The 60948-nt window shown below is 42.8% G+C and overlaps 2 protein-coding genes and 1 non-coding gene across 3 annotated transcripts in view; 2 read left to right on the plus strand and 1 right to left on the minus strand.

The window, feature by feature from the left end:
- The window catches only part of LOC145535967 (uncharacterized), a 20239-nt gene extending 6781 nt beyond the window's left edge, over positions 1 to 13458 (minus strand). Inside the window, exons 1-2 of the mRNA XM_081564314.1 lie at positions 13147 to 13458; positions 12592 to 12982 (exon numbers count right to left, since the gene is read on the minus strand). Coding sequence (XP_081420440.1) covers positions 12592 to 12982; positions 13147 to 13252 — 497 coding nt within the window. The 5' untranslated portion in view covers positions 13253 to 13458. The remainder of the gene's footprint in view (positions 1 to 12591; positions 12983 to 13146) is intronic.
- A 34610-nt stretch (positions 13459 to 48068) lies between these two features.
- Positions 48069 to 57800, plus strand: LOC145536882 (rhox homeobox family member 1-like). The gene is made up of 3 exons (XM_081567067.1): positions 48069 to 49377; positions 51279 to 51324; positions 57558 to 57800. Exons 1-3 carry the CDS (start codon positions 48725 to 48727, stop codon positions 57672 to 57674), a joined length of 816 nt encoding a protein of 271 aa, XP_081423193.1. The 5' UTR covers positions 48069 to 48724; the 3' UTR covers positions 57675 to 57800.
- Positions 52134 to 52254, plus strand: LOC145537304 (small nucleolar RNA SNORA26). The gene has a single exon (XR_014076327.1). It is a non-coding gene; the product is annotated as a small nucleolar RNA SNORA26 (small nucleolar RNA).
- Positions 57801 to 60948: the final 3148 nt, after the last annotated feature.

The following is a 60948-nucleotide window of genomic DNA, read 5'->3' on the forward strand; positions in this document are numbered from 1 at the left end:
TTAAATATAAATGGAATAAACGCTTCAATTAAAAGACACAGAGTGGCTGACTGGACACAGAAACAAAACCCACGTACATGCTGCCTACAGGAGTCTCCCTTCAGATCTAAAGACTCAGACAAAAAGAGAGAGGATGGAAAAAGGTATTCATGCAAATGTCAATCAAAAGAAAGCTGGGGTAGCAACACTTGTATCAGATAAACTTGTCTTTCAAACAGAGACCATAACAAGAGACAAAGAAAGACTACATAATGAACATGCAATCAGCTCAAGAAGATGTAACAACTGTAAATATATAGGCAGCCAACATAAGAGCACCTAAAATACATACAGTACATACAAACAAACATAAAGGAGAAACTGACAGTAAGCATCACATTCAGGACTTTGCCACCCCACTTACATCAACGGACAGATCATCCAACAGAAAATCCATAAGGAAACACTGACCTCAAGTGACATATTAGACTTAGTGGACTCATAGAGCATCCCATCCAAAAGCAGCAGAATACACGTTCACAGTTTAGGAATGTCGACATTTTAGGAATCAGTGAACTAAGGTGGACTGGAATGGGTGAATTTAGCTTGGATGGCCATTATATATACTACTGTGGGCAGGAATCCCTTAGAAGAAATGGAGTAGCCATCATAGTCAACAAAGGAGTCCAAAATGAAGTACTTGGATGCAATCTCAAAACCGACAGAATGATCTCTGTTCATTTCCAAGGCAAACCATTCACCATCACAGTAATCCAAGTCTACGCCCCGACCAGTAACGCTGAAGAAGCTGAAGTTGAACGGTTCTATGAAGACCTATAAGACCTTCTAGAACTAACACCCCCCAAAAGATGTCCTTTTCATTATAGGGGACTGCAATGCAAGAGTAGAAAGTCAAGAGATATCTGGAGTAACAGGCAAATTTGGCCTTGGAGTACAGAATGAAGCAGGGCAAAGACTAATCGAGTTTTGCCAAGAGAACGCACTGGTCATAGCAAACACCCTCTTCCAACAACACAAGAGAAGACTCTACACATGGACATCACCAGATGGTCAACACCGAAATCAGATTGGTTATATTCTTTGCAGCCAAAGATGGAGAAGCTCTATACAGTCCGCAAAAACAAGACCAGGAGCGGACTGTGGCTCAGATCATGAACTCCTTATTGCCAAATTCAGACTTAAATTGAAGAAAGTAGGGAAAACTACTACACCATTCAGATATGACCTAAATTAAATCCCTTAGGATTATACAGTGGAAGTGACAAATAGATTGAAGGGATTAGGTCTGATAGACAGAGTACCTGATGAACTATGGACAGAGGTTCAATGACATTGTACAAGAGGCAAGGATCAAGATCATCCCCAAGGAAAAGAAATGCAAAAAGGCAAAATGGCTGTCTGAGGAGGCCTTAGAAACAGCTATGAAGAGAAGAGAAGCGAAAGGCAAAAGAGAAAAGGAAAGATATACCCATTTGAATGCAGAGTTCCAGAGAATAGCAAGGAGAGATAAGAAAGACATCCTCAGCAATGAATGCAAAGAAATAGAGGAAAACAGCAGAATGGGAAAGACTAGCGATCTCTTCAAGAAAATTAGAGCCCGGCGGCCTCTAGGTTGCGGCGGGGAGGGGCCGCGGCGGCGGGCGGAGCCCTCGGAGCCAGCCTCCAGGGCGCGGGTGTCCGCGCCGCCGCCTGGCCCGCCGCCCGGGTCGGGTGAGGTGGGGGCCGTGCACGGCTCTGGTCCCCCCCGGCCCGTCCCCCTCCGGACCGGGGCGCGCCGCCCGGTGGCTCTCCGTCCGCTCCTCGCTCCTCACGCAGCCCCTCCGCACGACCCCGAGCGGAGGCGCCGAGAGAAAGTGAGGAAGAGCAGGCTGCGGGAGGGCCTGGATTTGCTAGTGGAACTAGGTTTTTCCCGAAAGAGGTGACAGAATAACTGAGAAGAATCTGCTGGACTGTGGAGTCCAGTCCTGAGCTCAGTAGGGAAATAGCAAGCTCATCTATAACCAGATCTACAGCATATACTTTTTTTAAGAATCAACATTGAGCAATTTTCTGAAAGTAAACCATGAAAGCCCTCTTGGAGGCCGCACACCTGTCTGCGAACTTGAACCTGAGAAATGGACGTTTTTTCCATCAGGGTGATCTCCTTCTTCAGCTGAATCATCAGAAGTGGTGAGAAGAAGAGACCCCCTACCCAACCAAACTGCTTCAGACAAATTCAATCAGTCTATCAAGGAATGGAGCTGTGCAGCGTGGCCAGATCACCATCTGCCTGCACCACCACTGAGCTGTCTCTCTAGGACTGCCACCTACATGTAGGCTGCACCCAGTGCAGGGCATCTGGCTGAGGCAGGGGTTGGGAGTGAAATCCTGCTCCATTCACCAAGCCAAGTTTATTGGTGCCTGGCCAAATGATGTGGCTTCTTTTTCTGATTTGCAGCAGTGCACCCTGTACGGTCTAGTGGCATGTCTGACCATCCCCATCCCATACCCCAGTCCTATCTGAGATTCTCTTCCTTACCTCAGATGGATTCAAGATTTTCATGAACAAATTAGGTGTCTTGCAAAAGATGAAACGTTTGACCCCAATTGAAATTAATTTCATAGGTGAAGCTCAAAATATTACCATATGTAGGAATTATGTATATATTTATACATGTATGCATATACAGTTAAGTAGATACCATTGTCTATGTATCAGAAGTTAGCACAGTTTAAATGGGTAAATGTTTAAAATAAAACTATTTGGGGTATTTGAAAAAAAAAAAAAAGAGAAAATTAGAGATACCAAGGGAACATTTCATGCAAAGATGGGCTCGATAAAGGACAGAAATGGTATGGACCTAACAGAAGCAGAAGATATTAAGAAGAGGTGGCAAGACTACACAGAAGAGCTATACAAAAAAGTTCTTCATGACCCAGATAACCACGATGGTGTGGATCACTCACCTACAGCCAGACATCCCGGAATTCGAAGTCAAATGGGCCTTAGGAAGCATCACTACAAACAAAGCTAGGGGAGGTGATGGAATTCCAGTTGAGCTATTTCAAATCTTAACAGATGATGCTGTGAAAGTGCTGCACTCAATATGCCAGTAAATTTGGAAAACTCAGCAGTGGCCACAGGACTGGAAAAGGTCAGTTTTCATTCCAATCCCAACGAAAGGGAATGACAAAGAATGCTCAAACTACCACACAATTGCACTCCCCTCTCACGCTAGGAAAGTAATACTCATAATTCTCCAAGCCAGGCTTCAACAGTACGTGAACAATGAACTTCCAGATGTTCAAGCTGGATTCAGAAAAGGCAGAGGAACCAGAGATCAAATAGCGAACATCCGTTGTATCATCGAAAAAGCAAGAGAGGTCCAGAAAAACATCTATTTCTGCTTTAATGACTATGCCAAAGCCTTTGACTGTGTGGACCACAGCAACTCTGGAAAATTCTTAAAAAGATGGGAATACCAGACCACCTGACCTGCTTCCTGAGAAATCTGTATGCAAGTCAGGAAGCAACAGTTAGAACTGGACATGGAACAACAGACTGGTTCCAAATCGGGAAAGGAGTAAGTCAAGGCTGTTTACTGTCACCCTGCTTATTTAACTTATATGCAGAGTACATCATGAGAAACGCTGGGCTGGAGGAAGCACACGCTGGAATCAAGATTGCCGGGAGAAATATCAATAACCTCAGATATGCAGATGACACCACCTTTATGGCAGAAAGTGAAGAAGAAATAAAGAGCCTCCTGATGAAAGTGAAAGAGTAGAGTGAAAAAGTTGGCTTAAAGCTCAGCGTTCAGAAAACTGAGTTCATGGCATCTGGTCCCATCACTTCATGGCAAATAGATGGGGAAACAGTGGAAACAGTGGCAGACTTTATTTTGGGGGGCTCCAAAATCACTGCAGATGGTGACTGCAGCCATGAAATTAAAAGATGCTTGCTCCTTGGAAGAAAACTTATGACCAACCTAGACAGCATATTAAAAAGCAGAGACATTACTTTGCCAACAAAGGTCCGTCTAGTCAAAGCTATGGTTTTTCCAGTAGTCACGTATGGATGTGAGAGTTGGACTATAAAGAAAGCTGAGTGCTGAAGAATTGATGCTTTTGAACTGTGGTGCTGGAGAAGACTCTTGAGAGTCCCTTGGACTGCAAGGAGATCCAACCAGTCCATCCTAAAGGAAATCGGTCCTGAATGTTCATTGGAAGGACTGATGCTGAAGCTGAAACTCCAATACTTTGGCCACCTGATGGGAAGAACTGACTCATTGGAAAAGACCCTGTTGCTGGGAAAGATTGAAGGCAGGAGGAGAAGGGGATGAAAGAGGATGAAATGGGTGGATGGCATCGCTGACTCATTGGACATAAGTTTGAGTAAACTCCGGGCTTTGGCGCTGGACAGGGAGGCCTGGCATACTGCAGTCCACGGGATCACAAAGAGTCAGACACGACTGAGCAATTGAACTGAACTGAACTGAACGCGTTCTCAAGTGTACATGGAACATTCTCCACAAAACAAGTCTCAATAAATTTACGAAAATTTAAATGGTATCAAACATCTTTTCCAACTACAGTGCTGTGAGACTAGAAATCAACTACAAGGAAAAAAACTTCAAAAAAAACACAAACACATGGAGGCTAAACAAAATGCTACCGAACAATGAATAAGTCATCGAAGAAATCAAAGATGAAATAAAGAAAAAATCCAGCAACAAATGAAAATGAAAACACAATAATCCAAAGTCTATGGGATGCACTAAAAGCAGTTTTCAGAGGGAGGTTTGTAGTAATTCAAGCTTACTTCAGGAAATAAGAAAAATCTCACATAAGCAACCTAACCGCACACCTAAAGGAACTAGAAAAAGGAGAACCAGCAAAACCCAAAGTTAGTACAAGGGAGAAATCATAAAGATCAGAGAAGAAATAAATGAAATAGATTTTAAAATATATAAAATAGCAATGCAAATAAGAGTTGATTCTTTGAAAATGTAAATGAAATTAATAAATGTTTAGCCAGACTCATCAAGAAAAAAGAGGGTCCAAATCGATAAAATCAGAAATGAAAAAGAAGTTACAATCAACACCACAGAAATACAAAAGATCATAAGAGACTACTATGAACAATTATTTAGACATCAATAAAATGATAACCTAGAAGAAATTAACAGATTCCTAGATATGTACATTCTCCCAAGGCTGAGGCAAGAAGAAATAGAAAATTTGAACAGATCAATTACTAGTAATGAAACTGAATTGGAAAATTAAAAAGGATGTATTTATTTTACAGCAGCAGGAATATAGCCAATATCTTATAATAACTTCAAATGAAGGATAATCTATAAACATTTTCAGTCAGTATGTTGCACATCTGAAACTCATAGAATATTTGAAATCAACTACACCTCAATGAAACAGACATCAGTAATCACGAGAGCAATGCAAACCCAAACTACAATGAGATGTCACCTCACACAGGTCAGAATGGCTCTCAAGAAGAAGACTCCAAATACCACATGTTGGAGAGCACGCGGGGAAAGAGAGCGCTTGCGCACTGTTGGCGGGAGTGTAAACCGGTGCAGCCACCGCGGGGAACAGTATCAGGTTCTTCACAAAATTAAAACCAGAACCACCGCATGACCCAGAAATTTCAATCCTGCGCATATATCTGGAAACAAAACAAAACACTACCTCAGAAAGCTACACGCACCCGTGTTCATGCAGCATTATTCACAACAGCCAAGATATGGAGGAAACGTAAGTGTCCATCATCATGCTGCTGCTGCTGCTGCTGCTAAGTCGCTTCAGTCGTGTCTGACTCTGTGCGACCCCATAGACGGCAGCCCACCAGGCTCCACCGTCCCTGGGAGTCTCCAGGCAAGAACACTGGAGTGGGTTGCCATTTCCTTCTCCAGTGCATGAAAGGGAAAAGTGAAAGTGAAGTCGCTCAGTCGTGTCCGACTCTTAGCGACCCCACAGCCGGCGGCAGCCCGCCAGGCTCCTCCATCCATGGGATTTTCCAGGCAACAGTACTGGAGTGGGCTGCCATTGCCTTCGGAACGGATTAAGAAGATATGGTATAGACATACAATAGAATACTACTCAACGTGACAAAGAATGAAATTTTGCCATCTGCAACAACATAGATGGACTGGGAGGGTATTATGCTTAATGAAATAAATAAGTAGGACAGAGAAAGGCAAATAGTGTATGATATCACTTATATGTGAAATCTAAAAATGAAAACAGACTATTGAATATAACAAAAAAGAAACAAGTCTCATAGATATAGAGAATAAACTAGTGGTTACCAGTGAGGAGAGACAGGAGAGAGGGACAAGATAGGGGTAGTGGATTAATAAGTACAAACCACCATCTATAAAATAAATAAGCTACAAGGATATATGGCACAATCCAGGGAATATAGCCAATATTTCATAAGAACTATAGTGGAGTACAACCTTTAAAAATTGTGACCTCGCCTTCTCCCACAGAGTCCAGGAGTCTGTTCTTTATGTCTGTGTCTCTTTTGCTGTGTCAGAGAAATCGTGACATCTTTAATCTACCACAGATCCCAATATTCGATGTGTATAATCCTAATCATTGTAACATGTTTTTTTTTAAAGCAGAAAAAATTGGAAATAACCTGAACATCCATCACTGGAATTAAATAAGTTTAAATTATCTTAGTAAGTTAGTTTAAATTTATAAAATTAAATACTATGCACCCATTAAAAACAATGGGGATATTTTTAATAAAATATTATAAAAATATTACCATGAGATATTTTGAGTAAAAAAAGCACAGGTTAGTATGTGTGTAGTATGGTACCATCTGTGTGAAAGGAGGAAAATAAAATGCATTTGTATTTACTTGTATTTGCACGAAACAGCTATGGAATATGCATTCTTGTTGGGGGTGATATCACCACTGAAGGGGTAAAAATTGGTTCTTGTGTGGGAGGAATCTGAATATTTTTATGTAAGGAGCACAGTTATATGTAGAGTACAAAAACAGATACACAGTATACCTGTGTATTCAAATTAAAGGAGGAGCCAATAATCAGGAAGAAATGTCTTCAAAGCCTCCTCAGGAGAGTGACGATGCAAAAAGGTTTGCGGAAAAAAAAGGATGAGAGACATCCTTTTCTAGAAGGATGTAAAGAAATGAGTCCAGATGGCTGTCTGAGAGAGCAGAAATGAGTTACTGGGAAAAGGAAGGGACAAGAATAAGGATGTTCAGTGTGTTCTCGTTCATATTTTTAGTGTTGGAATCATGGGACAATAGCATCTATCTAACTTTAAAAAACTGTTGTGTGAAAATTGTATAAATCTTAATTATGCTGAATTGGGTAAAAAAAAGATACAAGCTTTTGGTTATAAGAAGAATAAGTACTAGTGATGTAGTATACACATGATGACTATAGTTAATACTCCCCTATGATGTATATGAAAATTAAGAGAATAAATCCTAAGAGTTCTCATTACAAGGAAGAAAATACTTTTTGATATCTATGTGAGATGATGAATGTTCACTACATTTATTGTGAACATGTAATCATTTCATGATGTGTATAAGTGAAAGCATTATGCTGTGTACCTTAAACCTGTACAGTGATATATGTCAATTTTATCCTAATATATCTGGAAGAAAAAAATTGAAAAAAAAATAAAATAAAAAAAAACAGTAACTCTTTCATGAAATTGTAAGATATTAAATTACAAGATATAACATATAGTATAATGGTGCTAGATGCATATGACAACTATGTAATATAAATTATATCTGATTATAATGATCATAATCTGGTTACAATCATTGATTATATCTGGCTTTGTTATTTTCACATGCTATGTGAGTACCATATTTCTGAGAGTTTCTCTAAATTATCTCTTTTGTCTTTCCATTAATATCCACTACAATATTGTCACCTAAATCTTAAATAATTCTCAAATATGTCCTCTCCTCCATATCAGAGTTGCTGCTGCCTTTGTGTAGGCTATAATCTTCCAATGGTATTATAAAAATAAGCTCCTAATTCTATTTTGCAATTATCTAAACTTGATATAGAGTTTTATGTCTTCATATCTTTGCCCTAGAAGCATCTTTAGACATCATCATCAACTCTGTCGTATGGTTATATATTGATTCTGCCCAATATGTAGCAGTAAATATAAAAACAGAAATGATAGTTTAACTGGCTTGTATATAAAACTGTTCATTTTTTTAATGCAGAAATTTTCTTCACAAAGATAAATATATTATTGTGATATTCTGATACTATTGTTTTTATTAAAAAACACAATTCTAAATAAATACTTTGAAATCAAAAAAAATTGTGAATCACTATGTTGTACGCCTAAAACTTACGTAATATTGTATATCAACTATTCTTCAATTTTTTAAAAAAGGTAACTTTCAAGTCTCCACCAAAAGTCTATTAGAACTAATAAATGAATTCAGTAAAGTTTCAGGATTCAAGATTAATATATAGAAATGTGTTGCTTTTCTATACACTTAATAATAAGCTATCAGAGAAAGCAAGAAAACAATCCCATTTAAAATAGCATTAAAAAGAATAAAATACCGAAGAATAATCGTAACCAAGGAGGTTTGGTTTCACCAAAGGAAGCGCAATACACTTTCACCAAGTGAAAGACCTATACTCTGAAAACCATCAAACCCTGCTGAAGGCATTTAAAAATTATACCAAGAAATGCAAAGATAATCTATGTTCTTGGACTGGAAGAACTAATATCGCTAAAATGTCCATAAAACCCAAAGCAATCTACAGATTTAATGCAATTCCTATCAAAATACATGGCAGGGAAGGAAATCAAAAAAAAGAGGGGCTGTGTATATGTATAGCTCACTCATTTTGCTATACTGCAGAAACTAATACAACATTGTAAAGCAACTATACTCCAATGAAAATTAACTAAAAAACAAAAAGTACCTACAAAAAAGTGGAATATATGACATTGTTCACCCTACAATAAATTCACCCAAAAAAGAAATAATCCTGAAATTTATATGAAACCCTCATAAGACCCCCAAATGGCCAAAGTAATCTTGAGAAAAAAGAACAAAGCTGGAGGTCTCACACTCCCTGGCTTCAGACTATACCACAAAGCTATAGTCATCAATGCACTTCCCTGGCAGTCTAGTGGTTAAGACACCTGACACCGCCCTTTCACTACAGGGGGCTTGGGTTCCATCCCTGGACAGAGAAGATTCTGAATGCCATGGGGTGCGGCCAAAAAAAAAAAAACACAAAACACCTCAGTATGGTACTGGCATTAAAAACACATACACTAGAACAGACTAGAGAGTCCAGAAATAAACCCAAGTACTTACCGTCAATTACTCTATGACAAAGCAGGTAAGAACATACAATAGGGAAAAGAGTCACTTTAATAAGTGGTGCTAAGAATACTGGACAGCTGCGTGTAAAAGAAATTAGAACATTTTCTCACAGAACATTAAAAAATAAACTCAAAATGGATCAATGACCTAAAGGTAAGACCAGATACTATAAAACTCCTAGAGGAAAACATAGGCAGAACACTCTTTGACATAAATCACAGCGATAATTTTTGGGATCTGTCTCCTAAGGCAAAAGAAATAAAAGCAAAAACAAACAAATGAGACCTAATTAAACTTAAAGGCTTCTGCACAGCAAAGGAAACCATATACAAAGCAAAAGGACAACCTACTGGACGGGAGAAAATTTTTGCAAAGGATATTACTGACAAGGGGTTAATATCCAATATTTATAAAAACAGGTCGGGCTTCCCTCATAGCTCAGTTGGTAAAGAATCCACCTGCAATGCAGGAGACCCTGGTTCTATTCCTGGGTCGGGAAGATCTGCTGGAAAAGGGATAGGCTACCCACTTCAGTATTCTTAGGCTTCCCTTGTGTGGCTCAGCTGGTAAAGAATCTGCCTGCAATGCAGAAGACCTGGATTCGAGCCCTGGATTGGGAAGATCCCCTGGAGGAGGCAAAGGCTACCCACTCCAGTATTCTGGCCTGGAGAATTCCATGGACTGTAGAGTCCATGGGGTCACAGAGTCGGACACAACTGGGTGACTTTCACGCCACTTCATACAACTCAGTATCAAAAAACAAAGAACCTAATGCAAAAATGGGCAAAGACCTGAATAGACATTTTGCCAAGGAAGATACACAGATGGCCAACGGACATATGAAAAAAAAAAGCTCAACACTGTTAATCGTCAGAGAAACGCAATTCAAAACCACAATGAGATCACCTCATACCTGTCAAATGGCTATCATCAAAAGGATAACAAATGTTGGCAAGGATGTGGAGAAAAGGGAATCCTACACTGTGGGAATGTAAACTGGTGCAGCCACTATGGAAAACAGTATGGAGGTTTCTCAGGAAAACTCAAATTAGAACTACCATACGATCCAGCGATTCCACTCTTGGGTAAATATCAAAGAAAACGAAAACAGTAATTCAAAATGATATCTGCACCTCAATGTTCATAGCAGCATTATTTACAACAGCCAAAAGATGAAAGCAACCTAAGTGCCCAGTAACAGATAAATGGATAAAGAAGATGTGATATATATATATATATATATATATATACAATGGAATACTTCTCAGTCATAAAAATGAATGAAATTCTGCTATTTGTAACAATGTGGATGGACCTAGAGAGTACTATATTTAGTGAAATAAATCAGAGGCAGAAAGACAAACACTGTATGATTTCACTTACACGTGGAATCTAATAAGTGAAACAAATGAAAAAACGTAGCTAAACAGAGACAAAATTATAGATACAGAGAAAAAAAACAGGTGGTTGTCTGAAAGGAGGGGTGGGGGGAGGAGAGAAATAGGGGAAGGAGATTAAGAGGTAAAAACTTCCAGTTACAAAATCAATAACTGGTATGAAATGTACGGTGTGGGGAATATAGTCAATAATTATATAATATCTTTTATGGTGACAGACTTATGGTGATCATTTTTAAATGTATAGAAATAATGGTACACCCATGGCGGATTCATCTCAATGTATGGCAAAACCAATACAATATTGTAAAGTAAAAAAATAGATAAATAAATAAATTTAGAAATAATGAATCACTAGGTTGCATAACAAGAACTAACATATTGTTGTAGGTCCGTTACACTTCAAAAGTAATCAAACTGAAAAAAAAGAGATTAGATTGGTGGTTACCAGAGGGAGTCAGGTGGGGGAACTGGGTGAAGGCAGTCAAAAGGTATAAATGAGATATAGGCAGTTCTGGACACCCAAATCAAGGGGCATCTTGAGTTTGACACTTGAGAAAGGGAGAAATTGGGCTGATTCTTAGAATTATCACACAGCAAAAGCCAACCGAACTTGGAGTAATCAAACTGAACAGAAAATACTGAGCCAAAGTTGATGCTATTTACCATCCTTTCTCATTAACTCATCTCCTACCACCATGGAGGTTTCCATGAAACGGTTTGCCTACAGCCTCTCCAATCAGTCCTCCTCTGTCTCTTGCAAGCTTCTGTCACTCTTTCAATATTCCCTAGCTCATTGAGTATTCCACCAGCCATTCAGTTGGGCAAATCAGAAATTCAGATATTTTTCTTAATCATTTCCCTTTACTCCTATGTCCAAATTACCATGAATCGCTATCAATTTTACCTGCTAAATACCTCTTTAATCTGTTCACTTCTATCCATTACCACACCATCACCTCTGGCCTTGCCTACTGAACAGCCTCCTAGGATCAAATCTCAGCCACATTCGAGCTGTGTGGATCTTGGGCAAGTCTCTTCACGTCTCTTGGCTTCAGTTTTTCTAACAGGTCAAGCAGGGATAAAAAAACAATAGCTGCCACATTCACATAGGGTTGTGAAGATTCAATGACAATCTGTAGGAAACCCTTTAGGGCAAGTGCTTAACACAGTAAGTACAATGTAAATGATAGCTTTTAAAATCTTTTCTGCATTCAGACACTCAGCAATCCATTCATTCTCCACTCTGTGGCTTGCTTTAGGGACAATTCTACCTCCGGCACAAACTTTAAGGGTAACTAAAAATTCAGTAATTAAGACAAAGGATGTTCTAACGTAGTATTTGGGCTTCCCTGGGGCTCAGCAGGTAAAGCTTCCTCTTGCAATGCCGGAGACCTGGGTTCGATCCCTGGGTTGGGAAGATCCCCTCGAGAAGCAAACTGCTATCCACTCCAGTATTCTGGCCCGGAGAATTCCATGGACTATACAGTCCGTGGGGTCTCAAAGAGTCTGACACGACTGAGAGACTTTCACTTTCACATTCAATGTAGTATTTACATTAACGCAAATATAATCCATGAATAACTGATGACCAATATTTTAAATCAAAGTAGAATCCAACCGCGCACGTGCTCCACCATACCTCCAGCGACTCATTTGTTAACTATGGGCCGACAGTTTCCCGACATGACTTATTCAAACTCCCCACCTTAATACTGACTCGATTCCCACCGGGCAGAGCCCCCGCCCCAGGCCCTGGGGTTTTCAACTCCAGAGCTGAGGACAGGGACCCGCTCGCCTCAGCCCGCGCCCCCGGAGCCGCCCGCTTACCGCATGGCCACGCTGAGATACGGAGTGTGGTGGAAAGTTCTCTCCAGCTCCCGCATCTGCTCCAGCGTGAAGGTGGGCCGGGAGACTCGGTGGCGCCTGCCTGCCCCCCTCCAAACCTCGATGGCGGCTCCCCGGCGCTGCTCCTCCCCGCCCTTCTCTCCGCCCTCGCCGCCGCCCGCGCGCGCCTCAGCGTCTATCTCAGCCTTGGCGTAGCGGCTTCCCCCGTCTGGGGGGCCCGCATCTCCCGCGCCCACATTGCCGCCTTCCTTTTCTTCTCCTTCTTCATATCCCGCCTCTTTCCCCTCCGCGGCTGCTCCCTGCTCAGGTTTGGACTGAGCCTTCGGCTCCTCTCCCTCTTCTCCAGGAAGCGAGATCTTCGCGGGCTCAGCCTCTGCAAGAGAAGAAACCCGAAGACAAAGGTCAGGCCGTCGAGCGAGCCCGCTGAGGAAGAGGAGGGAACCCGCCGCGTCTGAGGAGGAATCCTCCTGCTCGCCCCTCCCTAGGGAAATTCGTTTCCTGGTATCCTCTGAACCGAGTGCCCAGCCTGCCACTGACCGTGCACTTCTTCCCAATTGTCCTTGACCCCCAGCCTGAGGAAGCCCGCAACGACCGCGTCGGTGTCGCTATGGGCACTGTGGCCACGCTGCGGCTGAGGCTTCATGTTCCGACCGCTGTCCAGGAGGCTGTGCCTTCAGCGGAGGCTGTCCTGGGTCTCCCGAGATCCCGGCTCTAGACTCAGGGCTAGAAGCGGCGGCCCGCGATTCGGCACCGTTAGGGCTACACTGGCGTCGGGTCAGGACTAGAGTCCGGATAGACGCCCTCCGGGGGTTTATCGTCGGCTGCTGGGGGTTGGGTCGGCTGAAGTGCGCATGCGGCAGGAGCTTGGCGGTCCTGGCGGCAGGGGGAGGGAGGGGGGAGGAGGTATGGGGGGCAATTCTAGGTGCGCACCACAGGGGGCGCTGGTAGGGAGCATGAGTGAGAGCAGAACTCAGGCCCCCAAGTTGCAACTTAGCTGAACAAGTACTGCGCACTTGGTCCGGCGTCTTCCCAGACCGAGGGCCTGTGCCTGATTTGTGGATGGGAAGAACGGGCCCCCACCCTCGCTCCGTAGACCTTGGAGAAACGTTTGGGGACTATCTCCTGGCTCAGCCCCATATCCAGCAGCCAGTACTAAGCAAGGAGAAGCAATCAAACTAATATGTTCACCCCTTGGTGTTGCCGGGGATTGGTTCTGGGACCCGCCGAGGATACCAAAATCTGCGCATGCTCGAGTCCCATAGCGGGCCCTCCGCATCTGCGGATGTGAAACCCACGGATATGGAGGGCCGTCTGTGTGTCTACAGAAAAAAACCCGTGTATAAGTGGACCAGCTAGGCCTTTGCTTGCTCTGAGTTTTTGCAGTGAGGCTGAAGTCCGAGTCTGCCATACTCCAGCGGTCTCCAGGAGCAGGAGTTCAGGGCTGGGTTTTCTGAGCAGGCGGGGTGCTCAGATGCGCTATGAAAACAAAACAAAACCCCAGCCCACTCCCTTAAGAAAGGCCCTTAGCCTATTTTAGTAACGAATCCACATCAAATATTAAGTGTGGAAACCTGCACAGTGTTTAGAGCACTCAAGGGGTACAGAGAGCACCCCTTCCTTTTGTTTTTGCCTTTGTTGCAACTATGGATTGTGCTACATCTTTATAAACAGCCCCTATTGCTTCTGGCTGTAAATCCTCTAGAGGTATACATGTACCCTGGGGTGGACTCCTGTGGACGTGGCTAAATTACCTGCTTTCTTGCAGCTGCCTCCCCCACCCCCTTATCTCGCCTCATCATGTTTTCTAGAAACCTTCCTGAGCCCTTTCTGAGGAATAAATAAATTTTATTCATTGTCAAATAAAAGAGAGCCAGGCTAGATTGCAGGCTCTATGATTTTTCCTTGAAGAAGTGTTTTATGGATGCCCCAAGGCTTGTTAATATCCTAAATACTGAAAATAACTCCTAACAATGGGCCCTATACTTGACAATGTACTTATCTTGTGTTTTCTTACACAACTGTTTTTGTCAACCCCATTTGAGATCAGAAACCAAATCATTTTTGTGGGCTCCTGAATGTATCATGGGACCAGGTCATCTCACCTACAGTGCCTAACGCATAATACCTTTTGCTTCATGTTTCTGGAGAGTGGCTAAGAAATTAACTAAAAAAGGGGTTGGTGACCAATTCTTTTTCAAAAAGATGGTAAGAGATGGCAATCTGATACCTCTTCCTGATTTTAACCAAGACGTTTCCTCCTCATGTTGGCCCTGGTTGAGTTCAGCAAGCCTCTGCCTCTCTTGGCTGGATATCCTATGCACAATTTTGTCTTAATATTAGTTATCTCATGAGAGACCTATTAGAGTTTTCATCATGATTTGCATTAGACTAGCTAAGAATTCTATGAGAGCTCAGGAAGTGTGTCCCTTTACAGCTCAGATTTCCACAGTGAATTTGTGTTTTCCCAACTGTAGTAACCCATGTGACCCTTGACAAACGTTGCCTTACTTTGGCATCAGTCATGATAGTGTTTTTCTTTAAATTTTACTTAACTTCACACTTTTAAAACCTTAAATACTGAATGGAGCCTCAAGTAATAACCACGAATCATGGTTTGATGTATTAGATTGATGGGAGTGAAGGGCCCTGGAGCCAGATTGTTGGCCTATAAATCCTGGCTGTGCTAACCACTTGCTAGCTAGCTAAATTGTTAGGTTACTCATTCTCACTTAATCTTGGTCTCTACATCTGTGAAACGAGGATAGCAATAGTAACTACCTCACCAGGTTATTGTGAGAATTAACTGAGGTGATAAAAACAAAGTGCTACCAATAGCCATCCTATGCTGCCTTACATTTCTTTTTTTTTAATATTTATTTATTATTTATTTTGGCTGCACCAGGTCTTAGTTGCAGCACATAGGATCTTCAGTCTTCATTGCAGCATGTAAACCCTTAGTTGCAGTATGCAAGATCTTTAGTTGCAGCATATGGGATCTAGTTCCCTGACCAGGGATTGAACCCGGGCCCCCTACATAGGGAACACGAAGTCTTAGCCACTGGACCACCAGGGAAGTCCCTGTCTTACACTTCTGACTTTAGTCAATTGTATGGTTTATTTATTTATTCACAAAGGTCCATGAGAGAAGAGAGATGATGGTTATTCTCTGGCAGTTGGCAATGAGGACAGAGAGTTTTCTTGAGAACGTGTCGCTGCCATGTTTTTTGTCCCTATGTATGCTTCAGTCAGTAATCCTTTGTTGGCTGCTGTGTTTACAAGGCCCTACCTCAGGCAGTGTGGAGAATGTCATGATTCCAGACACAGCTATTGTGCCATGGGTTCTCACAGTCTGGAGAGAGAGAGATCAGTCCATGTGAGAGAAAGAAGCTGAAAATTCTGGAGACAGAGTGTCCAGCCCTACCATCACTAACTTGCTGTGTGGCTAGAGGTAAATTAACTGACCTCTCTGTGCCTCAGATACCACCTTTGTAGGGGGAGGATCATGATGGTAGCTGCTGGACAGTGTTGTGACATTTACATGAAGGAATACAAGAAAGGTCCATGGTGAGGGCTCAGATAACTTCCGCTGATGCTGAGTTAAGGGGTCGGGACTGACTGGGGGCCTGCACCACGACTGAAGATGCTGGACATGGAGTATCACCCCTGCTCCTGAATGGATATGAGAGTTGGTAAGAATGCCACATGGCCATGCTTGTTCATGCTGGTGACACCGTATGGGAGCTCACTGTGCACCCGGGCCTGACTAATCGATCTTATTGGCCCGAGGAGGGGGCCATCATTCTCTTTAGTTCCTAACCAAGGTAATGGAGGCTCTGAGAGGTTCAGTGACTTTCCAAGGGTTACACAGCCCAAAGGTAGGGCCAAGATTCACAGCTTTGAAAAGACTATTCTTAGCAGCCCGTGGTAGAAGCGGGTTTGGTGTTTGTGGGAAGGGTGTTGTTTGTACCCCACGGGATGGATCAGATACTGGCAGATGCTGAGCAGGTTGTGCTGAGAATCCCAGGGAAAACAGATAGCATGAAAAATAAAATAAAATAATCAAACAGGGAGCTTGATGTTGTAAATCAACTACACTTAAAAAAAAAAAAAAGGTAGCACGAGCAGCCCCAGGAGGCATGAGTGCAAGCTTGTCTCAGGGAACCCCAACACAGCCAGATGTGGCCAGGTGAGTACAGATAAAGGGTGACTTTTTTTTTAAATTGGCTGTGCTGGGTCTTCAGTGCTGCACGGGCTTTTCTCTAGTTACAGTGCATGGGCTTCTCATTGTGGTGGCTTCTCTTGTTGGGGAGCACGGGCTCTAGGGCGAACAGGCTTCAGCAGGTGTGGCACGTAGGGTTCAGTAGCTGCAGCTCCCGGGTTCTAGAGCACAAGCTCAATATTTGTGGCACACGGGTTTAGTTGCTCCGAAGCATGTGGGATCTTCCTAGACCAGGGATTGAACCCATGTCTCCTGCATCGGCAGGCGGATTCTTTACACTGAGCCACCAGGGAAGACCGAAAGTGTGGCTTTGAGAGGGAGTCGGAAGGAGAGCCTGAAGGTAACACTACCGTGGGTGAGAAATAAAGTTTAAAAGGTAGATTGAGGTCAGAATTATGAAAGGAGTCAGAATGCCAGCATCTGGACACGGATCAGTGTAGTGGTTTTGGTCAGGGGCAGTGATAATGAAATCAGGGTCTTAGGATGTGGAGGAGAGGGGGAGAGTCTCTAACTTGGCTCCCAGCTCAGCTCACTGCATTTATTGCGCTCAGCCACAAGGATGGACACAGCTTCCTGACTTGGAGGCCATGGTTGGCCATCAGGGAAATCATGGGCCTTCTTGAACTTGAATGTAAATTGTTTAATGATATATTTTTCCTTTTTAAAAGATTTTTTAAAGTAAAATTTTCTGGTGTACGTATTTTTTTAATATGTATTTATTTAGTTTTATTTGGCTGTGCCAGGTCTTAGTTGCAGCACACGGGATTTTTAGTTGCAGCACGTGAACTCTTAGTTGCAGTATGTGGGATCTAGTTCCCTGACCAGGGATCGAACCCAGAGCCCCCTGCATTGGGCACATGAATTCTTAGCCACTGGACCACCAGGGAAGTCCCTGAACTTGAATGTAAATTTTAAGAGTGTGTGCACCTTTCATCAGATAAGTAAGGGGGTGCATGATGACACTAACTATCCCCTCCCCAAACACAGACCAGAGTTTTGAGTAAAGATGCCAGGCTTTAGAGTTGGAACACTTGAATCTGGTTTCAGCACACAGCATTGTTCTTTAGTTGCCTTCACACAACCAGAACTTTGGCCCCAAGTTCTTGTCACATGACACTGAGCATGCCTTGTATCTCTCTGAGAGTCGTGTAAAATAGGGTGACTATTGTTATGACTACTACTAGCTAAAATAAAAATCAATCACCTTACAGAATGCTTTTTCTTTTTTCTTTTAATTTTTTAGTTTCTCTCTGTCTGTATTTCACTTAGCATAATGTCCTCTAGATTCATCCATGTTGTGGCAAATGGCAAGATTTCCATCTCTCTCATGACTGAATAATACCCCACTGTATATGTATACCACATCTTTATCCACTCAACCATCAATGCATGCTTAGGTTGTTTGTATGTCTTGCTATTTTCAGAATTCTTGTGATGCGAGATGAAGTATGGAAAGATACTTTATTAATTTTAACTGACTAAAAATGTAAAGAGTGATTTCTATTACTGTCGTTTGTCTTAAGCAATTTGACTTTTTATTTTTTTAAATAACATTTATCATGAAATTTTCAAACATACACAAAGGTAGAAAGAATACAGTAATTCAATAATGAACCCTCATAGAAATCATCGTCCAGATTCAATATTTATCAGGATTTTGCTAAACGTGCTTCATCTATCCTGTTTTTTCTTCCCTCTTCTTTGTTCCCTCCCTTCTTCTTTCTGTCCTTTTCTCCTCCTCCCCTCCCCACTCACTCTCCTCTTCTGGCGGTGCTAATTTGAGAGGAACTCAAGACATGTATTTTCATCCTTATATCTTTATGTGTACTTTCTTTAAAAATACAGGCTTTTTCCTACATAACCACAGAGCCATCCGGGCACCTCAATGGTACTAATAATCTCTTGGTGTCATCACCCAGTCGCTTGTATTCAGAATTACCTGATTGCCTCAAAAGTGACTTTTTATGGTTGGTTTTTAAAAAGATGTTATTTTTTTTTTTTTACTTTGCTGGGTCTTAGTTGCCGCACGTGGGATCTAGTTCCCTGACCAGGGATAGAACTCAGGCTTCTGCATTGGGAACACAAAGCCAGGGAAGCCCCTATGGTTGGTTTTTATAGGATATAAGTTTTTCTGTATCTACACTGATACAGTAAGAGGAAAACTCCAGGGGAGGGGGTTTTTGTATATCTAATTCCTGCCTTAGAAAGGGGAAGAAGAAATAAAGACAGACTTGGATATCTACTACTACTGGTGGTTTTATGTGGCAATAAAAGTGATTCTGTTTTTGCATTCACTGCCCTATCTCAGGACACCATGGGCCCTTCGGGTTTGTTCCGAGTCACTGTGGCCGAGTCATCCCAGTCCAGACGGTGGGATAGAGCATCTCTTTGCTCTAACCAGGCCTTAAGTGTAAAATTTCATGATTTTTCTTTAAATTCTGCCTGACCTATTAGGCCATTATGACAAGCAAGCTTGATGAAGCAGGAACCAGGCACCTCACTAAGGATATATTACCCTAAGACAGCCTGGGCTCAAGCCTCAAAGGATTGCTCTCTACAGCCGCATTCTCTGCGAGCATCCTTCAGGGGGAAACCTCAAATGACATTTTTGGTCCTTGCCAGGAGTGGGAAAAACTATTTGCTTTTAGTCTACTCGATGGAAAGAAATGCAATTTGCCAATCCCATTGACTTTCAGAAGTTTCAGGTTCTAGGTCAATCTCTATCTCTTGGAAGAAGCCTTCCCAGCTCACAGTACTCTTGTCTTCTGAGCTTTTACTGCTCTTAAAATGGGACCAATTCATCGGATCCCAATCACACATTACTTCCAGTGCAAGTCACTGTTAAATATATGGAAGTAAGATGGTGGGACACATGTACACCAATGGCTGATTCATGTCGATGTATGGCAAAAACCACCACAATATTGTAAAGTAATTAGCCTCCAATTAAAATTAAAAAATTATATATACATATATATATATGTATATATATGAAAGGATGACCAGTGTGTGTGTGTGTATATGCGTGTACATGGGTGAATGTGGTATGTGTGTAGGTATATGTGTATTTTGTGATTTCTCAATTAGATGGTAAACTCCTTACACTTTACACACTTCTTAGTATTTCCCATGTAGTTCCCCAGAGCAGTGCTGAGGGATTTGGGAGTGAAGCGAAGGTGGAAGAGTTGCTCTGGCTGAGCCCTGAGACACACCTCTGGCTAGGCCACACCAAATTCCAGGAAAGCAAGAAAGAAGGTAGAGAGATGACCTTTTCATCGTCGTTTTTAAGTTTCTGATCCAAACAATCAGTACTGAGAGGAAATCTTTAGCAATAAAGGCTTCGAGGTCATGGAAGGAAAATTCAACTAATGTCCCCCCCCCCCCGAAAATAAAATAGGAGCCTTAGCTGATAGCCAGTGAGAAGAGGAAACATTACAAAAAGAGACTTGTCGATTGGTTGGTGAATACAAAAGAAGACCGGATGGCTTTGATCAAGGCTACTGAGCCTGGAGACTTTTATTAGCTGAGCTTGTCCAGTGTTGGCTCCATCCTCTTATTTTCCTTCCAGCCCGTTTGGCAGACTCTGAGGTAGCAAAGATCTTCCCAGAAGGGGTCTAGCACTTACTTAGTGGTCTTCCATGTGGGTGGAGAAATGGGTGAGCAACATGATCTCTTCTCTGTCTGAAACACTGTGTGCAGAGCCACCCTGGGAGTGTCATCTGAACTACAAAGGCTCTTCTTTCCTGTTACGTTCTCTTTCTTCATAGTTGTCATCCTTTTCCTCCCTGTCATTTGTGTGTGCGTGTGTGCATAATTGTTTAATTCCGTGTCCATGTAGTGTATGCAAGGGCCAACGGCATAAGTAAGTCATGGAGTAAAAGAAAATACATGAGTTAAAGTCAAATGTAATCTGGAACAAGGAACTGAACAGCCACAAGCAGAAAATAAAATTAAACCCTTATCTTATACCATATACAAAAATCTCGACTGAAAATGCACCAAAAATTTAAACATACATTAACAATGAAACGTTGGAAATAGAAAGCGAAGAAAAATTTCCTTTGAAATCATGTTTTAAAAAAATCTAGGAATAAACCAGCAAGATGAAAGACTTATATGCTGAAAATTTGAAACTGAACATGATTGAAGGAAATGGAAAGATATCCCATACTCTTGGATTGGAAGAATTAACATTATTAAAACAGCCATACTACTCAAAGAAATCTAAGATTTAATGCAATCTCTATAAAATTACCCATGACATTTCTCACAGAACTAGAACAAATAATCCTAAATTTATATGGAACCACAGAAGACCCAGAACTGCCAAAGCAATCTTGAGGAAAAAGAACTAAACCAGGCATAACCCTTCCTGACTTCAGGCTATACTACAAAGCTACAATAATCAAAGACAGTGTGGAATTGGTACAAAAACAGACATATACAACAATGGAACAGAAGAAACAGCCCAGAATAAACTCACACACCTATAGTCAATTAATCTACAACAAAAGATACAAGAATATATAATGGAGAAAAGAGTGTCTTGAATCAATGAAATCAGAACACTCACTTCGGTATATATTTGAAAAAAAAAACACTAATTCTAAAAGGTAAATGCACCCCAATGTTCATAGCTGCATTACTTACAATTGCCAGGATATAGAAGCAACTTAAGTGTCCATCAGGATAAATAAACAAGATGTGGTGTGTGTACAGTGGAATACTACTCAGACATTAAAGAATGAAACTTTGCCATTTCCAACCACATGGATGGACTTAGAAGGTATTGTGCTAATTGAAAAAATTCAGAGAAAGATTAATACTGTATAATATCATTTTTTTTCTTTTTTCTTGTAGTTGAGAAATGTGTTTTAGGTATAGAGCATAGTGATTCAGTTTTACATTTTTTTCAGGTTATTTTCCACTATAGGTTATTACAAGATATTGATGTAGTACCCTGTGCTATACAGGAAATCCTTGTTGCTTTTCTATTTTTACACATAGTAGTTTGTATCTATTAATGTCATACTCCTAATTTATCCCTCCCCTCCTCTCTTTCCCCTTTGGTAACTATAAGTTTGTTCTTTATGTCTGTGAGTCTGTTTCTGTTTGCATTTAGATTCATTCATATTATTTTTTAGATTCCATATATAAGTAATATCATATAATATTTGTCTTTCTCTGACTTACTTCACTAATTATAATATTCTCTAGGGCCATCTATGTTACTGCAAATAGCAATATCGCATTCTTTTTTTACAGCTGAGTAATATTGCTTTGTGTGTGTATGTACATATACCACATCTTCTTAAGCCAATTGTCTGTTAAGGGGCACTTGGGTTGTTTCCATGTCTTGGCTATTGTAAACAATGCTGCTATGAACATTGGGGTGCATGTATATTTTCCTATTAGAGTTTTCATCTTTTCCTGATATGCTGGATAATATGGTAGCTCTATTTTTAGGTGTTTTTTTTGGGGGGGAAACAAACCTAAATTTTATTTTCAAATTCTAATGTTAATCCAGATTGAACAAACAAGCAGAAAAGTGACAAAGCTAACTATATTAGCAGACAAAGATGTACCAAATGTAAAACAGTGTGGTATTAACAAAACAATTTACATGCATATTTATAAGCAATCCTTCTGTATGTGAGTTTAACTTTTAGTTAGTTAGAAAAAGATTTTTGACTTTAGGTAAAAATATTACTAAAATAGGGCTGGAGTGGTACCACATTATAGCAAACATATTAGAAAAGTGATTCTCAAGCTTTATCAATAATAAAGCAGATGGAAACTTGAGTGACAAAGATCTAGTAAAATTCTCTAGTAGAAAAGTCAGAGAAACGCATGCTATAAAACAAAAGTGGTAAAGTCTTATAAATAAAGCAGAATAATATTCTAGGCTTTAGAGAATGAGGTTAGGTGAAAAAAAAATGAACAATTCTAGAATTGCAATAAATCTTCAGTGAAGAATCTTCGTTATTTAGTTGGGAGTTCTAAGTCTTTTTTTTAATCCCATTTTAGATGCCCTTGATATCAAACAGCATCTGGATATGTTAATCGGTTATTAGTGATATATTCTAAGACTTCAGTGCCAAAGATATTCATGACTGTGATTCATAATTGAAACTCAATGCACCAAGACATAATTTAAAACTAAATGAAAGCTATAATACTAATACCTTTAAAAGGAAGCTGCATTTTGCAGTAATATGTACTTCTAGGTTAAGACTTTTCCCCCCAAGAAAAGTATAATTTAAAGGATAAGCTTCTAATCAGCTGGCAAAATTTACTTTCAATATTTCTTTTATTTCAAAATCAGTGTTATGCAGCCAAAGCAGTGAAATTAACTGAACACAATAAATTATGGGGCTTCCTGGGTGACTCAAAGGTAAAAGAATCTGCCTGCAATGAGGGAGACCCAGTCTCAATCTCTGGGTGGGGAAGATCCCTTGGAGAAGGGCATGGCAACCCACTCCAGTATTCATACCTGGAGAATTCCATGGATAGAGGAGCCTGGTGTAATACAGTCCATGGGGTCCCAAAGAGTCTGACATGACTGAGCGACTAACAGACACACAATAAACTATTATACATATACATTTATGTATACATCTCAAATTATAGGCAACAAAGTTTATTTTGGCAGAGATCATTAAACAAAATTAAAGTTGCGTATGTTAGTAACATATATCACCATAATCTAAACTGCTTTATAAAATGTATATACTGAAATTTAATGTTACCATTTTTGCTTATGCTCTGGTTACAAACAAAACTTTTCATAAGCTTCTACTATTTCTGGGTCCATCTTATCATCAATATAATCCAAGTGTGGGTCACCAGTCCCCAATAAATCTGTTCACAGATATAGAGAACTAACTAGTGGTTACTAGTGGGAAGAGAGAAGGTGAGAAGAGCAAGAAAGGGGTCAGAGATTAAGAGGAATAAACTATTATGTGTAAAGTAAATAAGTTATGAGGTCTACTGTACAACAGAGTAGCCCTCATAGTCAACAGAAGAGTCTGAAATGCAGTACTTGGGTGCAGTCTCAAAAATGACAGAATGATCTCTGTTTGTTTCCAAGGCTAACCATTCAATATCAGAGTAATCCAAGTCTATACTCCAACCACTAATGCTGAAAAAGCTGAGGTTGAACGGTTCTATGAAGACCTACAAGACCTTCAAGAACTAACACCAAAAAAAGATGTCTTTTTCATCATAGGGGACTGGAATGCAAAAGTAGGAAGTCAAGAGATACCTGCCATAATAGGCAAGTTTGGCCTCGGAGTACAAAATGAAGTAGGAAAAAGGCTAACAACATTTTGCCAAGAGAATGCACTTGTCATAGCAAACACTCTCTTCCAACAACACCAGAGACGACTACTCTACACATGGACATCACCAGATGGTCAACACTGAAATCAGATTGATTATATTCTTGCAGCCAAAGACAGAGAAGTTCTATACACTCAGCAAAAACAAGACCGGGAGCTGACTGTGGCTCAGATCATGAACTCCTTATTGCCAAATTCAGACTTAAACTGAAGAAAGTAGGGAAAACCACTAGACCATTCAGGTATTACCTAAATCAAATTCCTGACAATTATACAGTGGAAGTGACAAATAGATTGAAGGGATTAGATCTGATAGACAGAGTGCCTGAAAAACTATGGACAGAGGTTCGTGACATTGTACAGGAGACAGGTATCAAGACCATCCCCAAGAAAAAGAAATGCAAAAAATCAAAACGGCTGTCTGAGGAGGCCTTACAAACAGCTGTGAAAAGAAGAGAAGTGAAAGGCAAAGGAGAAAAGGAGATATACCCACCTGAATGCAGAGTTCCAAAGAATAGCAAGGAGAGATAAGAAAGACTTCCTCCATGATCAATGCAAAGAAAGAGAGGAAAACAATAGAATGGGAAAGACTTGAGATCTCTTCAAGAAAATTAGAGATACCAAGGGAACATTTCATGCAAAAATGGGCTCAATAAAGACAGAAATGGTATGGACCTAACAGAAGCAGAAGATACTAAGGAGAGGTGGCAAGAATACACAGAACTATACAAAAAGATCTTCATGAACCAGATAACCACAATGGTGTGATAACTCACCTAGAGCCAGACATCCTAGAAGATGAAGTCACATGGGCCTTAGGAAGCATCACTACAGAACAAAGCTAGGGGAGGTGGTGGGATTCCTGTTGAGCTATTTCAAATCCTAAAAGGTAATGCTGTGAAAGGACTGCCCTCAATATGCCAGCAAATTTGGAAAACCCAGCAGTGGCCACAGGACTGGAAAAGGTCACTTTTCATTCCAATTCCAAAGAAAGGCAATGCCAAAGAATGCTCAAACAACTGCATAACTGCCCTCTTCTCACATGCTAGCAAAGTAATGCTCAAAATTCTCCCAAGCTAGGCTTCAACAGTACGTGAACCAAGAATGTCCAGATTTTCAAGCTGGATTTAGAAAAGGCAGAGGAATCAGAGATCAAATTGCCAACATCCATTGGATCATAGAACAAGCAAGAGAGTTCCAGAAAAACATCTACTTCTGTTTTATTGACTACCCCAAAGCCTTTGACTGTGTAGATCACAACAAACTGTGGAACATTCTTAAAGAGATGGGAATACCAGATCACATTACCTGCCTCCTGAGAAATCTGTACCCAGGTCAAGAAGCAATGGTTAGAACCAGACATGGAACAATGGACTGGTTCCAAATTGGGAAAGGAGTATGTCAAGTCTGTATATTGTCACCTTGCTTATTTAACTTATATGCAGATTATATCATGCGAAATGCTGGGCTGGATGAAGCACAAGCTGGAATCAAGATTGCCAGGAGAAATATCAATAACCTCAGATATGCAGATGACACCACCTTTATGGCAGCAAGCAAAGAGGAACTAAAGAGACTCTTGATGAAAGTGAAAGAGGAGAGTGAAAAAGCTGGCTTAAAATTCAACATTCAGGAAACTAAGATTATGGCATCCGGTCCCATCTCTTCATGGCAAATAGATGGGGAAACAATGGAAACAGTGACAGACTTTATTTTCTTGGGCTCCGAAATCACTGCAGCAATGAAATTAAAAGATGCCTGCTCCTTGGAAGAAAAGCTATGACCAATCTAGATAGCATATTAAAAAGCAGAGACATTCCTTTGCGAACAAAGATCCGTCTAGTCAAAGCTCTGGTTTTTCCAGTAGTCATGTATGGATGTGAGAGTTGGACTATAAAGAAAGCTGAGTGCAGAAGAATTGATGCTTTTGAACTGTAGTGTTGGAGAAGACTCTTGGGAGTCCCTTGGACTGCAAGGAGATGTAACCAGCCCATCTTAAAGGAACTCAGTCCTGAATATTCATTGGAAGGACAGATGCTGAAGCTGGACCTCCAATACTCTGGCCACCTGATGCAAAGAAACTGACTCACTGGAAAAGACTCTGATGCTGGGAAAGGTTAAAGACAGGAGGACACGGAGACGACAGAGGATGAGATGGTTGGATGGCATCACCGACTCGATGGACATGAGTTTGAGAAAGCTCTGGGAGTTGGTGATGGACAGGGAAGCCTGGCGTGCTGCAGGCCATGGGGTCACAGAGTCAAACAGGACTGAGAGAATGAACTGAACACAGCTTGGATATGGAAGCACAGAGATGTCAGGCAACTTGCCTAAGATCACACAGCTCAGAAGTGGAAGCAAGGAGATAGCAGGCAACTTGCCTAAGATCATATAGCTCAGAAGTGGAAGCACAGAGAGGTTAGCAAACTTGCTAAGGTTACACAGCTCAGATATGGAAGCACAGAGAAGTTAGGAAACTTGCCTAAGACAACGCAGCTCAGAAGTGGAAGCACATAGAGGTCAGGCTGTTGTAGCCATGCATTCCGGGAAAGAAACTCACTCAGAAGGACAATGCAGATAGTGGAGTGCAGTTTATTACACCGGTGAGCCCAAGGCAGAATTTCCTCTTAGCCAAGGACCCTAACCAGTTTTTGTGAAAACATTATATACCCTAAATGTACGTGCCCAAACCCACCTCCCCAAATTCCCTGAAACTAGTCTGAACAAAGGAAAAGAAAGATACAATCAAAGTTAACCCATGATTCATATGCCTTAAGCCTAGGTACTTAACAATGGACAGTCATCAATAGGTCTGTGGTCATACCTCAATAAGCATAATAGAATGTATGATTCTATTCAGTTATACAGATAATTAGGGTATTCTTTTAGGTGAAGGAGAGTCTAGGTACGAGCCCTGGGGCTCTTCCTTCCAGGGGCCTGGTTTTCCAGTTGGTATGTCGTTTCCATAGATACTGGGCATAAGCTCAAAGTCCACAGTCCAGCCCAAGATGGAGTCCTACTTTCAAGATAGAGCCTGTTCTGTCGGTTTCCTCCTTCATTCCCCCCATCTTGATGCTCTTAACTCATAGTATGAGCATCACTCATATGGATATATTGCACCCTGGCCCTCCGACTGCCAATTTGGGAGAATGACACTGACCTTTGGGTTATAAAGTTCATAATACATTGTAAAATGCAGGGTCCACAAAGCAGAACTATCAAGGTAACTATAACAACGGTAAATATAGTTTTCCACCAATCACCCTTCACCCAAGATAGGACAGAAATCCAGAAAGCAATGTTTTCATTTTACATTGCTTTTACCTGGTTTTTTCATGTCATGTAAAGCAGATGATACATTGCCAGATAAATCAGGAATATATACACAACATTCAACCTTAATTATAGCACAGGTCCCTCCTTGAGCAGCTGTGAGCATGTCCAAAACCATTCTATTTTGAATTATTGCTTTTGTTACTTCTATGAAACTGGTGTTTACATAATATGTAACCCCATGACCGGAGTCTATTGACTATAGGTTTGGCTTACACCAAGAGAGCAGGGAGAGATTATGATTGACAAGAGAAAGGAAAGTCTCTTTTTGTTATCCCAGAAAAGAGCAGAGTGGTTTGAAATCTCCTTGGCGGAGCAGTGACACCCACCAGGGAAGTCCATCCATCACAGACAGAGGCACAGGCCCTCACACTCAACAGTTGGAGATGTTGTGGAAGTCTGTGTAGGAATGTGCCCATGAGGTGAAAACATTGTCCTGAGTTGAAAAGGAAGTTAAATTCAAAATCACGTTGATGAGGCCAAGTAGCAGGAGTTGATTATGCGGCTTAATCCTGAAGGGGCTCATCTGGGATCTTCTTTTCCTTCTTCTTCTTAAGGATGATCTTAGTTTCTCGAGGGTCAGTGGGGTCCCTTGGCGCAGCCCACTCAGCGTTTTCTGGGTCTGCATGGTATGCTCTCTTCACCTTCATATGATGGATCCAAGGGGCAATACCTGCAACTTTAACTGCAGTGGGGGTAGTTAGAATAAAAGTATAAGGGCCCTTCCACCGAGGAGCTAGTAAATCATGTTTCCAATCTTTGACCCATATTTGGTCACCAGGCGTAAACTCATGAATCTGTTCCCCAAGGGGGAACGGCACCTTTTCTTGTACAAACTTAGTTACCTCATCTATTACCTTACCCAGTTGTTCCATCTGCTGTGAAATCTCATCTCCCCTTACCTGAGGCAAATTTGTTGACACCTGTTTTATTATGAGAGGGGGCCTCCCATACACAATTTCGTGCAGAGAATAGCCCTGGGACCTGGGGTCATCCTGAGTCTGAGCAGAGCCATCGGAAGCAAGTCCACCCAGGAGCAGTCCGTCTCTATGATCCACTTGGAGAGTGTCTCTTTTAAGTGTCCAGTTGGTTTGTTCCACCATCCCAGAACTCTGGGGCCTATATGCTGTATGTAATTTCCACTTGATATTTAGAGCTTTACATACCTGTTGAATTAAGTCAGAAGCACCCCAGCCACCCAGTGGCAACATTGTCCAGCTGTTTCAAGAGATAAGCCATGGGTCTGTCCCATGTCCCCATAGTCTGGGACAACACTCCCATAGCCACCTTGTCCTTTACAGTCACATAAAAAGTCAATGTCTTGCAGGTCCAAGGTGAGTGCTGGTGTAATTGTACTGGGTATGAGTTGTATTACCACTGGGACTTGTTGTTTTGCAACCCCGGTGTGTGTGTGGGGGGGTTGTCCTCTGCCCAGATCTCAGGGAATTATTGAGTTATCTGTCTCTCTCTCTCTCGATTGTTTAGCCCATTCGGTTTCCCTTCCAGGAGATCATGCAACCTCCATTCATCTTGAGGGGTTACTGAGAGGGAGAGTAAATAGGTGGTTGAGTCCACTCAAAGAGTGGGTCTTTCGTGGAGGGGAAAAGGTCACTTGTGGCCCCAATTTAGACAGCAAGTCTCTTCCCAACAAAGGTACTGGGCATTCAGGGATGTATAAAAATTCATGAGTCACTTGGTGCCCCCCCCATCTGACATTTTCGGGGTAGGCTTGAGACACAAAGACTGATTTATCACCATTTGAGACCCAGTGGCCGCTGGATTTATTGGCGTGTAAGTCTATAGGCCTCGCACAGTCTTTCGTAGAACTCAGAGTGTGATTCGGTTTCCCTTCGAATCACTTCAGAGGGTTTTGCCATATTCATAGGTTTTCGGGCCCCCCTCTTGAGGCCTTGTAAAATTGCCACCCAATATCTTCCCAGGTGGCCCCTCCCTTCCTCTGTGTTACAGTCCCATTTGGGCCTCTCAACTGGGGGTGGCTAGTTCTGCCCACCACTGCAGGTTTTCAGTACCCTCAGGTGCCATTTCTCTTAACCATTTTCTGGCCTCAGTTAGGATTCTGTGTCTTTCCTCAGTGCTGAAAAAGGAGACTAGTAGTTGGATTATGTCATCCCATGTAGGGCAGTGGATTTGAAAAACAGTCTCCATTAGCCTAATCATGGCTTGTGGCTCCCTGGAGTACAGTGGAGTGTGTCTCTGCCAGTTTAATATATCCGGAGAGGAAAATGGCTGGTAATAATAGGCTACAGGGGTGGATGGTAGCGCTCACATGCATCCTGTGTTTTCTTCCACCTTCCCATCAGTACTAACCAGGAGAGGTGGATACAATCTAGGAGTTCCAGCTAAGGTGGAATCCTGGGGGCATTGACCAGAGGTCTCCATCTCTGGGATCGGAGCTTGCTGAAATGGCGGCTCCATGATCTCCGGGAGAGCTGGGGGACAAGCAGCGGCTGCTGCAGGGACTTCACCTGGCCCTGGATCGGGCAGTAAGGCGGCCTCCGGTCCTGGTGGAGCACTGGGCGGCGGGCATGTCATAATCATCCAGTATGGGGGAGGGGCAGGTCATCCTCGTCCAAATCCTGCCAGATCCCAGAGGGAGAAAGGGCTTGGCGTGTCTTCACCTGCCAGTCAGCACTGCCGAACCAGAACACCACGTGGTCCAAGACTATTTCTCCCTTAAAGTCCATTCTGCCTTGGTGGGCTTGATTAGGTGCAGATGAAAACACAGATGGGTTAAATATCCCACGTCTCAGGCCATCTCCAGAAAAGCCAATTCATACTAACTTATGTATCCCCCTCTTTCTAGCCTGACAATTCCAAGGGAGTCAAGACTTTCACAGCAGATGGGACACCTCCTTGGGGAGGGCAGGCTACGAGCACACAAAGACCAAGTTTATTCTAAAAATCCCCTGGCGATTGCTTGGTAATAATTTTCCCCAAGACAGCGTTGTCACCACCTCCTAAATGACATTCACAAATTTCCTTCCTGAGCCCTAATACGCTCATCAACCTGTGTACCAAGCAATAGCTGCCACCTGCCTATTCCAGGATCCTGTGGGTCCGTGTCCTTTCTAGTCCCTCCTGGCGGGGTGATCAGGCCCCCTCTTCCACCCTGCCGGGTGGGTTCCTCCTCACCTGAGCACTCAGTTCCCCTGCTGACGTCCACTACCTGCTAACGTGAAAGGTCCAGGCGTTGAGAAGCAGAATCCTTCCAGAAAGGCGAGGTGCCTTCCCCCCTCTAGAAGATTCAAGCTGCAAGGTCTTGGAGTAGTCCCAAATGGGACTTGTCTCCTCAAAGTGAGCAGTTTCCTGGCCAATGCACCAAATGTTGTAGCCACGCATTCCAGGAAACAAACTCACTCAGAAGGACAATGCAGATAGTGGAGTGCAGTTTATTACACTGGTGGGCCCAAGGCAGAGTCTCCTCTTAGCCAAGGACCCTAACCAGAATGTATGATTCTATTCGGTTACACGGATAATTAGGGTATTCTTTTAGGTGAGGGAGTCTAGGTATGAGCCCTGGGGCTCTTCTTTACAGGGGCCTGGTTTTCCAGTTGGTATGTCGTTTCCATAGATCCTGGGCATATAGCTCAAAGTCCATAGTCCAGGCCAAGATGGAGTCCTGCTTTCGAGACAGAGCTTGTTTTGTCTGTTTCCTCCTTCAAGGCAGTGTGCCTAAGATCACACAGCTCAGAAGTGCAAACACAGAGAGGTCAGGCAACTTGCCTAAGATTACACAGATCATAAGGGGAAGCACAGAGAGGTCAGGAAATTTGTCTACGATCACACAGCTCAGAAGTGGAAGCACAGAAAGAAAAAGAAAGAAAGAAAGAAAGTGAAGTTGCTCAGTTGCGTCTGACTCTGCGACCCCATGGACTCTAGCCTACCAGGCTCCTCTGTCCATGGTATTTTCCAGGCAAGAATACTGGAGTGGGGTGCCATTTCCTTCTCCAGGAGGTTTTCCAGACCCAGGGATTGAACCTAGGTCTCACGCATTGTAGGCAGACACTTTACTGTCTAAGCCACCAGGGAAGTACAGAGAGGTCAGGCAATTTGCCTAAGATCACACAGCTCATATGTGATGGATAGGGAGGCATGGCGTGCTGCAGTCCATGCAGTCACAAAGAGTTGGACATGACTGAACGAATGAACTGAACCATATTGTACAACACAAGTAATATAGTCAATGTTCTACAGTTACATAAATGGAGTATAACATTTAAAAATTGTTAATCACTGTGTTGTAAACCTATAACTTATATAATATTGTGCATTTAAAAAGATAAAAAAGAAAACGAAGTCAGGGTAAGGAGAAAAGTGCCAATTATTTATTTTTTAAATTAACATAAAACCTGCAACAGTAAAACTACTAGAAAAAAATGCACGGGAAATGTTAATTGACATTGATCATGACAACAATTTTTTGATCATGACACCAAAAGCACAGAAAACAAAAGTAAAAATAGACAAGTAGGACCACATCAAACTAAAAAGCTTTCTGCACAAGAAAGGAAACAATTGCCAGAGTGAAATGGCAACCTACGGAATGGGAGAAAATATTTGTGAACCATATATCTGATAAAGGTTAATATCCAAAATACGCAAGGAACTTGAACAACTCAATAGCAAAAAGCAAAACAAAAACACAAACAAAACACAAAAATAATGCAATTTAAAAATGAGCAAAGGGGAATTCCCTGGCAGTTCAGTGGTAGGACTCCATGCTCTCACTGCTGAGGACCTGGGTTCATTCCCTGGTCAGGGAACTAAGACTCCCACAAGCTTCACAATGAAGAAACAAACAAACAAAAAAAAGAATGGGCAAAGGTACATCAACTATACTTCAATAAAAGTTAATACATTTTAAAATGAGCAAAGGATCTGAATAGCTATTTCTCAAAAGAAGACCTACAAATGGCCAGCAAGTGTATGAAAAGGTGCCACTAATCCTCAGTTCAGTTTAGTTCAGTTGCTCAGTTGTGTCTGACTCTTTGTGACCCCATGAATCACAGCACGCCAGGCCTCCCTGTCCATCACCAACTCCTGGAGTTTACCCAAACCCATGTCCATCGAGTCAATGATGCCATCCAGACATCTCATCCTCTGTCGTCCCCTTCTCCTCCTGCCCCCAATCCTTCCCAGCATTAGGGTCTTTTCCAGTGAGTCAACTCTTCGCATGAGGTGGCCAAACTATTGGAGTTTCAGCTTCAACATCAGTCCTTCCAATGAACACCCAGGACTGATTTCCTTTAGGATGGACTGGTTGGATCTCCTTGCAGTCCAAGGGACTCTCAAGAGTCTTCTCCAACACCACAGTCCAACTCTCACATCCACACATGACTACTGGAAAAACCATAGCCGTGACTAGACGGACCTTTGTTGGCAAAGTAATGTCTCTGCTTTTTAATATGCTGTCTAGGTTGGCCATAACTTTCCTTCCAAGAAGTAAGGGTCTTTTAATTTCATGGCTGCAATCACCATCAGCAGTGATTTTGGAGCCCAAAAAAATAAAGTCTGACACTAATCCTCAGGGATATGCAAATCAAAACCACAATCGAGACATCACCACATCTGTTAGAATCGCTATTAAAGAAAAGGCAAAGGGAGGTGGGAGGGGGGTTCAGGATGGGGAACACATGTACACCCGTGGCTGATACATGTCAATGTATGGCAAAAACCACTACAATATTGTAAAGTAATTAGCCTCCAATTAAAATAAATAATTAAAAACAAAAAGACAAGAGATAACAAGTATTGGTGAGGATATGGTGAAAAGGGAATCCTTCCACACTGCTGGTGAGAATGTACATTGAAACAATCAGTATGGAAAACAGAATGAAGTTTTCTCAAGAAAATTAAAAATAGAACTACTCTATGATCCAGCAGTCTCACTTCTGTGTATTTAACCAAAGGAAATGAAACTGAACCCAAAGGACATTATGCTAAGTGAAATAAGCCTGACAGAGGCAAATACAGCATGATCTCACTTATATGTGGAATCTAAAAGAGTTCAACTCATAGAGGAATAGAGTAGAACTGTGGTTGCCAGGCATTTGCCAGGCATGCCAAGGTTTGGGGAAAATGGGGAGACGTTGGTCAAAGGGCACAAAGATTCAAGTTCTGGAGATCTAATATACAGCATATGACTATACTGAACACTACTGTATTGATCTTGCCTGGAAAATTCCATGGGCAGAGAAGCCTGGTGGGCTACAGTCTATGGGGCCACAAACAGGCAGACACAACTGAGTGACTGAGCACACAAACACACACACTGATACTTGAAACATGCTAGGAGGGTAGATCTTAAGTGTTCTCACCACAAAAAGGGGAAGGGGTGACTACATGAGGTGACGGATATGTTAATTAGCTTGACTGTGGCTGTCATTTCACTATGTAAACATATATCAAGATAGCAAGTTGTACACCTTAAATACAATTTTTATTGTTACTTATACAAAATAACTGAAAAATAGTAAAGGAAAAGAAAATAGACCAGAAATAAAGGAAAGGTAAGAAGAAAAGGATACATAGCACCAGGTAAGGACATGTAAAAGAACAATATTTGTTATAATAATAGGAACAATACCTAACCATTATAGAGAGAGCTTAGGAAGGCTTTTTTCTCCTCTCCTACTTCAACTTTCATTCTCCACCCTTCCAACTCCCAATAAAGAATTTCCACTTACATATCCCAAACCAAAATATCTGTCAATCATTCAAGAAGCAATAGTTGAGCACCAACTTAGTGGCAGGCATTGTGAATTTTCTGATGAATAAAACAGGGCTCCTTTCTTCCATGAGGTCAGACTAGTGGGGAATAAAAACATGAAGACAAGTAAATTCCAGTAGGTATATTACCGAATGAAAACTTGTGTGCCCCAGGCACAGTGAGGCCAAACACTACAGAAACATCAAAGTCTGGAGCAGAAAAATGTTTATTTGAGAGCCATGTTAGGAGATGGGGGGCTCCTGCCAATCCCCGCACCAAGCTCTGGGAAACTGTTCAGCAAAGCATTTTTTAAAGAGGCCAGGTGAGGGAGAGGGGTCGCAGGGTAAGTGATCTTCTGGTGAACAGTTCTCTGGTTGATGGTGCGGTCACAGGGGTTAACATTATTTATCAAGCCTCAGGCTCCAGTAGGTCTGGGTCATCAAGTAGTAAACATCTTCCATTCTCTATGGGGTTTTCACATCTGCAAAACAACACAGGAAATGTGCATCAAATACTGTTATCTATTAGCAGGTACTTCAGAGGGAACTAAAGCAGAGGCCATTCCGGAAGGCCTGTGGAGGGGTCGAGAAGACCCCAAAGGGTCCTGCTTGGTTACTGATATTAGGTGCTTGACCGTGTCTGCTCCAAGTGCGCAGATGCAAGGGAGAGTGGAAGACCTGGACACCTTGTGAAGGGACCTGAGGCAGGGTGAGAATGTTGTCGCGGATGGATTGAAGTAGTAGATGAAAATGGGCTCAAGGAAGGTATTATAGAAAAGGCAAAATTGGGACCGTTCAGAAGCAGGACGAGAGATGAAGCAGACTCTGAAGGCAGGTGGGCTCCTCAGAGCGAAGGTGTGGCCGCATCACTCACCTCCTCCCGGTCTTTGTCCAGGAGATCGGTTCCGCCTCGTTGCTCCCGCAGAGGCGCGAGTGGCGGCCGCACTCGGTGAACGAGGAGGCAGAAGGGGAGGAGCGGTCGCCCGGAGGAGCCGAGGGCCGCTCTTGCCAACGACACCGCGAGCCGGGGTCGCAGGGCTGGTTTCGGGGGCCTCGGCCAGTTCCGGGGCCGAGAGCCAGAGTGCGGGTGAGAGCGGCGGCGCCAAAGGCTCGGGGCTGTTCCACGAACTCCGCCTCCCGGCTTCAGAGCGGGACAGACCAATCAACGTTGCAGCGAAAAAAGGGGGAGCTCTCTACTAGCGCCTAGCTTTCCAGAATGCCCTTGCTGCGGTCCCGCCCAAAGCAGAGGAAACTTTGGAAAGGGTACCAGGAGAATTGATGACGCCTGGAGTGCACTCCTGCGGGCGGGAAGGGCTGTGCGCATCCCTGGAAATGAGCCACTGTGGCCACCAGCTCCCTGCATCCTTCCGGTTCCTCAGGAGACTCTCTGAGCTGAACAGGAGACGGTGTCCTTCCTCAGCCCCGCATGTGAAATAACTGAAGGGAAAGGCGATGGGACACTTGTCATATTTCACAAAGAGGCCATTTCAACAATATAGTCAATTCATCTAGTGTTTGGGAAGGGGCTGTATATGTATGCCTGCTGTGCACGCGTACTAAGTCGCTTCAGTTGTGTCCAACTCTTTGTGACCCCATGGACTGTGTCTCTTAAGTCTCCTGCATTAGCTGCTGCTGCTAAGTCACTTCAGTCGTGTCCGACTCTGTGCGACCCCATAGACGGCAGCCCACCGGGCTCCCGTCCCTGGGATTCTCCAGGCAAGAACACTGGAGTGGATTGCCATTTCCTTCTCCAGTGCATGGAAGGGAAAAGTGAAAGTGAAGTCGCTCAGTCGTGTCTGACTCTTAGCGACCCCATGGACTTCAGCCTATCAGACTCCTCCGTCCATGGGATTTTCCAGGCAAGAGTACTGGAGTGGGGTGCCATTGCCTTCTCCGCCTGCGTTAGCAGGCAGGTTCTTGACCACTAGCATCACCTAGGAAGCCCTAGGTGTATATGTAAACACACGCACATATATAATACACACACACACACACACACACATACACACACACACACACACTCTTAACGGGCTTCCCTGATGGCTCAGACAGTAAAGAATCTGCCTGAAATGTGAGAGACACGTTCAATCTCTGGGGGGGTGGGATGGGGGATGAAGATCCACTGGGGGAGGAAATGACAACCCACTCCAGTATTCCTGCCTGGAGAATCCTATGGACAGAGGAGCCTGGTGGGCTGCAGTCCATGGGGTCACAAAGAGTCGGACACTACTGAGTGACTAACACTTTCAGTTTCACACACACAATACATACACACACTATGTGTGTGTGTATATATATATATACATACACACACCCTGTATCATATTATATAATATTAGTATATAATATAACTATATAATATTATATAATACAGCGTGTGTACTGTGTCATATATCTATGTGTATATGTGTGTATATAATATTAGCTCAAATCAAAGTACATATTTTTAAAATCTCTCCTGAATTAAAAAATATAAGTGGAATGGGGAGAAAAGTACAAAGTATTGAAAGTATTTCCTACAGAAATGACAATATCTTTGTATTACAGTTATATTTAGCATAAAAAATACAGGATAGGGCTTTCTTGGTGATCCAGTGGTTAAGAATCCACCTTGCAGTGCATGCAATACCAGTTCGATCTCTGGCCTGGGAAGATCCCACATGCCTCAGGACAAGTGAACCCATGTGCCACAACTACTGAAGCCTATGAGCCCTACAGCCTGTGCTCCACAAGAGAAGAAGACACTGCAATGAGAAGTGCACACTGCAACTAGAGACTAACTCCCGCTCACTGCAGCAATGAAGACCCTGCACAACCAAAAATAATTATTTTTTAAAAAAGAGAATACAGGGGACAACCCTGGTGGTACAGTGGATAAAAATCTGCCTGCCAATGCATGGGATGTGGGTTCAGTCTGTGATCTGAGAAGATTCTACATGCCGCAGGGCAACTAAGCCCATGTGCCACAACTATTGAAGCCCTAATGCTCTAGGGCCCGAGAGCCACAACTACTGGGCCTGAGTGCTGCAACCACTGAAGCTTGTGCACCTAGAGTCCATGCTCCACAACAGGAGAAGCCACTACAATGAGAAGCCTGCACACCACAATGAACAGTAACCCCCACTCACCGCAACTAGAGAAAGCCTTTCGGCAGCAACAAAGACCCAATGGAACCAATAAATAAATACATAAAAATCATTTTTTAAGTATAGGATAAATTTCAATACATTTAAATAATACAGGAGGCTGAGTTATGTTTTAATTACTGATAAACAACAAATATATTTCTGGATAAGAATTTTCCATGCAATATAGGAGACATACTAAAATATTGTTTGTTATTTATTTAAAATTCAAATATAAGCCAGGGTTCTGCATTTTATCTGCCAATGCAAGTTTATTTCCCATTGTTCAAAATCAACAAGATTAAAATGATGATGCATTTTTAAAATTTCAAATTTCTGTACACTTGTCCTTTTATGTAATGCTTCGTTTTAGTCATAAAATGATGACTTTGCATTTTGAAAATTCAAGGAATTCATAAAAGTCCAAAGTAAAAAGAACAAAGTTACTCATATGTCATGAAGATGAAATAATCAGGGCTGATAATATTGATGAACTTTCCCTCTGACATCCCTGTACACACGAAGATGAAGAAGAAAGGGTGAAGGGGGTGTGTATGCTGCAGGAGAATCTATTAAGACAGGAATTATACCACATACAAAATAAGGAGTATTATATTTAAATTCAACTTCATTTAACAAAGAAAAAGAAGCAAAGGAGATGGAAAGAACTACTGAACTTCAGGAAAATGTTCTTGACCACATGAGGGACCAAAGAGGATTCATAAAATTCCCTTTTTCTTCTCCAGCATATTCTGACCTTCCCAGCCTGTTGCTACCTTGTCCCTGAGGCATAATGTTTCTTAAAACTCTCCCAAGATGCATGGTTATCATTAATAACAGCTACAAGATGTGCCAGCAAGTATGACCATGTCAGTGGGACCTGGTTCATTATCATGAGACTTCCTGTCCTGGCCACTCATGATGTCTTAGTCCTCACTGGTCAGAAATCTGCGATCAGAACTAGGTAAGCAGAGTGAAGGATCAACTTAGAGAAACTCCCAGGCAGGGATAGAGAGGAGAGACCAAAGCATGTCTGGGAGCAGGACTTACAATGAGAAATGACAGGGCAGAACAGTGGCATCCTACAACTGTTAGCTTTAGGTGTGTTTTCAGTTATATTCTTCTGCTCCAGAAAAATGAAAATTGTTTTAATGTTAGCTTCTCAGGCAAAGGTGGCAAATTGGCAACTGCAGCCCAAGTCTATTCTGCAGACCTGTTTTAGATAGCCAGCACACTTTTCGAGAAAATATATTTCAGTTAGTTGCCAACATTTTAAAAATGGAAGGATTCATACAAACATTTTGAGGGACAACTCTGGTGGTCCAGTGGTTGAGACTCTGCTCTTCTAATGCAGAGGGCTTGAGTTTGATCCCTGGTCAGGAAGCTAAGAGCCCACATGCCATGTGGTTTGGCAAAAAATTGAAAAAAAAAAAAAAACCTACTAAAATTTTTAAAAATAGGGTCTTTTTTTTTGCAAGGTAATAGTGGGTTTTAAAAATGAAAATTAAAGGTGTAATAGAGGACTTAAAGAAAAAAAATTAAAAAATGATAATAGTAAAAATATATCCAGGACTTTCTCTGGAGCTGTTGTGGGCAGTGTGGGGTCAGTTCAGTTTCAGATAGTTCCTTTTTCCTGCTTCTACTTTTCAAGATCTATAGGCCCCTTTCAATGTAGTCAGTGTTAACTACAGGGATTTTAATCTGTTGCTCCTGTCACTTCCAAAGCGGTTCCCTATGTTTATTTGGCTTCTGTTTGCAGGTCTCTTCAGTGTCTAATATCCACCCTGATACAAGGGGGTGGAGGTGGTCTCTTTAGCTTCACTTGTTCAGTCGTGCTGTGGGGAGGGAGGAACACTTGAAACTAATATCATTGGCGTGTGTGTGGAGAGCTCGAAGTGTCTCGGCAGCACTGGGTTTGCCCCTGCTCACGGCCTGTGTGCTTTCCCAGTCTACCCTGCTCAGGCTTCAGGTTATTCTGCCAGGGAGCGGGCCCTGAGATGCATGCACTTCCCAGGTCTAAGCCGCTCGGGTTCAGGTTCTCGGGTATTCCACAAAGGCGCAGACTCGGTTGGGCCCACGATTTGTGCCGATCCCTGGTCGGAGCAGCTCAGGCAGCCAGGTGGTTGGCGAGCGCACTCTTCCCTGTCAGGGAGGTGCGACTTATCACCTCCCTGGTCCCAGCCTCAGTTTCTGGGCGCGCCCAGCTCCGGTGTGCCTTGTGTCAGTTCTGGGGAGCTGGTCTCTGGCTGCAACCCTCCCGGCAGATGTCAACCATCCGGAATCTCAAGAAGTCTTTGCTCTCTGGGGCTGAGTTTGCCTCTTTCCAGCTCTGGCTGGCCCCACCTGCCCGCTGCATCTGGCGGGGGGTGGGGCAGTCCCCAGCCGGCTAGCTCTTCTCTGGTATTGCTCAGCCCTCTGTTCTGTGACTCCCCTAGTGGCTCAGATGGTAAAGCGTCTGCCTACAATGTGGGAGACCTGGGTTTGATCCCTGGGCCAGGAAGATCCTCTGGAGAAAGAAATAGCAACCCACTCCAGTACTCTTGCTTGGAAAATCCCGTGGACCGAGGAGCCTGGTAGGCTACAGTTCACAGGGTCACAAAGAGTCGGACACGACTGAGCGATTTCACTTTCACTTTTGTTCTGTGAGTGGCCGCAGGGCCTTAGATTTGGGCTTTTGGCGGGATAGTTCTCTCTCTGGCTATCCCACAGTTTAGGTTGCTATCTCACGTTAGCTCCCTCAGACTGCCCTCAGGGCATTCGAGCCTGGTCCTCACCCTAAGCAATGCCACCCGCTCCTCTCCGTTCAGCCCCCACTTGCTGGTGAAATTAATAAAAATAAATAAATAAATAAATAAAAATTAAAAAAAAATTTTTAATTTTGGGCCAATCTTGAAAAACTGGAAAATACAGCAGTTTTGGCCCAACATTCCTGCCCAGAAACACTGAGCTGGCACTAACTACTGACCACCTTCTTTGGAAAACAGTCTTCTCCAATTTGCCAGTCCCCATCCTCCCCTAGTGGCTCAAATGGTAAAGCGTCTGCCTACAATGTGGGAGACCTGGGTTCGATCCCTGGGTCAGGAATATCCCCTGGAGAAGGAAATAGCAACCCACTCCAGTACTCTTGCTTGGAAAATCCCATGGACCGAGGAGCCTGGTAGGCTACAGTCCACAGGGTCGCAAAGAGTCAGACACGACTGAGCAACTTCACTTTCTTTACTTTCATGCTCCTTGCTGTTACATTAATATTACCGGCCTGGCTTTGTCAGCATTTGAGTTTGTAACGCTGATCATTTAAAAACATTTTTTTTAATTATGCAAAATGTCAAACATATGTAAAAGCAGAAAGAATCTTAGGATGAATCCCAAGTACTCATAACTTAGTGTCAACAATTATTCATAGCCAATGTTGTTTCATCAACACCTTAATCAATTCACCAACACACTTGCATCTGACCTGGAATTATTTAAAGGCAAATCTAGACATCACATCATCTCATCTGTAAATATTTCAGTGTGTGTCTCTGAAAGAACAACAATGTGTGATTCCTAATTGGGCCTCTTTCCATTATGTCACATATTCCACAGGTAATACACCAAGAGGATGAGGATATATTATGGAGTCACAGTAGTGAACATTTCTGAGGGCTTCTTCTGTGGCTAGACATTGTGCTATCTACTTGTGTACATTATGTCATTTATTCCTCTCTTCAATTCTATGACAAAGATATCACTATTACTCCTATCTTATAGTCTCCACACAGAAGTTCTCCCTCATACATATGCATACATATATCTATGCACATATTTATTTATATTATATATGTATGAGACATTTATATGTTACATATAAATTATCCATATATATATATATTTAATTGTATACATAGACTAGAAGAAGTGATTCAGTTCTATTTTTTTTCCCCTTTAGAAAATCATGTTCCCTATGGCAATGGGAATTTCCAGAAGCTGGAGTTTACATATACCACTTTCCACTCACAAAGACCCAAAGTTCAAAACTTATTCTCCAAACATGGAAAAGGTAGCAAAAACACACAATTTCAGAATGTCTAGGACAAAAGTGTGCAAGTCTGGAAGCAGGTTTTAGAATGGCTGCCTCAACAATTTTTTCAAGTTTACTGACCTATATTCTGGCTTCACGCACACACATGCATCTTGCAAATTCCTTTCTGAGGGAAGAAAACCACAAATATCCAGTGTTTGAAGGTGTAGATGAAATGAAATACACCATGTTCCATTCATGCTTCCTTTTTGGGGAGTGGGGAGCAAAGCAGAATCTTAGTTCCCAGACCAGGGATTGAACTCGGCCCCCTGCAGTAAAAGCACAGAGTCTTAACCACCAGACCCCCAGGGAAATCCTCATGCTTACTTTCAAATATCTACCCCACAACTCTTCACCCCCACTACATTGTTCCATAATATCCAGACTGAGGCCTTGCTTTAGTAATGTTTTTCTCTACACACTAAATTTCAAGGGACTTGGGACTTCTCTTGCAGTCCAGTGGTTAAGATTCCATGCTTCCACTGCAGGGGGCACGGATCTGATCCCTGGTCGGGGAACTAAAGATCCCACATAAATAAATAAATTTCAGGGACCCCCAAAACTCAGGATTCCAGATAAATGATATTTTTGTTTGTTGTATCACAGCATTGTAAATCAACTTCAATAAAAATTTTTCAAAAAATAAATAAAATGAAGATAATGATATTTGCTAGGGAAAATACTTTTGCACAATTTTTTTAAAGTCAAAATTAATTATTATGAACAAATTATCAAAATTTTAAATCAGGACAGGATCTGACCCTTCACTTGACAACTGGCCACGCCTTACTCTCCTCACCCTGATCCTGACCTTGGTTTGAATCAGACGCTGTTTACAAAAATTTAGCATCAAGCCAAAGTTTGGCCACTTGATTCATTTTAATGCTGTGTGAAAATACCCTGGTGCTAGGAAGAATAGCCTCCACTCTGGTGCCCATGGACAATTTTTTATATAAAATTTATATAATTTATTTAAAATATTTTTAAATTCTTTTGAGGCTGACAAGATTTATTAAAGACATTATTTTTAAAGCATTTCTTGGGAATTCCATGGCGGTTAGGATTCCCCACTCTCATTGCAGAGGGCCTAGGTTCAGTCCCTGGTGGGGGAACTAAGATCCCACAAGCTGGGCGGTGCAGCCCCAAAATTAAACAGATATGGCACTTCTTATCAGCGGCCTTAAGACCCCCTAGTTGGCCTTTGGCTCAGAAAGGGACGAAAGAGGCTCCAGGAGAAAGAATGAGGCTTGGGCCCTGCCAGTGCTCCCCGGAAGGTGGGCGCCGACTGAGTGGACCGCTTACTTTGGAACTTGTCCAAGCGGGTTATAAAACGCTCTTCCGCTCCTGTAGTTGCAACGGAATGAAAGTGGCACAGTAGAGGGACTGCTTCCTGTCCCCAGGCTCCGGAGACTTCAACCCAGCACGCTCAGGGTGCTCTTTGTCCGTGGGGCCAGGAGCTCCTGCACCGTTTGAGGCGGTTGCGGCTGCTCTTAGATTCGGACTGTATCTCTGCCGTCTCATCTTTCCTGCAGATCACTGGATTACAGGAGGAACTGCATCCGGAAAGGAGGAAAGGCACCTAGATCAGGGCACTGGATGCTAGGGTTCAAGGGCAGGAGCAGGCTGCCAGCCCTGAACTGAGAGCAGCAGAGGCAGGAGCTCTGCGTCTTGTCCCCTCCCTGCCCTAGGGAAAGGTCTTTTCCCAGAGTTCCATTAAGCACAGGTTACTGTTCAGGCACTGACCGTGCACTTCTTCCCAATGCTCCGGGACTCCCAGCCGGTTTCATCGCGGCTGCACTGGCCGGGAGTTATTATTTTACACCATGCTCACCTGTTCACATACTAGTATTGTTACATAAGCAAAAAGTAAATTTCTATCTTATTTGCATCTTATAAATTTTGAGGTCTATCTGTTACAGCAATTAGCTGACATTAAATGATGTAAACGTTTTTTAAAAAGAATTTTATTTTATATAATATAAATATAATTCATATATAAATATTTAAGTGAAAGTCGCTCAGTCATGTCTGACTCTTTGTGACCCCATGGACTGCAGCCCTCCAGGCTCCTCCGTCCATGGAATTTTCCAGCCTAGAATACTAGAGTGAGTTGCCATTCCCTTCTCCAGGGGGATCTTCCCCAACCAGGGATCTAACTGAGGTCTCTGGCATTGCAGGCAGATTCTTTACTGTCTGAGCCACCAGGGAAGTCCCACAGTATGGGACATGTGCTAGGAGCAGCACTCAGTCACTCTCTATCACACCCAAACATTATTTTATAACTTACCAACAACTTAGTGTTGTTGTTGTTATTTAGTCTCTCAGTCGTGTCTGACTCTTTGCGACCCCATGGACTGTATCCCGCAAGGCTCCTTTGTCCATAGGATTTCCCAGGCAAGAATACTGGGGTGGGTTACATTCCCTTCCCCAGGAGATCTTCCCCACCCAGGGATCAAACCTGGGTCTCCTGCATTGCAGGTAGATTCTTTACCATAGTTATATCATCATCGAACTATTTAAATATATATGTTTTCAATATCTATATAAGTTAAAATATAAATATCAAATATGGTAGATTGATATAATTTCATTTTATAAACATTTTATACATTATTTATATATATTTATAAAATATAATTTTTAAAATTTTGAGACTTATTAAGATTAACAACATTCTCTTTATAACATTTCTTATCAATGCAATATATGTGTGTGTGTGTGTGTGTGTGTGTGTGTGTGTGTGTGTGTGTGTGTGTGTGTATCGGGCTTCCCAGGTGGCTCAGTGGTAGAGTCCTCCGGCCAATGCAGGAGATGTGGGTTCCATCTATGGGTCAGGAAGATCCCCTGGAGGAGGAAAATGGCTCCAGTATTCTTGCCTGGAGAACCCCATGGACGGAGGAACCTTGCAGGCTACAGTCCATAGGGGTCACAAAGAGTCAGACATGACTGAGTGACTGAGCACACATGCACAAAATTTTACAAAGCCATCAAAAGGTTTCTGATCCACGAAGTCCTGAGTGTAGAAAGCAGAAGGGTGTGTGGGGCGCTGTGTGCACGTGCACTGAATGGGGCTCTGAATGAATATTGCAGCTCAAACTTGGTGGGGTCTCTGCCAAGAAGAAGGGGCTCTGCTTGATTTTACAAGCTGATTTGGGCACACAGAGGAAAGAGGGGGAGATTCCATTCTAGTCTTGGAGAAGTTTGGAGGTGACTTTCAACCCAGATCTCCATACCTTGCAGCCAGTAATCCAAAAGAAAGGTGAAAGTGTTAGTTGCTCAGTCGTGTCCGACTCTTTGTGACCGCGTGGGCTGTAGCCCGCTGGGATCCTCTGTCCATGGGATTTCCCAGGCAAGAATACTGGAGTGGGTTGCCATTCCCTTCTCCAGGGGGATCTTCCCGACCCAGGGATCAAACACATGTCTCCTGCATTATAGGCAGATTCTTTACCACCTGAGCCACCAGGGAAGCCCCAGTAATCCTAAAAGAGATAGTAATTAAATAGAAATTATTTGTTGGAGGCTGCTTGCTTTGAGCATTTGCAGTGATGCTGAAATCAAAGCCCTTGTGCTACCTGGAGCTTTGAGAGCAGGATCTTGGGGCGGGGTTTGTCCAGCACTCTGGGTGCTCAGATGTACTCTGCCAGAAACCAAATGCACCCCTTGAGAAAGTCCAAGTGCCCAGAATTTTGGTGATGAATCCATGTCAGAGTACAAGTGTAGACCCCTGCCCAGTGCTTAGTATCCCCAAGAATGCTTACATAGGGTCCTTTCCAATTAATACTGTAATGAAGAAAAATGAGTTAATATTTGGAAAGCATTTAGAACAATGCCTTGTGCATAGTAAGCACTACGCAAGTGTTAAAGAAATATATGTGAAATGAAAATTTTGTGCCCATTTTCAAAGATTTATCACTTTGGACAAAAGGTATTTTAGTGGTGTATGTGGGACAGTTTTAATAGGATTATAGAAAAGGCAATAGTTTGCTGTGACCCTAGATGGATAGAATTGTGGGATTTCAAGTCCACCTGGACAATTCCTAAGAACTAATCTTGTGTAAACATCTGATCTGGGTCAATGTCCAGAAAAATGAGGGACTTGCCCAATACTCAGAACTGGTTGCTTCCTAGCCTAGGCCTTCTGATTTTCTGAAAGCCTCATCTTTGATTAAGTACAGTGATAGAAGCCTTTAAATAAGTTAGAATCTTCAGGGGAAAATAAACACTGGGCAGAATCTGCTAGTCTGAGATTGATTACCTTTGACTAGGCAAGAGAGACCTGTTCTGTTGGCAAAATGAAGTGCTATTAGGACAAGCAAAGGGCTTTGAGCACAGGATTAGGCCCTGGGGGGGTGGGGAAAGGTGAAGAGGGGCAGTGTAGGGAGATTCACAGTGAGGGCATACTGGCTACATGCCACTCACAATTCAGTATATCAGGAAGCTGAGTCTATGTAGGCCTCTTTCTGCATAATACAGACTCATAATTACACAGCCTCCCCTACCCCTGCCCCCAATAAGCCAAATCTCAAAGAAAAACCCTAGAGAGTCTGCCATGAGGAAAGACATGGAGACACTTTCTAAGGGTGGACAACTTACATACCCTTTATTTTGGGGAAGACAGTATGTACTCTGAACTGGGGTTCTATTCTTTTTTAAACTTTCTGCATATATTTACAGATATTAGTTATTTGCTTGGGTTTTTTTTTAAGTTTTTGACACATTAAATGGAGAAGCAGGGACTTCCGCAGTGGTCCAGTGGCTAAGACTTTGTGCTCCTGAGGCAGGAGGCTCAGGTTCGGATCCCTGGTAGGGAAATGATCAATAGATCCCACATGCTGCAGCTAAGAGTTTGTATGCCGAAACTAAAAGATCCTGCATGCTGCAATGAAGATGGAAAATCCTGCATGTGGCAACTAAGACCCAGTGCAGCCAAATAAATAAATATTAAAAAAATAAAATAGTGTTTTAAGAAATAAAAAATAAATAGAGAGGCAGACCAGTTGAGTCAGTAGCTCGCCAGAGACAATGCTGGAGATGGAGGTCTTCATGGTGATTCAGAGCAGAGAAAGGCCCCTGCCCTTTGCAGCATCCAGGGCATCAGCACAACAGGACTTGACCACTTGCCCATTTAACTGACTGACACCAACTGGGCTAAATTCGATCCTTGGATTCTATCCTCAGTTCAGAAAGAAGGAGGAAAAAAAAATAATGAGATGGAGGGAAAAAAAGAAAATAGGAAGAAATACACATTATGGGGAGAAAAAAAACACCACCAGTAATGTAAAGGAGGCAATCAGGAGAGCAGGGCCAAAGCCTGACTTGCCATGTGTTGTGGGCCAGGCATGAACCTGTCTGACTCTTAGCTTCCTCACCTGACCTCCTATGTGGGGCCCTCATGCATTAAAAAAATATAAAAGTGATTGAAGTAGGAAATGTGTGGTCATTTGTGAAGTTTTATTATTCCTGCCTCCATTGATCCTCACAACACCGCGTTTCACTTGGTAGTTTTAATTGTTATCCTCGTTTTAAAGATAATTGAACCAAGGAAAAGAATAAGCAGCTCACCAGATTAGCCAGCTTGCCTGTGAATGAACAAAGCTAGGGTTTAGATGCATGCAGTCATTCTGGCTCCAGAGCCATTGTTTTCATATATCGGTTCCATCAGATCATAATTCCCATCTACCTTTGCTTAGAATGCGGCTCCATTTTTAATTTTTAATTTAAAAATTAACATAATATTAAATTTAACTTTAAAATTTTAAATAAAAATATTACCATGACTGGTATGGTGGTAGGGCAATAGTTACCTGGGATACGTGAGTGACTGCAGGTTAGATAACACTGGAGGACACCTTCGACCCTGGAAGAGGGCATGGTAACCCACTCCAGTATTCTTGCCTGGATAATCCCATGGATGGAGGAGCCTGGTGGGGCTACAGTCCATAGGGTCGCAAAGAGTCAGACACAACTGAAGGCACTTAGCATGCACGCATGCACACCCCCTGAAGTGTCACAGATGTCCTAGCTAGTCTAATGCAAACCATGAGGAGAACCTGTGTAGGTCTCTCGTGTAATAACTGCTCCAAGGCCAAAAATTCATCACAGAAAATCTAGCCAAGAGATGAGGAAGCCTGCATAATCCAGCAAGAGTTAGTTTGAGGATGGAATATCTTGGTTAAAGTCAGGGAGGCTGTAGGATTGCCATCCTTTGACGTCTTTTTCAAAGTAAATTGTTCAATCGCCCTCTTTTAGATGATTTGTTAGCCATCCTCCAGAAACATGAGGCAGGGGGCACTTATCTATCAGGCACAGTAAATGAGGTGCTTAAGCCCCGTGATCCCACAAAAATAATTAAATTTCTTTCATTAAAGGATGCCGAAGACAATGGTGGTTACGACGGTAAAAAGAGGATAAATCATATACGATGCTAAGCATAGGGCCCATTATGATATGCTATTTTGAATATTCAGGATATTAACACCTCCCAGAGCATCTACAAAACACAACTTGAAGGGGGAACCATTGAGCTCTCAATCTGGCCTGGATCTCTTTTTTTTTTGACAATAAATAAAATGTAATTTTGTTCTAAGCAAGAGATTGGAATGCTATTCCTAGCGAAAGGGAGGGGGAAAGGGGGAAATTCACCTGGGTTCACAGCAGGAGCTCAGCACGGGAGGGACTGAACTTGTGCAGAAGGTCTGCACCAGAGACGCTGGGGTGGAGCACAGCAGCAGATGCATACTGCACTGTGCTTCCCTGAGGCCGCCGTGCAAGGCAAATGTTCTTGGATGCACTAAGCCTGGGGCTGTGGTGCACACCTGCACTCTGATGTGCATACATTGCTAAAACCCTGGAGTGCTTAAATTTTCTCAACTGTAGGGAGTTTCTTGCAGAGCTTATCTGTCCCAGAATCCTTTGCAGTCCAGCTGCTAGATCTTGCTCCCAGCAACGGCAGAAACATGGTGTGCTCTGGAGAAACTCAGAGCAAGCATTACCCTAGTTAATTGTTTCACCTTAATCACGAGCCCATGGCATGTGCAGGCTGCCAAATATGAACGGTTGGACCCCGTGACAGTCTGCAAACTTTCCCACAAGGGCTCCTGCTGTTACTGTGAGGTCTCATGCCTCCCACCCTTCCCCTACTCTTCCCCTCAAAATCAGCTTGCATTACCCAGGATAGCCCCTTCCTCAGGGTGGACACTCTGCAAGTGGGGAGTAGTGAACGGAACTGTAAACCAAAGCCCCAATTCCACAATACCCATGCTCCCACCAGCACACTGCTATCCATGGGTGTCTCCATTTGGGGGCCATGCCCCAGCTGCTTTCGCGCCTAAGCAAGTCCCACCCCCAGTTACTAGTGGTAACAAGAGAGCCAACAGCAATCCTTCAAGGCGGAGCGCGGAGTGGGGGTGAACCCAGCCCAGACCTTTATATACTGTACCAGGCACAGGCCGGAGCGCCAGTCTTGGGCTCTTTGCCCTCAGCAGAACTCGTAGAGGCACTGAGCTTCCACGGCACGCCAGGCATGGAGCCTCTGCAGAGGGACCACCAGTGTGGCCCCTACTGCCTGAGAGCTTGCACTTTGGATGTAAGACCTGAATTTGTGCAGGGTCAAGCACCAGAAGCCACAGAAGGCTACTTGGTGGAAGAAGGAGGAGGTCTGAGGTTCGTGGGTGACATGAATTACGTGAACGTCCTCAACCTAGGCTACTGGGACCAGGGAGGCGTCTGGATCCGCCAGGGTCACAATGGCAGCCAGGAGCCGGAGCAGCCAGCTGAGGAGCCGGCTGAGGAACCAGCTGAGGAGCCAGGCTTGGTGGCGGCTGTCGGCCAGCCCGAGCAGCGGGAGAATCCGCCGCGCCGTCGTCGCAGGCGCAGGCAGAACAGGAAGTTCACGGCCCTGCAGCTGCGGGAGTTGGAGAGCTTCTTCCAGGAGAGTGAGTACCCGGACCTACTCACCAGGTACGTGGCGGGCTCTGAGGGCGCTGGGTCCCAGTGGGTTTGGGCTCATTTCCAGGCTCCTCTATCCCTCTGCCGCGACTGCTCCTTCCCTTCCAAAGCCACAAAATCAACCTGTACCCTAGGATGGGGGTGGGGCGCTGGGTCCCAGTGGGTTTGGGCTCATTTCCAGGCTCCTCTATCCCTCTGCCGCGACTGCTCCTTCCCTTCCAAAGCCACAAAATCAACCTGTACCCTAGGATGGGGGTGGGGGTAGGAATGCCTTAGTTACGGGGATCCAGTCTGGAAAGTGGTCTGTGGTTGGTTTTTTTTTTTGTAACTGTGGTAAAAGGTATGTAAACATAAGATTTACTGTTTTAATATTTTAAGTGTCCAGTTCAGTAGTGTTAAGGATATTAATATCTTTGGGCAAGCAAGCGGCAGAATTTTTTATCTTGCAAAACTAAAACTGGACGTGGAAGGCAAGCCACCATCCGCCTCCTCCACCCCCTAGAGCCCCTGAGGACCACGTTTCTTTCTACTTTCTCTTTATATGAATTTCACTACTCTGGGTGCTTCATATAAGTGGAGTCATACAGTATTTGTCTTGTTGTAATTGGTTTATTTCACTTAGTATAATGTCCTCAGTATTCATCCATGTTGGAGCACTTGTCGGAATTTCCTTCCTTTTTAGGGCTGAGTAATATTTCATTATACGTGAATACTGCCGTTTGTTTATCTGTACCTTTATTAATGAGCACTTGGGTCGCTTTTACCTTTTGGCTATTGTGAATAAAGTTGCTATGAGCATTGGTGTGCAAATAACCGACTCACTATTTTCAATTCTTTGAGGTTTATACCCAGAAATGGAATTGCTGAATCATATGGCAATTCCGATTTTAGGTTTTTTTTTTTTTTTCTTTTGAGCTACTGTTATCTTTTCCACAGTGGCCGCACCATTTTACATTCCCACTCGGAGTGTACAAGGATTCTAATTTCTCCACATTCTTGCCAATGCTTTTTTTTCTTCTGTTTTTTTTTTATTAGCCGTCTTAATGAATGTAAAGTGGCATCTCATTGTGATGTTGATTTGCATTTCCCTGTTGATTAGTGATGTTGAACATCCTTTAACGTGCTTATTCAAATCCTTTGCCCATTTTATGCTTTACAAAACTAATATATTTATTTTTTCTGAATTTTTTATTGTAGTAAAATACACATAATATAAAATTTTCTACCTTTACCATTAAAATTTTTTTTCATTTATATATCGTTGAACTTGGTCTTAGTTGCGTAGGACTTTTCTCTAGAGGCGGAGGCAGAGGGGGTGGGGGAGCGCGCTACTCTCTAGTTGCAGTTCACGGGCTTTTCTCGTTCGTTTCGCGGGCTTTTGCTTACCGTGGCTTCTCTTACTGTGGAGCGTGGGCTAGGTCGCCCCCTGGCTTCAGTAGTTTGCAGCACCTGAGCTTCAGTTCCTTCAGCTCCCAGGCTTTAGAGCACAGACTCGGTAGTTGCGGCAGGCAGCCGGGCTTGGTTGCTCCGTGGCATGTGGGATCTTCCCCGATCAGGGATCAAACCCGTTTCTCCTGCATTGGCAGGCAGTCTTTACCACTGAGCCACCAAGGAAACCCCTTTACCGTTTTTACGCTTACACTTCCATGATATTAAAATAAATACATTCTTATTGCGCAACTATCACCACCAACCACCTCCAGAATTCTTTTCCTCTTGCAAAACTGGAACTCTGAACCCATTACATAGGAACAGCCTGTTCCCCCCTTCTCCCAGTTCCTGATAACCGCTATTCTTTCAGAGGGGCCTTGAGGGGAGAATACAAATTTTAAAATAAGCATAAAACGTATATCTATATATTTCATTTTATATACAACTGCAAATACTAAACACTTGTGGTTTTCTCTCCTCAGAAGGGAGATTGCGAGACGCTTGGGTGTGACTGACACCAGAGTGCAGGTCAGTAAGCCTGAAAAACCCTTGGCAGGGCAACCATTCTAAAAATGACTTGGGGACTTGAACACCTTGTCCTGGATACTCTCGATACTCTCATGTTGTCTTTTTTATGTTGGCAAATAAGTTTTGATTTTAGTAGTCTTTGTGGGTAGCAAACTCCAGCTTATACATATTTCCTGTTACCAGAGGGAACATGATTTCCTAAAGGAAAAGAAAAAACGAGATGCTTTCCCTAATCTGTGTATAAAATTTAAGTATATATATATATTTACAAACATAGATATGTATATCTATATACATGTATATGTGTATATTCAGTAAGGTTCAACTCCTTCTAACAGTGGTATCCTCTAGGGAGCACTTCTGTGTGGAGTCACGTTGGGGCTCAGCCTGACTATGGAAGTATTCAAATTAATATACAGAGGAGCAGGCTGTAAGAGGGTTCAATTGTACTAAATTATTTAAAAGCAGGCATAAACTCTTTGCTAAATGAGTGAATTGATAAATATCAGGGTGAGGGAGTAATTTATCCACAGAACACACTCTGGGTAGTGACTAATAAATGTTTACTTAAGCTGAGACTGACAGGGGAAGATAGTTTAAAAGTCTAATTACCTGGCCCTCCTTCTCTTGTTTTTAAATGTTTGGGATGGCAGTATAGAGAGTGGCGGCCCTAAATTTTAATTTTATAGAGTACTTGGATGTATCAATCTGAAAACATTGCTAGAATAGTCACATTATGATGAGAATTGGGGAAGAGTTTGCGAACTTTGGAAATTTGTCTAAAGAATAAAACAGCATCACCCTTTCCAGTGCCCTTTTAAGGCTGACGCAGTGCCTTAAAGGCTAACACAGGAGGGTAAAGAAAGTCTCCATAAAACCCAGAGAAGAAATTTTACAACTCCTCTCTGTATCCTGTCTGGAGTCACAACTGAACCAAAAGATTTTAAGTCTTAGCTCTTACTAGTATGTGTATAGTTAATACCAAAGTCATTAAATTTAAACTTGACCTTCAGTTTGACAGTAAAAAAAAAAAAAAGAATAAAACAGCAAAAAGAATAATATTTAATTAATATTAATTGACCCAAGAAGTATGAAAAGGTTAGAAAACAATTATATAGAGAATTACAGATACTACACAAATTCAACATTATCAATCTACTAAATGTATAAGTGAGTATTCTCTTGAGGAATTTCTAACATCTAAGAATGTTTTTCCCATTTTGGTGGGACTATTTTTTTAATTAATTTATTTTAGTTGGAGGCTAACTACTTTACAATATTGTGGTGGTTTTTGCCACACATCGACATGAATCAGCCATGGGTGTACATGTGTCCCACCATCATGAACCCCCCCCCCCATCCCTCTGGATTGTCTCAGAGCACCTGCTTTGACTGCCCTGCTTCATGCATCAAACTTGCTCTGGTCATCTATTTTGCATATGGTAATACACGTTTCAATGCTATTCTCTCATATCATCCTATACTCACCTTCTCCTTGGTGGGACTATTTTGAAGAGGTGAGATTTTTGGAATCTGTTTGGTGAGGGGTGGGTTGCCCTCATGTCAGGGTAGATTCAGTTCAGTTCAGTTCAGTCGCTCAGTCGTGTCCGACTCTTTGCGACCCCATGAATTGCAGCACGCCAGGCCTCTCTGTCCATCACCAACTCCCGGAATCTACCCAAACCCATGTCCATTGAGTCAGTGATGCCATCCAACCATCTCATCCTCTGTCGTCCCCTTCTCCTCCCACCCCCAATCCTACCCAGCATTAGGGTCTTTTCCAGTGAGTCCACCCTTCGCATGAGATGGCCAAAGTATTGGAGTTTCAGCTTCAACATCAGACCTTCCAATGAACACCCAGGATTGATCTCTTTTAGGATGGATTGATTGGATCTCCTTGCAGTCCAAGGAACTCTCAAGAGTCTTCTCCAACACCACAGTTCAAAAGCATCAATTCTTCGGCGCTCAGCTTTCTTCACCATTCAGCTCTCACATCCATACATGACCACTGGAAAAACCATAGCCTTGACTAGACGGACTTTTGTTGGCAAAGTGATGTCTCTGCTTTTAAATATGCTATCTAGGTTGGCCATAACCTTCCTTCTAAGGAGTAAGCATCTTTTAATTTCATGGCTGCAGTCACCATCAGCAGTGATTCTGGAGCCCAAAAAAATAAAGTCTGACACTGTTTCCACTGTTTCCCCATCTATTTCCCATGAAGTGATGAGACCAGATGCCATGATCTTAGTTTTCTGAATGTTGAGCTTTAAGCCAACTTTTTCACTCTCCTCTTTCACCCTCATCAAGAGGCTCTTTAGTTCTTCTTCACTTTCTGCCATAAGGGTGGTGTCATCTGCATATCTGAGGTTATTGATATTTCTCCTGGCAATCTTGATTCCAGCTTGTGCTTCCTCCAGCCCAGAGTTTCTCATGATGTTCTCTACATAGGAGTTAAATAAGCAGGGTGACAATATACAGCCTTGACATACTCCTTTTCCTATTTGGAACCAGTCTGTTGTTCCATGTCCAGTTCTACCTGTTGCTTCCTGACCTGCATACAGGTTTCTCAAGAGGCAAGTCAGGTGGTCTGGTATTCCCATCTCTTTCAGAATTTTCCACAGTTTATTGTGATCCACACAGTCAAAGGCTTTGGCATAGTCAATAAAGCAGAAATAGATGTTCTTCTGAAACTCTTGCTTTTTTGATGATCCAACGGATGTTGGCAATTTGATCTCCGGTTCCTCTGCCTTTTCTAAAACGAGCTTGAACATCTGGAAGTTCACAGTTCATGTACTGTTGAAGCCTGGCTTGGAGAATTTTGAGCATTACTTTGCTAGCGTGTGAGATGTGTGCAATTGTGCGGTAGTTTGAGCATTCTTTGGCATTGCCTTTCTTTGGGATTGGAATGAAAACTGACTTTTTCCAGTCCTGTGGCTACTGCTGAGTTTTCCAAATTTACTGACATATTGAGTGCAGCACTTTCACAGCATCATCTGTTAAGATTTGAAATAGCTCAACTGGAATTCCATCACCTGCCCTAGCTTTGTTTGTAGTGATGCTTCCTAAGGCCCATTTGACTTCACATTCCAGGATGTCTGGCTCTAGGTGAGTGTGAGTGATCACACCATTCTGGTTATCTGGGTTGTGAAGATCTTTTTTGTACAGTTCTTATGTGTATTCTTGCCACCTCTTCTTAATATCTTCTGTTTCTGTTAGGTCCATACCATTTCTGTCTTTTATTGAGCCCATCTTTGCATGAAATGTTCCCTTGGTATCTCTAATTTTCTTGAAGAGATCTCTAGTCTTTCCCATTCTATTGTTTTCCTCTATTTCTTTGCATTGATCACTGAGGAAGGCTTTCTTATCTCTCCTTGCTATTCTTTGGAACTCTGCATTCAGATGGGTATGTCTTTCCTTTTCTCCTTTGCTTTTCACTTCTCTTCTATTCACAGATATGTGTAAGGCCTCCTCAGACAGCCGTTTTGATTTTTTGCATTTCTTTTTCTTGGGGATGGTCTTGATCCCCGTCTCCTGTACAATGTCACGAACCTCTGTCCATAGTTCATCAGGCACTCTGTCTATCAGATCTAGTCCCTTAAATCTATTTCTCACTTCCACTGTATAGTCATAAGGGATTTGATTTAGGTCATACATGAATGGTCTAGTGGTTTTCCCCACTTTCTTCAATTTCAGTCTGAATTTAGCAATAAAGAGTTCATGATCTGAGCCACAGTCAGCTCCTGCTTTTGTTTTTGCTGACTGTATAGAGCTTTTCCATCTTTGGCTGCAAAGAATATAATCAATCTGATTTCGGTGTTGACCATCTGGTGATGTCCACATGTAGAGTCTTCTCTTGTGTTGTTGGAAGAGGGTGTTTGCTATTACCAGGGTAGATTACTACCTTTAATTTCAAACACTTTTCATTCCCTCAGGCAGTGATGACTAATTTGTAGGTCTTGAGATCAAAAGATGACCAAAAAACTCCATAATTTTTATCAAAGCTTTATTTGCCCAAAAAGAAAAGAAAATCAGGACAAGAGTTGATTAGCTTTGCCACAGAGCGCATGCACAAGCCAGGGACCAGCGCTACGGAGCCGGTGGTGGGGTGTCTGCAAAGCAGCCCAACAGTCAGCCTCTTGAGACTGTTATCCTAACGCCCCAACCTGGGCCCACAGGCCTGGCTCAGGTCGGAAAGGTTAGAAGGAGGTTAGGAAGACTTTCTCAAGCTGCCCAGACATTTGCAGAAGAAAAGAAAAACTTAACGTTTAGTGACTTGCTTTCTCCCTCCCCAGGTTTCCATGGTCCTCTTTTGGTGGTATTCTGAAGAGAATATGAGCCACAGGGAACAAATCAAGGGGAAAACTTAGTATTCTCATCTATTTCCAAACCATACAGCATGAATTTTCACTAGTACATGATTTTCCACCTTTCACTTGAAATAGAGCTATTTTGTGAAACCAGTATTGGAAATACAGACCTAATGTGAGCCTAGGGCACAACCAGCTTCGGGCTTTGATTCTGTTTACAGAGATTTGACCACTGGTGGTACATTTAGAGCCCGCCCCCCGTCCCCTCCTAAAATGAGTCCTGTTACACCAGCCTGGTTTAGACTATCCATGCAGCAGAGAGACTGCAAATTCTAAGAGGGAAGAATGAAAATGAGGTCTCAGGTAGGGAAGAGGGCCCTTTGGGTCACTTAAACTTTACAGTTTGGGAACTTTCAAAAGGATTGAAATACAGTGTCAACTCCCAGTAACTAGGACACAGAGAGACAGTGAAGTCTGACAGTTTTGCTGGTTTGTTTGCAAAAATAGTGGACAGACTTAATTTTCAACCCTGCCCTCCAGCTATAGTTCTCCTCCCCAAAGCAACTATTCTTTGCTTCATATAAATCTTATTTTTTTAGTTTTTATTGGAGTATAGTTGATTTACATTGTTGTGTTAGTTTCAGGTGTTCAGGAAAGTGGTTTTGTATAAATCTTAACAGAAGTATTCAATGCATATAAAGGCAATTATGTGTATATTCTTTAAAAAATATAAATGATAATATCCTATACACACACTGTTCGTCACCTTAATAATATAGCTTGCTTAGAGAGCATTCCGTGTTGATAAAAAAAATCTATATTAATATATAATGGGCAGATATTTAGGGAGGAGCCATTTAATGATCCCTTGCTCTCATTATTCTCCACTATCTTCCAAAAATGCCTGTTCCACCTTCTTGCCGTAAGAATAAGGGATGGGATTGGGACCTCCTGGTTGAGTTGCAGCACCTAGGATAACCTGCCATGCTGGACATCAGCGGCTGCAGTCCAGGATCCTGGAACTCTAGCCAGAGCGGAGTGAGCTGCCTTGGTCCCGAGCCCAGGAAGGTTTGTAGGGTGGGGTAGGTTGGAACATGCAGAATTGACAATGGTGACCATGGTATGCCTCTTTCCCCTAAACTCTTGGATGGCCTAAGGTTTTCAAGAGTCTTTGTTAACTTGGGTTGAGTTGATCTCAACACTACAGGCTAAAATATCAAGCCAGTGTCCAGAGCTTCAGCAACTCTCATCTCCCGGTGAGACAAGTCACAACCCACCTTGGGCTCCTTTGCCAGACCACCTTTCTAACTCTCAAGGACTTTCACAGGACTAATGACCCCTTAGCCATCCTTCTGTTTAAAAATCCAACAAGTTCCTTCCTAGTAATTATTTACTTCACACCAAAGATAAGCTTTTCAAATAGGGAGCCGTTACCCCTCAATATGACCTTAAATAGGATCCACTACTTACCATGCCTAAATCCACCCCCAACAGGATGACCCTCTCCCTAGTGAGGACAGGGCAGGAGGTAGCCAGATGGCTGATGATCAGCCATCAGAGTAGAGACCATTCTTTATCCTGTTACTGGGCATTTTATCAATAGCAAGGACCCGGTACAATGATTCATAAATTAAACCTGCATCCAATACGTGGGGAAAAATTAGAATATGAAAATTTCGTGGAGAGAGATAAAAATAATAAGCTTATGCCAGAACTGGGCCCACAGCAGAGCTCATTAAGAGTGAGCTGAAGGGAAGGGGGGTGTGGTGGTTTAATTTTCCTGAGGTATTTTAGCAAGAAGGAAATAGCGTCTCCTGATGCCCTTGGAAATCTCAATGTCATATAAAGTTGCAAGCTGTGTTTTTTTGTATTATGACATTAACTGTTCAGTACCCTAAACCAGTCTTTTCTCCCCTCTGATTGTAGATTTGGTTTAAGAATAGGAGAGCCAAGAGTCGGAGACATGAGAGAGCAGCCGTGATTCAAGGTCCAACACCTGCTGCCATGAGGCGCCTTTACTTCTTCCTGATGAATATGCCCTAAGATCCCATCCTGGTTCTGGAGCCATGTTGGAGATGGGTTCTTCTGGTGCCATTGACACCTGGGCTGCCCATGCTACGCATACCTCCTTTGTACTTGTATTAGCAATAAAAAGATAAATTCTCAATATATTTGACTCTGTGTATCAAATGGGGCCAGTGGGTCATGTATGAAAACTGTTAAGGAAATGCCATTTCAACAGAATGACAAGGCGGCCTCCTTCCATGAGGTGACATCCTGGAATAACTACTAGTAGGTCCTGTGTATGTTGCAGAAGTTTCCCAAGCACCCATGGTGGTTTGCACTGACCCATATATTCTCCTACATCTCTCTCATCACCCCTATACTTATCCCCACCCTGTCCCTTTGGGACCACATACATATGCACAATGGGGTGGGATGAGTCCCTAGTGTGAGAACAGGGTGTTTCCAGACAGGGATGAGCTCCGTTCATGCTGACAAGTCCAAGCTGAACACTGGAATTCTAAGGCCATCTTCCCTTAGGAGGCTGCTCGCAAGGATCCATGGGAAGGTGATAGCTGAGCATTCATCCCACGTGCTCCAAATCCTGTTCACTGTCCTCTCTGGGGAGAAGATGGGGGAATAGGAGTCCTTCTGGCACTCAGGTTCTGCTGCTTCAAAAGAAACATATAAGAGACTCCATCGGGCCAGAAAAAGTCATCTCTCCCTTTATTCCGCTCCCCCCACCAGCCTGGGAAAGCATATTCTTCACTCTTTCCTAGCTCAGAAGCTGACTATCACAACTTCAAATGTATTTTGTCACCTTCAGTGTCCTTGAAAGAATCCCAATTTCTGCTCTTAAACACTAAAAGGGAACCTCTTGGTTTAATGGTGCTCCAAGCAAGAATAAGGAGATATTTTCCCAAGCAGTGCTCCAGAATAATCACTCTTTTTGGAAAGAAGCAGTCATGCCTTTGCTGTATTCATATTGTTTCCTTTGTGCGAAATGACCAGGGTAAGAAAAAAAGTAAATTTAGGAGAGTGAAAACCAGGCCTACTTTTCAAAAAGCATTAATTTCCTCTCAGCCAAACCCTTCTTGTTGAGTAATCTTTAGTAGTGTGAGGCTCCTTAAATGAAGTTTGATATTAAAAGTGATTAAAGATTGCAGTGATTACAGATAAGGTGCCGTGGTTGCATCAGAATTTCCTCTCATGGAAGTTAATCAAAGACCAGTTTCACAGCACTTCTGTGCTCACACATGAAGGAGACTGTTTTCTCAGGAAAGCGTACACTCTTTGCCACAGTGTCCACTAATTTTTTGGGCTTCCCAGGTGGCTCAGTGGTAAAGAATCCACCTGCCAATGCAGGAGATGCAAAAGAAGTGGGTTCGATCTCGGTCAGGAAGATCCCCTGGAGAAGGAAATGTCACCCCACTCCAGTATTCTTGCCTGGAGAATCCCGTGGGCAGAGGAGCCTGGCAGGCTACAGTTCATGACTGAGCTGTAAGGACGTGAGCTGTACAGGACATGACTGAGCGACTAAACAAGCACTAATTTGTATTCCTTACCACTTTTCTCACTTGTGAGTGTCAAATGTCAGCAAAGTGGTTGTCATGTCAGGCTTCCACAGAGAGAAGGATGTTACTGCTACCCAGAGACACTAGGCCTTCTTGGGAGTGGGAGAAATTTGAGAATGTTCCCATGTATGCCCACTGTCATTCTCACCAAATGATTCTGAAATCAAAAATTCTTATTTCCTAGTATTGACCACTATCCTTTTTTATTTTTAATATTTATATTTATTTATTTGGCTGCAGCAGGTCTTAGTTGCAGCATGCTGGATCTTGGTTCCCTGACCAGGGATCGAACCTCAGCTCCCTGCACTAGGGGTGTGGAGTCTTAGTCACTAGACAGCCAGGGAAGTCCCACCACTGTCCTTTTTTAAACATTAGGTTTCTCAGTACTTTAAGGACCCTCAAACTACAGGGCCTGTACAAGAAAGCTTCAGGACACTGTCAGACCCACTCCTAAGCCCTTCTCTTCTCTGGCTACAGTGGAAAGGACCACATTTAGCCTTTCAAAACCTGAGACTGAAAGCCAGAGAATACTCAGCACAAATCCTCCAGTCAACCCTCACAGTAAGTCTGATAGACACTAACGAAGAACATTTTTTTTTTAAATGCTCAGGCTGCCTGGGAAAAACAAACAAAAAAGGGAATATCTATCCTGTAAGTGCTGGTATCTTCATCATAAACTTTTATTTTATTATTATTTTTTTGGGGGGCAGTGGAGCACATAGGATCTTAGTTCCATTACCAGGGATCGAATCCATGCCACCTGTAGTGGAAATGTGGAGTTTTAACTAATGAACCACCAGCGAAGTCTCCATTCTTCTTTAAAACATGTCTCTACTTCTTTCAGAAGGCAGATGAATTACAGCAGAGAGGTGGCATGAGGCATAAGATATCAACAAAACAGGGATTTCCCTGGTGGTTCACTGGCTAAGATTCTGAGCTCCTGGTGCAGGAGGCCCCGGGTTCGAACCTGGTCGAGGAACTAGAACCCACATGCCCCAACTAAGAGTTCGCATGCCACCACTAAAGATTCCACGTGCCAAAACTAAGACCTGGTACAGCCAAATAAATAAAAAGAAAAGAAATAAGCAAAACATTGCTGTAGCTAATAGTTTACCCTTAGTCTACGTTTGCCAAGAGATAGGTCTTCTAAAATTAATCCCCCAATTTAATTAGTGCCCCAAAGAGAATTTCTCTCCAGGTACATTTCAAATATCCCAAAGACATAGATCAGAAATCAATTATTCTGACATAAAAAATAACCTAGATTAATAAAATCTTTAGAAACTGGCTACCAACAACTACAGAGAACTGAGGTAGGTTGTCTTTGCAGATGTTCATTTTGGCTAAAAAGTTGTATATAAGCATCATCTTCTAAGGAGTGCAGCAGATTCAGCCTATTACAATAGTAGTAGTTCTAGATGTAGTGTTGCTTTCTAAAATTTTCCACAATGAGAAACCCAAGTAAGATGGTAGGTTCTGAGAGAGGGCATCAGAGGGCAGACTGATCACAATCACAGACAACTAGCCAATCTGATCACACGGACCACAGCCTTGTCTAACTCAATGAAACTGAAGCCACGCCGTGTGGGGCCACCCAAGACAGACGGGTCATGGTGGAGAGGTCTGACACAATGTGGTCCACTGGAGAAGGGAATGGCAAACCATTTCAGTATTCCTGCCTTGAAAACCCCATGAACAGTATGAAAGGCAAAAAGATAGGACACTGAAAGGTGAACCCC

Source organism: Giraffa tippelskirchi, chromosome X (assembly GCF_054371585.1).
Source record: "Giraffa tippelskirchi isolate mGirTip1 chromosome X, T2T-mGirTip1v1.2.pri, whole genome shotgun sequence".
In the NCBI taxonomy this organism is placed as follows: domain Eukaryota; kingdom Metazoa; phylum Chordata; class Mammalia; order Artiodactyla; family Giraffidae; genus Giraffa; species Giraffa tippelskirchi.

Bases quoted from the DNA above. Each gene is read 5' to 3' on its own strand.
- LOC145536882 (XM_081567067.1), top strand. From the start codon at position 48,725: ATGCCCCAGCTGCTTTCGCGCCTAAGCAAGTCCCACCCCCAGTTACTA. The intron at 49,378-51,278 runs GTACGTGGCGGG...TTCTCTCCTCAG, and splicing joins TACCCGGACCTACTCACCAG to AAGGGAGATTGCGAGACGCT. The intron at 51,325-57,557 runs GTCAGTAAGCCT...CTCTGATTGTAG, and splicing joins TGACTGACACCAGAGTGCAG to ATTTGGTTTAAGAATAGGAG.